The sequence below is a fragment of the Ciconia boyciana genome, chromosome 2, assembly GCF_034638445.1.
Source record: "Ciconia boyciana chromosome 2, ASM3463844v1, whole genome shotgun sequence".
Lineage (NCBI taxonomy): Eukaryota > Metazoa > Chordata > Aves > Ciconiiformes > Ciconiidae > Ciconia > Ciconia boyciana.
In genome coordinates, this window is record NC_132935.1 from 13,220,941 (window position 1) to 13,281,888 (window position 60,948).

At 47.1% G+C, this 60,948-nt stretch overlaps 2 protein-coding genes across 4 annotated transcripts in view; both read left to right on the forward strand.

The window, feature by feature from the left end:
- Nucleotides 1–3,578, forward strand: part of KLHL38 (kelch like family member 38) — a 6,791-nt gene extending 3,213 nt beyond the window's left edge. For both annotated transcript variants that reach the window (XM_072851929.1, XM_072851930.1), the window contains exons 3-4: nt 444–549; nt 1,807–3,578. In XM_072851929.1, the coding sequence (XP_072708030.1) occupies nt 444–549; nt 1,807–2,093 (393 nt within the window). In that variant the 3' untranslated portion in view covers nt 2,094–3,578. The remainder of the gene's footprint in view (nt 1–443; nt 550–1,806) is intronic.
- A 29,012-nt stretch (nt 3,579–32,590) lies between these two features.
- Nucleotides 32,591–57,768, forward strand: FBXO32 (F-box protein 32). 2 transcript variants are annotated; one of them, XM_072851931.1, is made up of 9 exons: nt 32,593–32,891; nt 36,095–36,207; nt 37,914–37,963; nt 38,634–38,726; nt 45,702–45,795; nt 46,692–46,876; nt 50,295–50,477; nt 51,674–51,817; nt 52,522–57,768. In XM_072851931.1, exons 1-9 carry the CDS (start codon nt 32,776–32,778, stop codon nt 52,609–52,611), a joined length of 1,068 nt encoding a protein of 355 aa, XP_072708032.1. In that variant the 5' UTR covers nt 32,593–32,775; the 3' UTR covers nt 52,612–57,768. The 2 variants fall into 2 exon arrangements, with proteins under 2 accessions (XP_072708033.1, XP_072708032.1); XM_072851932.1 differs by lacking the exons at nt 45,702–45,795; nt 46,692–46,876 and having other exon boundaries at nt 32,591–32,891.
- Nucleotides 57,769–60,948: the final 3,180 nt, after the last annotated feature.

Here is a 60,948-nt window from a genome sequence, read left to right on the forward strand (position 1 = left end):
CTGGGCAAACACGGTGGCTGCCAGCAGAGCTAGGTGAAATTGAGGTTTGTTTGCCCAGGAAATTGCTAAGGCTAAGGCAGGAATACACAGAATAACTGGAAAATGAAATTAAATGGCTTGCATTTTGGGAGAGCATTATCCAGGAATTACAATGATTTAATGGCCATGCAAAGATTTACAACTGAGAAGCTTGCATATGGCAGATACACTCTGCCTTAGTGCATGTGCTAGCATCTCCTGAGCAGACAAGCCTGGAGAACTAGAACGCTTTCCAAGGGGACATATTAGGAAAAAAAGTGGGTAAATTCTCAGATTTCCAGCAGTTCAAGCCAGAGGATTGTGTTCATTAGGACAAAATGAAAACCGTAAGTTCCTGTGTAATTACAATTGCCAGTTAAAATGCAACATAAACAGCTGCATGTGTATCTTTATTTATTTGTCAGGTTTACCATGTCTCCAGGAATACGTGGTTTCGGATGGAGACCAGAGTGGTGAAGAATGTCTGTGCACCAGCTGTCGTGATTGGAGACCAGATTATCATCGTAGGTGGTAAGGGCTCTGTTTCACCCTCCCTCCCTCCCACCTGCCCCTGCCCAGCTCCTGCGGGATTTTGCAGTCTTCCTGCTTGGGGTGCTCCCTCAAAAAGCACATGGATCATGGGAAGGAAAAGAGGAGTGTGTCCACCCTCCATACACATCTCTCATGGGGTCTCATGGCCATGGAAGCAGGGACAGGTTCTCCACAAGGCACCTTCTTACTCCAAGTAGCAGGACCTAGGTGGGGGGAAACTGGGGAAAAGCCAATGCAAGTTACTGCTCTGCAGAAGAAGGGAGGAAGCCAAGGACATCAGGGTCCTTCTCCTCCCGTGCTGACTCACAGCCTGGCCCTCTCTGACTGCTCTTCTTGGAAGGGTGGAGAACGTGGTTACCACAAGGCCATGGACAGCTTGTTGGGATGGGCTACAGGGGTCTGTTGGTTCTGTAGCTGCCTCCTGGGAGTAACTGTGAAATGTCCTGAGAGAGACGTGAAACACTCAGAGAGGGAAAACTTCTCCGTGTCTTTTTCAACCTGAGGATCAGCCTCTACCCGTGGCACTTTGATGGATCAGATGTCATTGGTAGTTTGGCACTACAGGGATACATGGGCAAGGTACTGCCTGGGTACCAAGCTTCCAAACCTCCAGTGCTCCAGGGCAATGGGCCTGGTACCAGCCCTTACCTCTCAGCAGATGCGAGGTTACATCATCCCTCAGTGGAAGAGCTGTCCATTGGGTCACTGGCATGGTGGCCAGCACAGACGTGGTACCGAGGGCTTTGGGAGTGGAGCGAGCACTGGTGGCACTGGGCTGTTGAGTACCCAGCTCCATTCAGTAGACAGCTACAGTTCCAACGCAACAAGGCATTGTTGTTCCCTTCCCATGTGCCATTGGTTTCTGTATTTCTGAGTGAAGCTCTAGGATTCTCTTGGGTGAAAAGAAATACTTTGGGACATTTAAAGGCACATGCAGAAAACTGCAAGCTCCAACTGTGTTTGACAGGTTGCTTGCCTGATCTGATGGGTTTTATGGTGCCCGTCGAGCCTTGGCTGACAAGGTACTATGAGACAGGGTGAGGACAAACAGGGAGGGACAGACAGGCATTCTTGTGACACATCATCACTTCCCAGCTTAGATATCTTAATTCTGCCAAATTATGTTCCAGTATAATAGGTTTTATTGAAGACTAGCAGGAAATATATTATCTTTCCTTCTGCTGGCCATAAGTTCTAATTCCCATCTGTCTCTTCCACCTCTGGCTTTGCATTTAGGGTACACCCGGAGAATAATTGCTTATGATACAAAAGGCAACAAGTTTGTTAAATGTGCAGACATGAAGGATAGACGAATGCATCATGGGGCCACTGTCATCAAGAACAAGCTGTATGTCACAGGAGGACGATGTCTCACCGCGGACAATGTCATTGAGGACTTGGATTCCTTGGACTGCTATGATCCAGAGACTGACACATGGACACCAAAGGGAAAACTGCCACATAAACTCTTTGACCATGGGTGCCTTACACTCCAGTGTGTCCCCTGTTCTAACCTTCTCTAAACAACCTCTGGTACTTCCCAGGATGTTTTGTGCTTTCCTTCCCAGAAAGGACCCACCTTGCTCTGCAGAGAGCACATGGAGAATCCACATGGGGTCCCACAAACTCCTGACCTTGAAGGCACCAGCAGTGTTAGTCATTCCCCAAATGCTCTGCTGGAAAGGTCATGAGCTTTGTGCTCATGCTGTATTCATCTGACCAGTATTGCATGTGGTGCTGCTAAGTCCAGCCCGGAGGCCTTACCCAGAGCCTCAGCAGAACCCAGGAAAAGATACTGGGTAAGAATCTGGTGCAGGATTTGGCCTTGTACAGACTTCAAAAAGAAAGGTGAATAGGAATGCTGGTATCTCCAGGGAAAATAAGATCTGGGTAACCTGCATTTGTTAGCATGCAAACTTAGCTGCATGCCACGGCCCTTTGCTGCTCCGTGCTGACCAAGCTTTCCATTTCGAGTGGTGGGAGCATTTAGAATAGGAAGCCCCAAGCTCTAGTCTTGTAGCCAGCCCAGCAGTAGCTGCCTGCATTAGCTTTGGTAGTCATCTCATAAGAAATAAAATTTTAATGTTCCTAACATCAAATTAGAAATGAGTAAAAGGCTGATGCTTTGATCTGAACTCTCATATTGCGACAAGATGCAGATTTGACTTTTCTGAGCTACTGCTCTTTGACAGTGGAGGGAAGATTTTTGTTCCATCTGCTTGCTCTCTGAAGGAGCGGGAGAAGGTGGGATGGAAATTAAGCTTGTCTGTCTTCTTTTTCGAGGGATCTTGTTTTGCAGGGAGCTTGCTTCTCCTTTTGCATCGGGGTTAGTTAGGAAGCCCTTTGGCTGATGGAATTCCTGAAATCTGGAATAGCAGAGAGGACACATGGAGGAAAGGGGATGTAAAAGAGAAGAGGTATTTGGGAGGAACAATTTTTTTTTCCCTTTCTCCTCTCTCCAAACCACTGGAAAACAGTGATGAGAGAAAGCCAGTGACAGGAAACCAGCTTTCCAAGAAGAGCAAGTCTAAGTCTGCCACTTGGCAAAGCAGCTCTGGCTCCACCAATATTTTTGTGGGGTTCTGCCACTAAGTGCATATTTTTAAAGGCAGGGGATTAATCATCAGATACTGAACAGGCTGTGAACTGCTGTCAGGTCACCAGGCTTGGTAAGATTCCTGAGAGAGCAAGGAGTTTTAAAGATAGCACTGATGACCACCATCCAGAGAAAGGATGGCAGAAACAACATCCCTTTTTCCTCATATTTGAAAGAAAGTGGGACTTTTCCAAGGGTACAGGGTGGCATGAGGAAACCACGCTCAACCCTCCTCTTCACAGAAGGCTGCACAGCCATGTGGTCACCACCATGTTGCAGGACACCAACTCCAACCACTCAGATTCCCTCCCATAAATCTGTATCTGGGAGCAGAAGGGTGACAGAAATAGTTAACGAAGTGGGGGACTGGAAGGAAGAATTGCGTATCAACTGCTGTTTTAACAATGCAAAATAAAATGGTTATTATTGTTTGTATGAGCTTTGTGTTCAGGAGTCCCCATTGTTCCCTCTGCATTGTTGATAAAGGGAATTGTTTTTGTACCAGTGGTTTTTGCCAGGGTTTCCTTCTAAGGATCTGAGTAAACCTGCAAAAAATGAGTGGGAACCCAAACTCATCTCCCAGCTTGGAAGCCTTTGGCTACGTTTCTCCTCTGTCTTTCAGTCTATATCATCATCTCCTCCCTGTGCAAAGCAGGGCTAAATCACGGCACTTGCCAAATTGGACCAGAGCAGTGATTCATTCTGCTTCCTCACAGGCCAGCTCTCTGGAGAAAGAAGCCTTGTCATGGCCAATTATGGAAAGTCTGCCCTGGGGAGATGTTTATTCCCAACCCTGCAGTGCCGCCTTCCCAAACTCTTTCCTGTTGTGACCCCACTCAGCTGCAAAACTCCAGGAGACGCCAGTTGCTGCCATGCATTTTAGCTGACATGGATTCCTGCCAGGCTTGTGACTGTACCCAGAACCAAGGAAAAAAAGCTGACTTGCGGCCATAACCCCATGTTTGCAAACCATTGCCACAGTCATTGGTTTACGCTTGGAAGCAAACAGATTTTTTTAATTCCCATATCATATAACTAGTGATTTTTTCGGCATTCATGTGGGGACCAAATAGTACCTTGCACAGCTGTAGCTGGGCAGGAAATGGGGAGTGCAAAGAAGAGGCATGGTTGCAGCAGCGTTGAGCGCAGCAGCGTTGAGCACAGCATCCTTCCCCCGGCCCTCGGGGGGCCCTCATGTCACCCCCAAGACCTTGGAGATGCCAAGGGCTATGGCAGCTCTGCTCTGGCTGCAACCCTGTGCTCTTTCCCTTCACAAAGTTCTCACCTTGTGCCCATAATTCAAGGAATTTGGGTTTGCTGGGCAGTAAATACAAAGCCTGGTTTCTGATAGACTTCTGTCTTGTGGTCAATTGGATTTGATGCAAACTCTGACCAAAGCTTTTGGGGCCCTTTGCAAGAAGGGTTGAAACCAGAGAACAGTGTTGAGCCTTACCGAGGCAGACGAGGGCTGTCAGAGTCGCTAGGTCACAGGGAGGCAGCAGCACACACAGCTTCAGGGCAGGGGATACTCAGCCCCAGGGCAGACACTATGGGGAGAAGAGGTGCTACCTTTCTAATCAGGTGCTGGCCACCACCTGCCCCACCTAGAGCAATACCTAGTACCATCCCAAGTGCTTTGCAATTGTCGTACCCAGTGGTGCTATGGGTGAAAGCACTTCTAGCAAAGGTTGACCAAGGTACCCCTTTCTCCAGTGTCAGGATGGGACTTTCCCAAGCAGGATCTGCAAGGCCACTGCTACCTGGAACACTTTCTGAGTCACCACATGCTTTTCCAGAGGTCTCATCATCCTAATAGTTGAGCATTTGAGTGCTCGCTTAGATGGGAATCCTCCATGGGAGAGCAGCAAGGTTCTTCACAAATATGATGGGGGCCCCATGAAGAGGTGGGAATTTGTTGCACTTTATTTAATAACCATGAAAGCCAAGGAAAAGAGGGTTTTAAGAAAGAGCCATTGATTTGGGGGTCAACTGTTAGAAGGACTGAGCATCTGCTGCTTTTTTTCAAATCAGGGAGTGCCACGAAGGCTCATCACCTCCAAGGTCTCATTTCTGGGTGTCCCAAGACAGTCACTAGATCATGGAAACCATAGGACCACATGCCTGAAAGCAGCCTGCTCCATGGGACAGTAAGTTCCTCAGTCCCTCATGGCAGGTACTTGTCCAACACATTGAAAAATCTCCCATGAGAGACACTCTGCTCCCTCCCTAAGCAACGTACTTGAGTGCGTTATTAACCTCACAGCTTTTAATACTATCTATCTTAAATCTTCTTTGCTGTACCTTCTGCCATCCCCACAAAGATAAAGGGTAATCGATTACCCTTTTTGACACCATATTTTTTTACATCTTTAAAGTTTATTAGGATGTTTCATATTCTGTAGACTAAACAAACCCAGCCCTTTCCATCTTTCCTCATAAGTCATGTTTTCTAGACCTCTGATCATTTTTGTTGCTCTCCTCTGAACAATTTCCAGTTTGTCTGTATTTTTTTTTATTTAAGTGCAGGGCCATGGCTCAGCCTCACAGTGCTGAGAAGGGCAATAAAGCCCTTCTGTGTCTTACCTACAGCATTCCCGGTCTCGCAGCCCAGAAGGACTTTTGCTTTTTGCAGCAGCAGCAGATTACTGACTCAGGTTCAGCTGTGCTCAGGATTAAGGAATGCTTGCAAGTTTGGGCAAGGTCACATGGAAAGACTGCAGGAGATCCAGGATCTCCCAGGGCTATGCTGTAACTCCATCTTTGCTTTGGCTCACCAGGATCCTGAGCCAGATCCCATTGAAAACAATAAGTCTCTCCATGGGCTTCAGCAAGGGGCTTTGGACTGGGCCTTAATTATTGTGTTCTCAGCTGGGTTCATCATTAATTCTATTAATTTTAACAGCAAATATTTAATGTTTGAGTCATTTTTTATACTAGGGGCAAAGTTTCAGGCAAAAAAAAAAAGGAAGGGAGGAGATTGCATTTTCTTTTTAACTTTCTTTCACTTCCCTTGCTGCAAACTCAGAGCTGAATCCTGCTGCACAGGCAGCCTGTGGTGGCAGGCAGCTTTGCTTTGATCTTAGCGAAGAGCTTCATAGGTTAAGCCTGTGTTTTTTCACTGTAACCGTTTATCAAACAATACAATCCTTTCCAAGGACAGCCTTTTTCTTGTGCAGTAATATGTTTATAATTATAATGCATTTCCTGCTTCTTTTTGATTAAACACACCTGACAAAGTAGGAAAGATGTTGATGCACAAATAAACGGGCACTCCAAGTTCGTCACTTTGTCAGTCCTTTTTTTCCAAACGCCAAGGAGTTCACTGCAAGGTGAATCCTCTAGTTGAGAAGGAAACAACTGGGGAGAGCATATATGAATAGCGTACAGGGTAATTTATCCCTGGCATTGTTCCTTAGCCTGACCTGAGAGCAATTAATAATTGACAGCAGCAAAAAAGATCTCCTTTTTAAAAATATAAAAATCCATACTTTTTTTTCCAGCTGCTTGAGAGCTCCCACACAGAAGTTAAACAGTCATACTCTCCATGGCACAAATGAACATTAATTCCTTGGTGCAAGCTTGCACCAGCAAAGTTGCTGAGACCTGCTAATTAGTGGGCTGCTAATAATGTTTTCAGCAGCTATCTCTGATGAGTTTGCCCGGGGTCCAAACAAGGCACAGTGCATATGGAGAAACTGGTGTCTCAGGCTGCCGTTGCCACCAAAGTCAACGGGGCTCCTCAGGGTTTGTGCTGGAGCACTGAGAGAGATTGATCTGGCCTCTTCTGTTTATTGAAGTTTCCAAAATAGTAGCAGAGTAGCGAGGAGCCCAACTGCTCTGTCACTCGGCAAGTCACCCGCTGGCTCCAGCTGCCGCTTGTCACTTCTCTCCCTGGGGCTCTTTGTTTGCCTGCACTTCTTTCATGTTGCAAGAACCCCTTCTGAGAAAAGCAAGGAGCAGCACGTCTCGAGCAGCCCAGGACCGTTAGGTGGATGCCTCGTGGATGCCTCGTGAGGCATCCTCACAGCTGTTGGAGACATTTGGCTTTAGGCTGGGGGTGAGCCATGGGGTAAAATACTGCTGGAGGTGGGAAAAGGTGGCAGAATCTGGACCACTTCCTCATCTGCTCAGGAAGATGTCTATAAACCATCCTCCTATATCTAATCCTCCCATGTCTAGTCCCCTGAAGTTTGTTTCTCAAACTGTGTCTTCTGATGAATAAGCCATGTCCCACCACCCGTCCCTAAAGCAGGCATGCTGGGACAAGGGCACAGACATGTCCCCTTCCTCAGGTTCCCCAGTGCCACAGCTGTAATGACATCACCCTGAGTTCTGCCCTTGTCTTGGCCACACCACTGAGGTTTCTCCCTGCTCTCAGACACCTTCTCAGGACAAACAACTGGGCAGATGTGCTCTGCAGGTGCCCTGCACCCACGTTTTGAGGTGGCAATGACTGCCCAGAGCACCAGGGAGTGTCACCAAGGACTCTCAAGTCCAAATTTTCAAGCTGATGGGATGCTCCTGGTCTGTCAAATGAGCCAAAAACAACCTGACCCTTAGAGCAGAGCCCTGACATCTCTCTGTGAGAGCCAGGGGACTGCAGGGGAATGTGTCCAGGCCCAAGGAGCAGAAAGCAAACTGCATGGAGGGTGCTGCAACGTGAAACTTGGCTACAAAGCTTCAGTGCTGGGAAAGTGCAGTGTTTTATCCAGATCAGCAGCAAGCTCTGGAATTAATAGGGTTGATTAAATCATTTTGATGTGCATGGTATGCGGAGATAAGGGCCCGATTCCCAAGGGCTCCCAGTGAAAATTAGATGTTAAACATAACAGTACGTGACATACCCTGACAGGGGTGAGGAAGACAAGTACAAACCAAGGGGACAAAAGAGGCAGCTCTTGGGAGAGCAAAGTTACCACAAACTTGCTGGATCTGTTTTGATGCTGAAGTGACGTGGACCCTGGCACCAGGCAGATTGAAAGCAAGGGAACTATGCCTGCGTTATGTTGTTATGACACATATATTTCCCTGAAAATGACATTAAAGAGTACCAGAGGCTCAAACATTGTTTTGTTTATCTGTTCCCTGGGTAGGGCTCTTACTCTTAGAGACAGCCTGAGCACTGCAGAATATGGCCTCTGTCAAGAAAACGTTGCCTCTGGCATGAGGACTGTTAGCAAGTGTGACATGGGAAGCCAGCCCAGGGGTCAGGGCGTGCACGGCTATTGCCCGCTGCTTTGAGACACACAAAGGGATGAGCTGCCAGAGGAGACTCCCCTGCCATGCACTGAGGTTTGCAGATAGGAAGCCAATGGCAGAGGACAATTCTTCCCCAAGGTGTTGACCCAGGGTTCATCCTGTGCGAAAGCACGGAAAGGCTCCTCATCACCCAGGCTGTGTCGATGGTGCCTCCATATGCTTCAGGCCACGTTTCAGCCCTGGGACTCCCTCACAGTGGAGCTTGCACCTGAATTAGCCATTAAAGGGATCCCAAATTCCCCCTACCCACAGCATGAACTAACCCATGCTTGTGCAAGCAATGCACACATAGCCGTGGCATCCTAAGGAGAAGACTCCCAGCAGCTTAACTGGGTGCCAGCTCAAGCCTTGACCAAGGAAGAAAGCAGTGAGGTTCTATGGACGTTCTTCAAGACGCTGTGATATTTAATGGATAATTCAGACCTTTTTAAAAGAAGGCAGTCTTTGGGCTTGGGAGGTGCTGGCTGAAGCCCTGAAGGCTTCTAGCTGAGAGATCCTGTTTAGAGCCTACAAGAGTTGTCTTTCTGCTCATTATAACTTGGAACAAATGTCAGTAAATAGAGTCTGTTTCTTCTCCACGCATAGGGGGCTCTGGAAATTTTCTCAAGAGAAAAACAGCAACACGCAGTGAAAGAAGTGGTGCCTGCAGACTGAAATACAAATGGTAGAGAAGCCAAAAGCATGTTCACCCTTCCAAGCTTGAGCTTATGTTTTTAATGGCATGAAATGTGACATGCACTGTCAATCACAGATTTCAAGCCGAGAGTCCATTATTTGCAATGGCAGCATAAAATACACGGGTCCTTACTCTAAAAGAGCTTACAAGAGATTCAGAGCAGAGGACACAGATGACCCTCAGAGCATTATCAGCTGGAGTTTCAAAGCATCCAGCTCGTTTGTTAGGCAAAAGCAACACCTTATGCCATAACCTAGATAAATGAAGTACACCTCAAAAAAAAAAACAACCCAGCTCTGCCCTGTGGCTCCCTGGTCCACAGTCCGTCCCACAGATCAGCACACAAATGCGATCAAACAAGTGGCAAGGCCCAGGGCTTCCTGGAAGCTCAGGCAACATGTGGCGGATGGGCATTAGCTGTCTAACACCAACCTCTTCTGTCCCCAGGTGCCTCATAGCCAGAAGAGCATCATTACCCTAAAACATACCTAGGAGAAGAGTTTTCCCCTGGTTTTCAACATCTAGACTCTCCGCTTCCCCAGGAAAGGTAGCAGAAGGTTTGGGACAACTCTAGGAATGGGCACACAACTGGGAAAGGGGATCCCTTCTGCTTTTAAAAACACATGCTTTACAGAGTGAGGAGAGAACATTCAGACAGCTCAGGGCTCTCTGATTTCCAGGAACAAACTATAAAAGCCATTTAGATTGACTGAAAATACTTTGGCATTTCCCTTTCATATTTCCAAAGTAATTTCAAAGATAAGGTGATAGGTAGTGCAGACTGACCTTCCTAGGACTGTCACCAGGGAAGGGAAATGCAGCGGGGGAAATGAGTACATGGATCAGTAGGGTTTTGCCTTTATCATATTTGTTTGATTCTAGAATACATTCTCCTCTGCTGATTTGTGGCTGGACTAATGCAAATACATGGATTTTCATGTAAATACAACGTACCGCTTTGTGGCTGCAGGATGTTGGTGAGCTCAGCTTGATCAGGAGAAAATCCCTGCCTAGGTTTTAGTAGAAATCTGCAGACACACTGCTAGCAGAGTCGTGGTACTGCCAGGGTCAGTGGGATATGGCACTTGAAAACAGCATGAGTCATTTGCCCTGGAGCTGTAGGAGAAGAGAACATCTGAAGATCTAGATCAGATTGGTGAATCAGCAGCATCTGACACAGTTTAAGAGGTTAAGCCTATTTATAGACAAATTAGGGCAATTTTCATAGCTGAAGGGATTGGATTTTTTTTTTAATAAATTCATAATAAACTCTAGGGAGGAGAATACTGAGATCTGTACTCAGTTAACTCCTTGGAGATGAGCGGAAGTTTGTCCAAGACAGGGATGCAGTCAAAGGAGCCAGAAACTCAAGAGTGCACTATCCTCACTGCTTTGCTTTTTATCCACTCACAGAATTAAGTTATGCTTTCAGGACAGTACAAAGCATCCCTGTGGAGCCAGACCTTGATCACCCTGCCTGGCGCACGGGTGGGACTCCCCCGGCACCTGCACAAGCACATTTGATGGGGGAAACTGGGAGGGACAAATTGGATGTGCACCCATGGGGAAACAAGACCCTTCCTTACAGGGGACTTTCTGTTCATCATTTCTTACTTCATACTTTACTCTTGGTTATCACTAATGGTGGACATGAGAGTTAGTCTGCCAGTGCATATCAGCAGCGGAGCTGCATGGCATCATCAGTCAAGTGAGAAAGGATGGGAATTGCTGAGTGATTGTGGGTAAAACATTATTTCTTTTATGTCTCCATTGCCACATCATTAAAATAAGGATGATACCAACCCAACAAGGGCCTTGGGAATGAATCCACTAAAGCAGGAAAAATGCTGTCTTTTGTGAATTGCCAAAGACTGCTGTTGTACAATTCCACTGCAGCTACTTGCTATTTAGGAACTAACTACACCTATAGAAACAGTGCTCTTAAATGAATATAATGATGATCTTAAATGAACTGGTAATCAGCTGGATAAGTGCAAAGATGTATAAAATGAATATGGGTCTGATTTTGACTGAGGCTACCCCCCAAAAAAAAAAAACAACCCTAAATGCTCCTTTAAAGACTACTAGTGTTAAGAAAAGCCTTTTATAAATAATAGGGCTGAAGTTAGCCCCCACGTCCTTTTCCTACAATGTGGTTTTGTACACTGCTTTCCATAGAAATCAAGGATGGATTGAATATGGAGTTACAGACCCACTGAGAGAACGGGCCTTATGAAAAGGACACAAACACTTGGAGGGTTTGCAGGTGGATGCAGGTGCCCATGGACTAGTAATGCTTTTACTTAAGCAAGGGCTCCTCTGCTTGGAGGCAATCTCCCAAGTAAGCTCAAAGATAGGAAAATCATCCCCTTGAGGTCATCTGAAACTTTTTTTCAAATTCAGAGTCATGATGTATGGAGCACTCCATGCACTCATTTCATTCCCAAGTCTGCAATTTCAGATCATGCCGAAACATAGCATTTCCATAACATGCACTTCTACATCCAAGGTCTGTAGGACCAGGTCCTTGCTTGTTCTCTTGGAAAAAGCAAGTTTTTAAGTTCTTTCAATGTTTTTGCACCAGCCTTTCTGAGACGCCTTCTTATAACCTCCCCTCAGCATCTGTTTTATTTTAAAAGGATAAAAATGCGTCAAAGTCTCACACATTCTTGCTACTTTCAAGATTCTCCAATTACATTATTTATATGAATCCATTCCCTTTTTTTGTTAGGGTTGGGGTTTTTTTTGTAGTTTAAATTTCATATACCCAGTGTCAAGGACAGAGACCTGCAGGGTGTGTTGTTTTTAAAAACTATTTTATTTTGGCTGTTCTGTGATGAAAACTTCCTGCAAATGTAGGATTGCAAGGATGTTTGGGCACCTGCCATCACTCTATTAACTTTAAGCTGATCCTAGGAACTGGCAGTACTTGACTATCCGGTTCCCAAGTAGCATTTGTGAACTGCAAGAGTCCTTCAACCTTGTTTTCCAAGCACAACTCCTTAGGTCCCTCCACTCACCACCTGTCTTGGTAAGCTCAACTCATCCTGCAATCTTAAAGCTAACATGAGGCATCTCCATTCTTTGGCCTCTGCGTGCCTGTCTCGGCACAAAAGGGGACACAGCGTGGAGATGCCCAAGCTGGCAACCCAGATGGCGTACGCTTCATATGCGCTTGTCCAAGTCAAAATTCCCTAATTTATCCCCTGGAGTTTGATCTGACAGTCAATGGGTCAAATGCTTCAAAGCAGCCTCGGGGCATTGGTTAAGTGTCCCAGGACTAGCATGGGGCTCCTTGGTGCTCCGTTTCTCACACCTTCCCAAAAGCAGCTCCACTCAGCGTGCTTCAAGCGAGGCAAGCAAACCAATTAACTGCTTTTGAAAATCCTGACCTCGGTCTGTTATGACGAGATCCTCTTGATAACAGCACTGCCTGGAGTGAGCAAAGAGCTTTCCTTGTTTTCCTCAATCCAAATTCAAGCAAACTTCTGCCAACCTCTTCATTTTGGCCATTTGATTTCAATGGGAAATGGATTGCACAGGGACCTTTGACCTCAAGCCTTGTATATTTTCTCTAATATTCTTTTATCTTCACTAAAAAACATTTACTAATATTTTAAGCTAATGTTTCTCTTCAGAGGGTCACACACAGTTCAGCGTGCATCTTGCATCCAGAGATTTCCCCAGGTCTCTAGTGTTACAGTTTTCTAAACAGGTCGGGTATTTACTTGCTGTTGCTGAAGGGAGCAAGCAGAGCCATTCTATCTGACATCTAAAATAATGAAAGGAAAACCATATGTAAACCATACTTTCTGGAAATAAACTGACCCTTCTACATTTACAGGGTCAGAGGAGTACAAGCGACCCCATATGTCCCCATGTGACTGCCCAAGTTTCTACATAGCAGGAGAGAACAGGTCACACAGATGTAGTTACAGAAGTTGAAATGGGGATGCAGGGGAGACGTGGAAACGCTGCCAGATTTAGAGCAACAGGTGGTTCCTCCGCGGCACCCATGAGGGACGAGCGAAGCTGGGTGCTGAGAGCAACCTCTGCCGAGGCGCCGGCGCGGCACAGCATGGAAAAGTGTCTGCAGGGATGGGGCACCATGGAAATAAACAGAGGAACTGGCACCCGCAGCATCCGCCCTTTCCTAGGATTGGTCCTGCAAGGAGCTTTGAAGAAACCTGACCCTGCGATAAGGGCTGTACCTTAGGACTTTGGAACCGTGGGGTTTAGGCACCTGCTGTCCCAGACTGTGTGTGACTATCAACAAACCGCTTGGCCACAATTTGCAGATCCCAGCAAGTGCTTAAATACCTTTATAGATGTGGGCATTGGTGTCTCAGTTCTCCTGTTTCCTTTCCATGCCGGGGAGAAAATAGCTCTTCCCTACCTTGCATGTCGGAGAAGACAAACGCATTCACCCATGCCAAATGCTATTTGAAATGAGGTCCTTATTTTAGGGAGTGCACTCAACTCAGAAGAAATAACCCATTCCTGTGTTTCCAGCTCAGCACGGGCACCTCGTGTAACCCTGCAGGTTTCTGCCCAGCAGCGGACAGGTGACACAAAGGAGGTGACAGAAATCCAAGCAGAGCACTGCGATCCGGAGAAGATTATCAAGCCCTGGGCAGCTATGGGAGTGAACTCATAGCAGGTCAAGAAGAAAACAATTAGCACGAGGTTTGAAACACAGTCTCTGGGGAAGCTCAGAAAGGCTTCCCAGAGACATTTCAGTGTCTCACGTGGACACTGAGCTTGGTTCTCCACCATCCTACCCCTCATGTAGGCACTGGCACATAAAGTGCGCATGAAATACCATTGAGCTTTAAGTCATAGTTTACCTCCAATTCATGCTCTTGAGCCTGTCCAAGAGAAGGAAGAGCTGGATTTTTACATGCTAAGCTTACAGGATTACACTGCTGCTATGCGGCTGGGGCTTTCAGAAGTTAAAGCCAGATGCAGCCAGACCCTTCCTAGTCCCACTGACCTTTTCCCATCGATGACTAACATCAGGCCTGCCTGTACGAGCAGAGAGCAAACAAGTCCAGAGTGGCAGTTCCTTGGCAGGGACTTAGTTTACCTTTCAGTGCCACATTTAATAACACTGGATGGCACTTATCAGAATACATTTTCCAGCAAGTGGCATGCCAAAGCCTTGATGAAATCAGGCCTTCTGTCTGATGTCAATCACCTACCCTTTGCCAGTTCAAAAGTGCTATCCATGCTGGAAAATCAAGACCCGGAGCACTTTAGCCCAGAAGCATACAGCTAAACCTGGCCTAGCAATACGGTGTAGTAAAATGAGGTCACTGGTGCATGGCCTTCAACCTGTTCTTCTACACTTTGTGTTAAACAACAGACTCACCTAACTACTGGATGTGCTTCCACATGTCTTCCTATCCTTTTGATGAGGAACCCTTCATGGCCACTGGAGCTGGAATATGTGCATAGACCTGGGTATCTACTGAGGTGCAACAAAGTGGAAGTGCATCCACCACCTTATTTTGCAGACATTCCCTAGTCTTTACAATAGATTGACCCCAACAGCTGATTACAAACATGTGAAGACTTTAGGGTGTGGGCAAAGCTAATTCTCAGCTCATGGCCCGAGCCTATCCTCACTAAACATGCAAAAATAGACATTGTTCTCACCCTAGATTAGGTTATAATTTTGGTTCTTGTTGTTCCCTGGTGTCAATAGGAAGTATGTTCTCTGGCATCTGCATTAGGCCCATTTGCACCAGTCCCCGACGGCTGCGGAGCTGCAAGTTCTGCTTGTGGGTGGCAACTTTGCCTCCTGGTCTTTTGTTTTCAAAATGCAGCTGCAGAGGAGAGGAACATGGCATCATTACTGCTATGAAAGGTCTTTTCATCCTCTGTGGTTTCCGGGTTAGAGCTGTGTTGGCTGAGGATTCCTCCCCCAGGGTGGAGGAGTAATGGAAACGCAGCCTAAAACAGGATCAGGAGGAAGATGTGAAAACGAGCGCAAACGTACAGCGTATGAGTCAGTGCCACAAGGAATCTCTATCCCATAAAGTCAAGATCACACCTCCTCTTGGTACAGCAGAGCTGTTCCCACACAAGGAGAAGGCATTGTGTGGCATTCATCATCTTAAAAAGGACTTATGTCCTGACTGAAAGTTTAATAGTGGGAAAATGTTTTAAGGTCAGCAACACAGCAGCTTCAGAGAAGGGTAGGAAAAGCAAGCATGACATGCTGCATTCATTATCTGCTGTAAAATAATATGGACTGGATGCTGAGGCCAAATCTTCTGCTTGTGCAAATCAACAAAGCCTCACTGATGCTAAGCTGATGCTGAACTGATTAACTCCAGCTGATGAGCTGGCCTTTGTCAACAAAACCAGTCCTTGTGCTGTGAGGGGTCTTTCATGGGGTATTATGTTTTTAAATTTTCATTAACAGCCTCACCTCAGACTGTTCAGAGGAATTAAACTGTAGCTTTAGCACAAGGAGTAGGCAACAGAGGCTGAGAAATACCGAAAACAACAGTTTCACCGTCAAGCGTCTCCAGACCCCCAGGCCTTAAAGAGGCATCCCATGGCAGCCTGGCGCTGCCAGTGCTGGAGCTCAGACCTGGGCTCGTGGGTTCTCCAAGGCAGACACCAAGTCCATCAGAGTGGGAAGAATTTTTCCCCCAAGGAAAGAGCGAGGACCCAACAGAGAAAGACCTTCTCCTCTCAAGTAAGCATGAATAGGGCAAGGCAGAGTCGAGCCAAAAGAGTAGGGCCAGGTTTGAGCCCAGGCAGGATTAGGAGGTCGGCAATGAAGTCGAGGCAGCCATAAGGCAGACTAAAGAAGCTGCAGTCTGCTCTGAATCAAAGGTCCAGGGGACTGGCATGGTTGAGGTCAAGAAGCAATATAAAAAGAGTTGGTTTTATTGATGTTTATGTCCTGAGGACCAGACTCTTACCTGAAGCAGAAGTGCGATGTAAAGGAGCAGGATGGAGCACAGCTACCGGGAGTGAGACTGCTGGTGGAACTGCTACATAGACCTGATCACGGGGCAAACATCAGCCCCACTTCGGCTCCTCTTGGTGAAGCTTATCAAGCCCTGCCTCTCCCAAGGAGCTAACTGCAGTCAGGGAGCAGAGCTGATAGCCCAGGTAGAAACTCATGGTCCATCCAGCTAGACATCTGAGCACATATCGTGCTTGACACCAGCCCTCCGCTTCTCTGGATGGGCCCCACCGATAGCTGAGGAGCAGCAGCATGCCACACCACCTGCTCATCCGTCACATGGCAGACGGAGCAATGCAGCGGCCGCACAGCCGACGCAGCGCTGAGCCTGCCCGCAGGCTGCCTCGCAGCCCAGCGAGGCACCTCACATTCTTCTGCCATGAGCGTGGCTCACCCGGCCGCACCCAGCTGCCTGCCACGTCGGCAGCGGGTGTTGCAGCACCAGCCCTCCCGCCAGCAGCTCTCCTGGGGCATGCAGGAGGAGCTTTTCCAGGAAAGAAGATGCTGACAGAGGTGGTGGACCACGGGTGTCACCCCTCACCAGAGTGGGCAGACAGCTTTGGGGACAATCACCTCCAAGGAAGCAAAAGAGGAGGGTGCCTCAGGTCACCCTGCACGCTTGTGCATCCTACCAACCTGGGAGACACCCTGAGGAGCCCAGGACAGGGGAGACCCAGGACTTGGCCCAGGAGGGCAGCCTGGGCCATACCTGTGCCCTTGGCACCCATTTCCCAACCGCTTCTTCAGAGGTGTCCATGCAGATGTGCACCTGCACAGGCAGAGGGGACACCGCTGTCACCCCCTGGATCAGCAGGACATGGCCAAAGGCAGGCCCTAAGCCATGGTGGGTGCCTGTCTCCTATTTGGAGGGGTCTGTGACATGGCACACAATATTATAAAAGCCTCTGTGTAATTTCTCGCAGTAGCTGGTCTCTGCTGCATTCAGTTTATAAGTGCAATGACTTTTTTCCTAAGTGCTGGACTGATGAATGCCGCTGGCATCCGAGGTTCAGGATGTTCCCAAATAAAAAGCATGTTTCCAAGGACACATGCACATCTTCCTCTCTTCCATGAATTTGCATGGCTGGAGCCCAGTGAACTGCTGACAAGGCATGGGGAGGAGCAGGACGCAGGTCATTCTCTGGTATCCATCCTGGCTTATGTGAAAGCAGACCTTGTTTCAAATACAAAGCGCTGAGTAGAAGATGCCATTTGTCACTCTTGGGAGCAGATTTTCACCGTAGAGACCCCACTCTCATTTACAATAAATCGCCTCATAATGTGTGGGTGATTTATGCCATTCTTCAACTATAAATTATATTTACATCCACTCTATGGTCTCTTTACATTGTTAAAGTGTAATAATGTGACTGTGGGGTAAGTGATAGTGATAACTTGTCTACAATGAGAAATTCATCAGAATAACTGTGTGCATGAAGAAGAGTCTTTTTCATCTTGGAAAAATATTCTGTCTGGTTTCCTCATGTGAAAAAACATTCACATCACAGATTTGATCTGCAGGCATCATTTCCTCTCACCCGAACACCGCAGATATGTGCTGTATCTTCCTCCGAAATGGGGTCAGGAATTATGAATCTCTTCTGTAACTAACATTATTTTTACTCACAGTATTCATCCAAAGATCCCAAGCACAGAGTAGAAAGCTTCCATCAGAAGCAATTTAAATTGTGAATGAGGATAAATTTGTCCTGTTTGCTTTTTTGGTTTGCTTTTCCAGCATCCGGAGAATATATCTCTTCCTATTATAAGCTATTTTTCAAGGGTGATTTTACTTACAGTCAAAAATGAGCATTGTGAAATCAACTGTTAAATTTAGATCTTCAGGCTGTTTTCATCAGAACAAAAACATGGGGATTTGTAGCTGTCAGCTTCCCTAAAACTGATTCATAGAGAAAGACCAAATCCTGGGCTCAATTACCTTAAGGTGGTTTCCAGTGATACCAGAGCCACAGGCATGAAGTCAAGGTCCTTTTGGACCTTAGGATGAGAGATCTTTTGAGCGTTTCAGGGGATGACCAGATCAGGAGAGGTAATTGAGAGAGAGACATTTTAGCGGTTTCTCACTGCTAGCTTCCTACTGAAACTTTTGAAAGAGGAAAACAACATTTCTGGTTTCTCATTTTTCTTTCTATTTTAGGATATGACTTTGGCTACAGTTGGAGCTTTCTAGCTTTGAGAGCCAAATTCTACCATTAGATCTGCAGGCATTTTATCTGGGCGGGGAAGAAGAAAGTTGGCTGGAACAGGTGATGGAGGACCAGCAGGATTCTTCTGCGCTCCAGATACTAATCTCAGTGGATCCATGCTGCTTGTGTGCTCGGGATAACGTTGTGTTTTGTTCAAGAGGGGGCAATTCTAATACTACCTGCACCACTAAAACACACACCATGATTGCCTGCCTGTACTAGGGGCTAAATCTTCCCATGCCCTGGCTGATGACTTTTGAGGCCAGATTGCTTAATATGCTAAATTACAGCCAATTACCTTATTATTATGGATAAAGTATTTTCGTCCAACATGCCAGGGAGATGAACATTGCACATAACACGATGCCTCTGAAATTCACAACAGTGTTTTCTGAGAAGAGCCATCCATCTGTTTCACTGGTAAAAGCGATGTCTTTTATCATTTCCCAGTAGAGGGAATCAACCAGATACTGGATGAGCTCCTGCATTCAGAGCTGTACTTTAGTCTTGGAATTTAGTCCAAGAACTAAATTCTGGGCCGAAACTCTGCCAACTTGAGTTTTTATCTTCCTCTGTTAGTCCAGGAAATCAGATCAATGGTCTGACTGATACTGTGTCAGTTTAATTGCAGAAATCATGTTGCACCACTTAAAGCTTTTATGTGCAGGCTCGTTTTTATGTTGTTTTGAATGTACTTTACATCAGGTTAGTTTGTCCCAGCCCTGACCCTGTACATCATCTCTGTGTTGCTTTTTCTAGGGGAAAAAAACAACAGCTTGCTACCAGACTGACTTCTGCTGATAGCCTGTGCAGGATAAAGTAAATTAAAACCATGCATGTGGTTGGTCAGAAAATTAGGTTTACATGCAAAGAGGCGTAACTCCAGTGCTGACTTTTTTGTATCCTTCTTAAACATTATGGAACCTGTAGTTAATGCACTTTATGCTGCCAACTGTATGGGCCATTTCACCGGTAAAGACCAAAGCCCCCAGGAAGCACTGAAGTCTGTCCTCCTGGAGAAGGAAAATGGTATGTTATGAGAGTCATTGATGCTGGTGCATCACAGAAGACCTTCTGTGGCTGAGAAGGACAGCCCATAGAAAAGGATAGAAAAGCAGAGAAACAAAAATCCTGCCTCCTGGGGCACACTGAGGTAATATCCATATGACAGTAAACTCAATGTTTCTAAACCCAGAGTTTCCCTGGAAAGCAGACACTTCATGAAAAATGTCATAAAGTTGAATTTAACCTTTTCCTGCTGGAAACATTGCAGCCAGACCTTTTGCCTGCTGATAGAACGTGCTCCTTTTCCTTTTTCCTTTCTTTTGTTAATGACAGAAATATTTGCACACTGTATGGACAGTCCGGACATGACTGGGCTAGAGCTGGGGGAAAAAGAGAGGGAGTCAGAATTTGGGAGGTGGTGTCCTCTTCTGCCCTTTGTGCTATCCATGCCTGGGGAACAGGGGGATATTTTTGGAATATTATTTTAAATAGCAGGGAGGGGCTATCAGGTTTCGTTTCATCTGTTGGTTCTGGTCTGCGGTGCCAATCAAGCTATAATTGTAAATTATAAAATGGAGTCCTCTGTGGCAAGGAGCAAAGGAAGAGACAATGCCCTGCCTTCACAGCTGGGGCATACCTATGGCGATCTGTGTTTTCACCACTAAGCCCATGTTACTGCCATTATTGTCTGCCTTGGACTTACTTATTGAAGCCTATTATGTCAGCTTAGTCAGATCAGTGCAGTAATGCTCTGCTCACCATACTTCAGCCCCCAGGGGAGAGAAAATAGGTTCCTCTTTCTAGAGGGAACTGTGTTTTTTCTGACAGTGTGAGATGATGCATGAATTCATGGCATAGCTAACATCATCTAAATCCTAAAGTCTTTACCCAAGGCCCTCTCGGGAAGATCCATCCAGACCCCATGCACCCCAGTGAAGGAGATCAACAGGGAGCACGACTGACCCCCCCCCCGCCCACTCTCCTCCTCTCTGGGAATAGCATCCATCTGTGCTTTGCATTTTGTCCCTTCTTTACAGCCTACAAATCTTTCAGCCATTTTGGTTTTACTTCACCTTCTACTGCTGAAACAGCTGATGATCGTACAGTCTGACCATGTGGGGAAGATGTCCCAGAGATGCACTGAGAATCTCTGTTTATATCCAGATAAGGCTGGGTATCTGGGATGGGGAATGGCTTTGAAGATCCATCAGGATAAGGGAGTTGAGTGGTATCCCCAGTTGACTTTTCTTGAGAAATACATTTGAATGCAATCTCACACAAATCCCAGCACCAGGGAAGGGTGAAAAAGGGATCAACTGTTCTCATGGTATCAGCCATTTTTGCAAGCTTTCAGCTACAGTGCAGCCACACCAGAAGATGAGGTGGCTCTGACGGTGATGACACGAACGCTTTGGGGCTGATCTTGGGTCTGAAGATTTTAAGTTGAATTTACCTTCTCTTTCTTCCTTCAACTTAAACACTCTATTCAAAAGACAGCAGCAAGGCTTGTTCCAAAAACATTGTGAAATTAGTTATATGGGAAAAGTAATAAATTTACATGCTGGCTTGCAGGGTTGTATATTGTCTACACTGCTACAATGATCTAATTTAGCTGGAGGAGTTAGACTCCAATATGATGACAAAGGCTGTTTCTGCACAGGCTAAACAGTAACAGCTTTGTACAAGGTACGCTGCAGTGCCTGGGAACAGGAGGAAAAGACTGGGTTCGGGCAGTTTAAGGTAGGTAGCTGCATTTCAAATAGCTCAGAGACGTAAAAATTCAGCTGTTTAATCAGCTGTCACCTGTTCAAGGTTTCCTTATTCTCCTATGCTACGCACACTGCCTTAGATGATACGTATTTTCCACAGACACATTATGAGACCTCCATGAGGCCCCATGTGTCATTACCCTCCCACACCAGAGCTAACGTCCTTCCCATAATGGATATATAGATATACACAACACATCCCCTTCCAAGAAAGCTTTCCAAGCTTTTTCTCCATTAAGTTAACCTCAATTGTATTATCTGGAATTAATTTTGCTCCAGTACTTGTTGGATGTTCAACAAAAAGATGAATGCTATAAGCTTTTATACAAGTTTCATGCTCAATGGAATAGCTGATCACTAAACTTGGATCTAGAAGCGTTTTCCTTCCTTGTGCTCCCGCTGGTGTACTTAACAGTGGTCACACTTTAAAAGTCAGCATACTCTGCTCAACACCCTCCAATAAATAGCACAGTACCTGCTGGGACAACAGGGCTGGAGGAAGAGGACTACTGGTTTTGCTGCAGCCGTCAGCAAAAAGCCTCATTTGAACCACCACAGAGTTTCAAGCTAGAGTATTCCTTAGGGACACGGACTGCAAATTTAAGAACAAAACCTGCTCCACTAATATCAGTGGGAAAGTCGCCAACAGCAGCTGCAGAGGCCAAATTCGCTGTTCTGGCAGCAGCAGAGGAGACTATTTTGCACTCTCAGATTGATGCAGCTACCGTGCCCCACCTAGCCTGGGCAAACCCCTATTGAGTTAGAGTAGAAGAACCTTAAAATTAAATGCAAACTTAGGAGAACTCACTTTTTTTTTACTCCAATATGGGTGGGAAATCACATTAGAGAATATAGCTCTGAAAAAAAGCTATCCCCTGCTCCCAGGGACCCTAAAGAACAGGCTGGGATGGACTCAGCTGACAGACTCGTTCTTGCAGTTAATTACTGAAATTTAACAATTTCCTGCCTGTGAGCCACCGTAACTGTCCCCGAGCACACTGCTGACCCCAGCGCACCGCAAGGTAACCTGACCTCGTTTAAGGAGCGGGGGGCAGATTGCATCACCCGCAGCTGGTGCAGGCGAAGAGCGCAGAGCCACGGCGTCCTGCAGCTCTCCTCCTGCACGGGGACTCGTTAAACGCAGGCGATCGCGCATCTCGGCTGCCAAAAACCAGAAGAAAGGTCCTGTCCTGAGCCAGGTGATGCACTTTGGATCAGAGGGACAAAATTTTCTCCTGAACTGGCCTATAATTGTAATGTGTCAGCTCACATATCTTACCATGAGCCAAGGAAGGATGACAGGTAACTTTTTTTCCCCTTAGGATTGATTTGCGGTGGCTGGGTAGAGCACCTAACTGCTTCTGCAGAGCTCAGAGGCTCTTAATGCACACCAGCTCTTGCCAATAAAAAAACCAAAATCGATGTTCCAGCCATGCAGGTGGCCTGCTTGGGCTTCCTCTGACTTATGAGCCTGCTGAGCTTGCTGACTTACTGAGAGTCCTGCAGCCCCATATCCCAATTTTACTATGGCAGGGATGAATTATTTTTTCCATCCACCCCAGACACCTGAACCCCTGCCAATGTATAAAGGGGCCTTTTTGTGACTTTGAGGGATTGTCACAGCTCACACCTCAACCTTTGGGAAAGGAACCTGTGATGATACTCTCCAAAAAATTATTCTGCCCATCAGCCAAGTGTTGAGACAAGCAACTCAGCAGAAGGCTGTGTAATTGCCGTGTTAGCCCCTTTTAAAATAAATTAAATAATATTTAAATAAATATTTAACTATATTAAATATTTAAATATATTTTTAAAATCTAAAAATCAAGCCACTTGATATATAAAGATAGATCTGGTATTACTTAGATCTTCCTTCTGTTTTACAAGGAGAAGACTGCCTCTTTCCCAGCTAAAACTTGGAAAAGAGGTAACTACAGCTGAAGAAAAATTGACTTAAACTCTGATTTCATTCCTCCTGTTGCAGGTACCAGTGTTGTGCCCTTTCCTTGCAGCTACTAGGTCTGGACTGATGGAAAACACCTTGGAGAGTATCGCTCTTGGGCTGTCTCTGGGCTGCCTCCCCTTTTCCAGCATCCTCTAGGAGTTGGGCTCCCATTGCCTGCACAAAGACTAAAAGATCCTAAAGATGTAGTAGCTGCCCATCATCATTTCAGCACACTGTGTGCTGAAAAATCCCCGCCTCGTAATAACAGTGATGCTGCTGTGACTCCTTGGCACTTTCTCTGCAAACCCACTTGCTTCCTGGAAAATCAGGCACGCTGTACTCCATGCCTGGCCAAGAAAATCCAGATGCCTTATTGCTTCATTCCCATGCTGCGTTTAGTTTGTTAATGCTTTCATGTGAAAACAGTGTGACACACGGGAACCCTAGTCTATTTATTTCTTCTGTAAAGTCACTTCTTGGTGCGAGAGTTAAAGGTTACAACCAGTGAACGGCTCTTGACTGCAGGGGTTACTCTTACAAAGCAAACCAACACTGATTTTTATTTCTGTTTATCTGAAGCTTGCAGAACACTACACACCACGTAAACATCACAAGGCAGCAAGGGGGAAGTTGAAAGCAAGGACTGACCACTGTGATTATGTCTGCACACAGCACAGGGAAGCACAAAAAAGTGGATTAAAAATTGTGGTTGCTGAGCCACAAAGTCTTTGCCTCTACTGGAGCAATACCAAGCCTGAGCAAGATGAAGCCAAAGCCCCTAAGATATGTCTTCATATTACCTACTGGAAGGGAAAAGCTCAGATGCGCAGTGGTCTTCAGCAGGAGGCTGATCAGAAGATGTCCCTCTTTCATGCAACTGTTCATAAAAAAAGAAAAGGGTTATAAAAATATCTTATTTGTATGCATTTAGATTAAGAGTGCTGGCATTAAGGTTGCCTGTCGGCAGTGATAGGCAGGGCAAGGGAAAGGAGCCAACCTGGTCTCATGCCTCCTACCTGCTCCTCTAAAAGGTCCTGGGCATGAGAGGTGGCCCACGGAGCTCACCACTGCAGCTGTGCCCTTCTCAGCACTTCCTAGGAGTGAAGGGAAGAATTTGTCACCTATTCCAAAACACCTAAATCCCTGCAGTCCCCGTTCTCAAAATTGTGGGTAGCTTCTCCATAACAAAAAGGCCTGGTACACTGGCATCTTTCCCTGAGATTGCCAGTGCCAAGTACTCAAGGACCACAACTTAGCCTTAAAAAACATAATATTCCTTTTTGATTGACTTCTTACCCAAAGCACGGGGTATTTTGCATTTTTTGAGCCACAGGAGCATGCTTGGAAGTCACTTTATGTTTCTCTCTGCAACTGTCAGGGCTGCAAATGTGCATTCTGGGTTTAAACTGAAAGCTGAGCTTCTCACCCCAAAACTATGCTCTAGATATTGGTGCTGTCAAAAGAAAGCTAGCTATCACAAGACTTACAATAAAAATCGGAAAGCCAGCAACTGCCCTTCCAGCAGAGCATTCTTTGTGACTATGAGTAGCCAGCTGAATCTCAGCTATGTGATTTTTAGAGACAGAATTTAGTACCTCCAGCTGCACGACAACAAGCCTTAACTATATTAACTCAAGAAGGTGGCTCCACCGGTGTCCCTGCTCACCGGCACCTGTGCTGGCCTGATGCACAGCCCAATAGAGGGCAGTGGTACATGCACAGCATCTGTCAGATGCTCAAGAAACAAAATGAAGCTGAAAGAGTGGTGGTGCTTATAAGTCATAGATGTGAGGGATAAAGAACAGATGGCATTGGGCAGAAAATGGCAAAAAGACCAGTAATTACAGTACTTCTCTCCTGGTCTGAGTTCAAGCACATGGGCCAAGTGGCCCTGTTCAATTAAAGATGTATTTGGGAGAGGGCCCACACGAAGCCACAGCGCTATTCCTGGCCACGCTCCGGGTGAGCTACGCCGGCAAGGAATGCGTGCTTCAGGAATGCAGCTGGATGGGCTGTGTTTAGGAAAAGTTGTGTATCCTACCAACAGGGAGGAGGATCGGAGCTCTCCAATAACCACTCTTCTCCCTTCACGGGGGGTTTTACATGGCAAATCGCCCCGCTGCCCTGTGCAGCCTGCTCCCATGGCTGAGCCGGGTGCTGGCCACCCACAAGACCCAGCCACCCCGGAGCAGCTTCATACGGCCCGCCCCGCCAGGCAGGGATGCTCGCTGCATCCCGCTGACACTGCCAGGGTGGTGGTGAGGTAAGCAACATGTAGAGTGACCCAGGCTGGGGCTTGCCACAGACACGGAGGTGAGCATCCCGAGAAGCTCCCGTGGGCTCATCATTGAGACCGAGCGGTCGAAGCTCTGGCTTTCGTGGAAAGCAGCTGCTCGTGCAGGAGAGGGCTTTCTCACCTGTGGAAAAATGAGCTATTCCGTAAAACAGGTAGTTCTGGGTTAGAAACACGTAAGGGACAAGAGGGTCAGCTACGGGGCACCTTCAAATCCAGCCAGGAACAACTTCCCGGGCTGCTTCCCCTGCGGTGGTTTCTATAGCATGACCATGAAATCTGCATTCGCTTAATGGCCAGTGAGAAAAACAATTCCTTTCAGAGCCCGTGAGAGAGGGTAGATGTGCTGTGTGGTCCAACAGCAAGAGATTACCTTCAGATTTTCTCCCCCACCGTGTTGAACGGAGGCCTGGAGCGGGCAGCGTGCCCGACGGGCAGGGCTATAACCCCCTGGCACCTTCCCAAACCCCGCCTGGGGCCACCTCTCACCTTCAGAAACTGCCCTGCCCAGGGACAGCTCTTCACACGATGGAAACAGCTGCTTTCTGCGGGCTGCTGCGGGGACAGAACGGCGGAAATTTCACACTCCGTTCCCTCCATCTGTGTTCCTACCTTCCCTTCCAGGGACATCCGTCCTTTACAGCAGGCTCTGCCCTTGGAATGCACCATCCTTCCACCTCTGAAGGCTCCAAATCCCCTGAGGAGACAGGAAAATGAAGATGCAAGAAGGCTTCAAAAGGGATTACCCAGCATTAACCACCTCTCTGTAACAGGCATCCAGAGAACAAGAGCAGTGGGCAAAAAAAGGGAGAATCTGGGTCACCCAACTGGGTCCCCTGAGACTGTGGGCAACCAGGCAGTGATGCTTGTTGCACAGGGGGCCACAAAAGCCACAGAAAACACTGCAGCACCAATAACAAACTTCAGGCCCATTATAAGAGCCACAGCCATGGTGTGCCACAAGGAGGATGGAAGAGATGAAAGGCATGGCCACTACATGATGTCCCCAGGGTAATTACAGCAGCTCACTGATCATTCTAGGAGGTCAGCCATGACCTGCACTAGAAAGCCAGGCCAAGCCAAACCCACTGCTGACTTGATCTTCACAGGTGCAATACCCACAGAGCTCAGTGCCTTCCCATGCCTTTTGCTTTCCCCAGCACTGGTGGTGCAGCACGCACTCCGCCGTGGACCTCGGGGAGGCCCTGAAGCTGATCCAGCTCTTGCCTTGGTGCATTGCTGTCCCACAGAGAAACCTGTGTCCTGCAGGACTGTTGCCGCGGCCGGTTCAGGCGCTGCTGGCCGCTTGCCCACCGTAGCTCTGAACTCCTGCTCTTCTCCATTGTGGAACTGAATGTCAAGTACTAACAACTCCTGGCTGCAAAATCCTGGGCTTAACCCAGCGGGCAGGAGGCGGAGACAGCCTTTGACATGCAAAATATATATTTTCTACGAAAACAAGTCCCGAAGCCTGCTGTCAGCTACCTCGTGCATAATTTACTATAAGCAAGAAATATTTCCCGGATAGACTTCCAATTTGACAAGACACTGCTCCTCTTTTCAATCAGTTTGCTGACATTAATTTGCTGCCAGCCTCTTTCCTCCTTTAGAACTACCTATGGGGAGGGAGGACGGGCTGGCCCATCGCGTGCAACATACGTGGAAGTTGGCTCGCAGACAACACCCCGCTGTTTGTCTTTTGTGCATGGGGAACTGCCAGTACTATTGCGGCTTTCTCCTCTCTATTATCTGTCCTAACCACATCACCCCGTGTTTAGGGGTATGTTTCTGTTAACCAAGGTAAAGCCAGGGCGTCATTTTACTTTTCCTAAATATTTTCTATTTTCACACCGAACCCGCTTGCCCAGGAAAGGATGTTGCTCTCTCCCTCCAGTTCCCAAGGAGCTGCTGCTCTGCTCCCATTTCAGTGCAGAGTGGGCTTCTCCCTGGGGAGATCAAGTAATTCGCCCAAGGTCAAGCAGCAGCTGGCAAGACCAAATCTGCCCTTGGGGCCAGTCTCCTGGCTTGAGTCCCCACTCGTGATTTACACAAACGGCCCTCTCACACCAACATCAGCAGCCAAGACCCCATCCGGAGGGTTAAAATCTTGGGCTCGGACTTTCCAAGGCAACAAAGAAAAAGTTTGGCACCCCGATGCTGCCAGGAGCTGCTTCCCTCAGCTTTTCAGCATCCTTAACTGGGTGGTCTCGTACTGCCAGACCCCAGCAGCGAGTCATCGGAGGATGCACCCCGCGACTCCCTGGCCACATCCAGTGCTGGAACCTGCTTCCAAAGGTGAGTCATGGCCCAGCACCTCCCCACAGGCTGCGTGACTTGCTGCCAGAGGAGAGGCTGGCTCCCGCACCTCCTTGGATGCCAGCTACCTCCTTGATGAGTACATAAGGTCTAATGATCACGGGATGGGCAGGCAGGAACTGCTGTGATTTCATCGCAGCCGTGACCTGATTCACCCTTCATCACACCATTTACTCTGTCTCTCTGTGGAGCAATGGTCATGAGACTCGCCTGCCTGGTATGAGGATTAATTCCTACCAGCTAATGCTTTGAAGATGAGAACAGCGTACATTGCTGGGTGCCGCTGTTATTGCTGTTAGACCTGTGCTCTGCCCACCTGTGACCGGGCTCTGGCAATGCACAGGCAGGAGTCCGTGGTGAGAGGCATTTATGTCACTGGCATTTGTGTGACATCCCTCTCCCAGGAGGATCCCACAGGAGGATTCACTGTCGGGTACATCAAAGGACTCACGTCCATCAAGCAGTCACCGGGAGGCCACCGGGCAGGGGCAGGAGGGTCCCCTCCCGTGCCTGGGGTCAAAGGGAGACCTGATCCAGAGTACAGCTATCGAATTTTCAGAAAGATAAGACTCCACAGGACACCTGTGAACATCCAGACAGGAGAAACAGAGAGTCCCAGGGGAAAACCAGCTCCCCTAAAGCATCCCTGTAACGCACACGCCAGCAAGCCAAGCTCATTCCCAGCATTTGCTCTCGCTCGGTGAGTCGCTGCTTTCAGGGAACAAAGGTGTAGGAAAATAAAGCTTGGGTCACACCATGACTCACCGTTCCTGAAGTTAGGTATCCTTCATCATCACTGCGCAGCTTTGCCAGACGGCAAACCCTCCCGCAGCGGCGTGAGCCATGGCACGCCAACTCAGCCGCTGGCATGCCCAGCTGGGAGTGATGGGGGCACGGAGGCTACCAGACCTGTCCCCCTATGGAAATATCCATCAGCTGGATCATTTTTCAGGCAAGAGGGCCACGTTTGCTTCTGAGGTTTGAGAGCACGGGCTGCTGCAGCCAAACACGGGCTCCTCGCCTCTCCCCATCAGATAGTGGGAGCACGTCTGGGATGGCCTGAGCCTGTGGCGGGGGCAGGATCCTGTAAGACATGCCAAACTAGGGTTTGTTGCCCAGAGTTTGCTCTGAAAGAGAGTTCCTGGCTTTATCCCCATGCGGGAAATGCATCCTTTAATGCAGACATTGATGATACAATGACCACATCGATAATTCTCCCAAAGCCCACTTACCTGTGGGAACCCCAGTGAGTCATGACCAAAAGTCAAGCGCCCATTGCCTTTCTGAAAACCAACGCTGACGGGTTTTGTCACGCACTGCCCGTTGCAGCACCCTTCACCCACAGCCTCAGTGCCCATTTTCACTGCCAGAGCTGATTTCCACTGTTAGCTTTGCCCTACGGCATCTATATGTGCTGACCGTGAGTCTACACAGGTCGAAGTCAAGACACCACTGGAATAAAGTCCTCACCACCCCCTGTGCAGAGTGTCTGCACCGCTGCCCCAGGACTGTGCCCACCCCCAGCTGCACCCCATGGCCGCTCGGCAAGGTCACCCTATACCCAACTTGTCCCAAAAATTCAGTTTTTCCCTTCAAAACTGCGCTGCAGCAGATTCCCCCTGGCTCCAACCAGCTGTGGTCAATGGCAGAGCCGCCCTGCCCGGTTCCTGCATGCCTCGAGATAAAATGCATTTCTCGGCGTGGGGAGCCCAGCCTTAGAGGGGTTCAAGGCTGGGGAGGTGGGGTTGTGTGCAGGAGCTCCAGGAGGAGGCATAAGAGGCTGCTTCGATGTCTGTGCAACGTGCATGCACACGTGCACACCGGGCCGTGCAATCCGTTTCTATAGAGCTGGTAACGGGTAATGCCAGCCATAATGGATGTGCTGCAGCAAGGCCCCTACAAGAGCCACCGCGCTGGTGTAGGGAGGGGGAAGTTCTCCTTTCACAGCTAAACACGCCGCTTTTAATCCCTCTGCTGCCGACTCCCAGATCTGTAAACACGGAGCCACAATCAGTTACAGATGTACCAGCTCTGGACAAAACCAATGCCTCCTCTGGGCTCGTTTGCAAATCTCTGCACCTTCCCAGGCATGTGCATGGGTTTGTCCCTGCTTCGTTAACCCCTGCACACCAACAGCCTGCAGAGGACTGAAGGCAGAATTTGAGCACCTGTGGTAACCTGCTAAGTAAAGGCTTAAGTAAAGAAAGGCTGTGCATGGAAGCTGCTGCCCTGCAACAACCCGGCGTGGAAATGCGCTCAAGAAAGCTGCCCCTCCATGACCCGCTCCGTGCAGACCATTGCCACTGCGCCCGGCTGGTGGGAGCAGAGCAGCTCGGCCATGAGCAGATCTATTTTGGTCCCTGGGGAAAGGGTCCATGCTCCAGAGCGCTGCTAGCTGCACCGCTGTTTCCAAAATGTCAGTGCCTGTGGCGGGTCCAGCCCGAGTAACCCTAGCTCTGCACCTGCGTGTCCACGCAGCGAGCTTCACTCTCATTTTTTCGTTGTGTTTTTTCAATCATAAAAATTTTTACCCTGGGTTTGAGCTATCCCACAGCGCTCATGGCAGCAGCTCTCCTGCCACACCATGTTAAAATCTCCACAGGTTTTAACACGCCCCCTGCTCGGTCCTATCCACAGCTCTCACCAGCTCATGGTCTGGTGCTTTCCATCAGCCTGCTGCAGACCGCCGGCAGCTCCCCAGCTGCTCAGGAACGTTTGACGGTGCTTGTGGGTTATCGTCCCAGATCATGATGGCTTTTAAAAGAGACAGGACAAATCAATCCCAGTGTCTTCTTTCCCTAGCACTCATTTCTCTCTCCATCCCCTTCTGCAGACCAAACCTGACCTGCGCTCCAGAGTAGCCGAGCAATCCTTATTAAAAGGATGAAGATATTTGCAGTGACATAGATCTGCCTGGCTTAACCCACTCGGCAGGGCAGGATGCGGGTGACAGGCAGTCGCAGCCTTCTAGGGACACACCGAGCTCAATGATGCTATTAGGAGGTGGCCTCACCCCCAGCAGCTCCATCGCTGCAGGCTCGGTCCCCTCGGGGGTCTCCTGGTGTGTGGAGGGCGATGTGACCTGCAGCGATGCTGTTGGAAGATGCTCGGTTGTCGAAGGCATGGAGCATTTAAACTGCAGAAGAAACCCACCAAAGATGATTTTGCAGCTCAAAGCACTCTTGCAGCTTAAACAATATCCCCTGCCACTCGAAACATAGCTGGCACTGCCTGTAAGTGAAGGTGGGACCGCTGCCCCGAAGGGGTGGATTGGATGGGCAGGGGGAGGAGACCTCGACCCCGGTGTCCTTGTATTTGGATTTTAATTTCTGCATGTGCTGCAGCTCACTGCCGCTCTCAAGTGCTTTCTGTCCCCAGGGGCTGCAGGCACCCTTCAGACGTGGCAGCTTTTAGCTGGTGGGTTTTCACTCTTCCTCCCACTGACCCCCCTGTAACACCCGCCCAGGCGAGCCATGGCAGGAGACAGACATGGGGCGGCTGGGGCGGCCAACGCTCCCGGTGCAGGGCTTCCAGCATCGTCAGACACCCGCCCCGCGGCTCTCCTGCTTGCAGAGCTCCCGCTGCCTTCACCCCGGCAGCGCTGCATCGCGGCACCGCATCGCACGCACCACCCTTGCTGCGCCTCGAGTGCTTCTTTTTATTAGGGTTTTTTTGTTTTTTTGAGGGTGACTACGTAACACCATCGCTAGCAACGCCAGATGTTTCCGAATGCCCCACGACGGCAGGTAGTGCAGACGGGGAACGGCTGGCAACGTGACCCGGATTAGGGCAGCTTATCCCCCTGGCCCCACGGCCAGCCGCTCGCCATGTCTCTTCGCTTCGGTCCTCGGCCCTGAGCGCCAGCCCCGTCCTGACAGCCTGGCAGCCACCCACCCCTTCCCGTGGGACTGGAGCTGCTCCCGGCCACCCAGGGCCACCCCATATGCGGTACCCCCAGGTAATGTCAACTTGGCAATACGAAAACCAGTGTCTTGAGATACATACACCATCGCATAGGGCAAATATGTCATAATCCTAATACAAAATGTCCTATATTTATGAAATGAGCTATAGCACATTCCTGGCTGTGAATGTCACACCTCAGCCTGGGCTTGAATGCAAAAGAGCCCATGTTTTTAATGTTCAATACATAAGACCTTCTCTAGCACCTACCAGTGCACGCACCTAATAAGCTACATTTATATATTATATATATTTTCATATATAATATTGCTTTATATATATTTTAATATATATTTCTGTCATGCATATTTATCTATAAAGTATTTAAAAATAGTATTATATATAACAATGCATATAAAAGCACATGCATATATAAAACAGATATAAAACATGATATACATACATAAAACATTACACAGATATAAAATAGATACATATGAAACATACATTTAGAAAACATTCTATATATAATACTCTCTCTATATAACATTCTCTATATAGAACCATATATAATGTTATATATATATTCTGTGTTTTCACAATGCTATAAATTTATCTGTATGTTTGGATTCTGTAGGTTTCTATAAATAGGATATAATTTTGTGATACATAAATATCTAAAACACATTTATAAGCATAAACAAACATGCCTGCGTAAATATTTATATTATTTGTATCAATAAATCAAATATAGGACTCGTAGACAGAATTGAAATACGCATGTAAGATTATATATATTTGTGTTCTATATCTAATGTTTCATAGATACAACGCAAACATATAAAAACGCTTTTGTGCACAGTATATAAATTCACTACGTGCATATAGATGAGCTATTTGTGTGTGTACACACAGGCTGCCACACGCCAACAGGGCAGGCACAGCTCCCACTGCTGCTCAACCAGCTCGCTGGCCCCGCCCCCGCCCCGCCCCCCGCCCCGCCCCGGGCCGTTGGCGGAGGGCGGGGGCGGCGCCGATAAACACCGCCACGTGCGGCGGGGCGGGGGCGGGGCCAGCCCCGCGCTTCCGGCAACACGCCGCCCCGCCGCCGCATAAATAGCGCGGAGCGGAGCGGCGCGGTGCCCGCAGCCGCGGCACCCACCGCATCGCTGTGCTCCGCTCCCGACCCGGGTTCCGCTGCCCCCGCTCCTGATCTCGGTCCCGACTTCGGTCCCTCTCCGTCCCGCCGCCATGCCGTTCCTGGGGCAGGACTGGCGCTCCCCCGGGCAGAGCTGGGTGAAGATGGCCGACGGCTGGACGCGCTTCCTCGATGAGAAGAGCGGCGGCTACGTCGGCGACATCAGCAGGTACCGCCGGCGGCTCGGGCTCGGTCCCGCTCCCCGTCCCCGGCGGCGCCACCAGGGGGCGCCGCGGTGCGGTCGTGCGCTGCCGGGGGGTCGGTGGGCGGCGGTGAGGGAGATGGACGGCGGCGCCTCGCCCCGTCCCTTGGCCGGGGCGGCCTGAGCCGTGGGCCGGCGGCGGGGGGTGTCGCTGTGCGGGCCTGCCGGTAACCCCGGGCCTTGGCGTCGCTGAGGCGGCCGGGCCTGCCGGCGGAGGGGCTCGGCGGCTCTCCCCCGGGCCTGCTCTAAACCCAAAACGGGTCTTCCTCAGCCCCGGTGGGGTCCCGGGGCGGCTGGGCACGGAGGCGGCTATCCCTCCCTAGGCGTCCGGACCGTCCCTATGGCTGTGGGAGGGGGTGGAAAAGGTGAAAACAGTCGCTGCCCGACGGCCTGGGCCGTGTGCCCTCGGGGAGCGTCGCTGAGCGGTTCCTGGGGGGCCCCGGAGGTTTTCCCCCTCCTCCTCCCGCAACAACCCTTCCTCGGGCTTCCTGGCTGGAGAAGGCTGATGTGTCTGAAGCCATAAATCTTCCCCAGACCATGAGTAATGTACCTTGTGTGCTGCTTGACTCATCTGGCTGCAAAACATCAACAAAAGCCCCAAGATGGTGAAGCATTGTGGAGCTGCGTTGCTGTGGGCAGGAAGCCTTTGCAGCAGTGTGGGTGTAATGGTCTCTGGCCAGATTGCTCCTGTCAAAACCAAACTTTTCTTGCAGAGCTGCATCTTGCTTTCAGCTGTGTGCAGTCAGGTTTGGGCTTGCTGGGGGCTGAGGGATGGGTCAGGAGTGTCCATGGCAAAAGGACTTGGAGCAAACAAGGATTGGCTGTGAACCACTGCTGAGATGTTATTGTGCAAGGAGGTTCATGGAGTGGGTCTGTATTTCTTGCCCTCTTATGCAAGCTGTGAATAAAAATCAAGTTCAGAATCCAAAGCATCTGATTTGTAAATAGGTAGAAAAGTGCCTGGCTGTGTGATTGTGTTGGGAATACTGAGTTTGGCATGGGTTTGTACATCCCTTTTCCCATTAAAAAGCAAGGAGGTGACATACTGGCCCTGCACTGAGGTCCTTGCAGTGCCAGGTCCTGGTGCCCAACTGTTCAACCTGTCAAGATGCCGTGGAGAAGTGTGTGGAAACCTGGCAGTACATAAACAGGGGAATAATCTGCCTCCCATACTGGAATTTGTCCACTGCTGTTGTTATGAAGGTTTCAGATTACAGAGTCATTCAGTAGGAAGTCAACAGTCAAGGGTGCCCTGTTGACATGTAAGATTTAAAGCAGATCTGTCTTGTGTTCTTGGGCTTGGATTCTGCCACTGCATGGGGCATGTGAACCTGGCCTGTTACTGATTTTGTTGCAACCCTGATAAAATATGAGCTTGAACATCTCAAAACCACTTCTTCCTTACTGCCATACTCTGTTCTCTGGTTTTGGTCCCCCCAGCAGAAAGCTGTGTGGATGGGGGAAATGTGCAGCTGAGATGTTCTGCTCTCAGGTTTAGGTTCTTCTGAGCCAGCTCCAGCTGGTAGAAGTGTCTGGTCCCCTGAGCTGTTGTTGCTGTGAATATTGTCCACCTGCGTTGCTGCTGTTGTTCCCCCTCTGCAGTGTTGTGGTGCCTTCCCTGCTGCTCTGGTATCCTGTGAGGGGTGACTTGGAGCAGGAAGGGGGAGCTGAGGCTTGTGGTGTCCTAAAGCTGGGGGAGATTTCTTCCACTTCTGGGGCCATGTGCAGGTGCCAAAGCAGAACACCCATCTGGAGCCTGCTGGAGGGTGTCTGGGTCCTTCACGGCTGAAACTCTGCCTTGGTCACTTGACTTCTGTGTGTGCTGGTGGTGTGGCTGTGCTGACAGACGGCAAACCTCCCTCTCCTGGCTGTGGGCCTGGGCTGGTGATCCTGCTTATCAGCAGGGGGAAACAAGGAGCCTTGTCCTGCCGGTTTCACTCCTTTGCAGGAGCCTGTGCTGAATGGCTGTTGGAGCTGTGAGTTGGTATGGTGCTCACATTTTTTTTGAGGCTAAACAGTGTAAACATGAGTTCTGTAGAGGAAGCAGCCTGGCTGTGTAAGGGTCCTCTTGGCTGTCGCAGAGGAAGCTTGCCCAGTGCTGTGAGCAGCAGCATGTTTCAGCATCTGCCAGAGCTCTGTGGGTGTCCCAGACCAGTGCTGCCACGGCAGCTGAGAGGTCCAGTGAGGTGCCTGGGACCCTTCTCTGAATTTAGACCTGCAGGTAGCCATCTCCCATCCCTTGTGAGCTGCTAGAGCAGCGGGGGTAGCTGTCCTTCATTCTCCTGGATGCATTGCCTGTCTTCTCCCCAGCACCTGCGAGGCATCCCTGCTGCTCTGGGCAGCATGCTGTGTGCAGGGGGGCCTCTGAGAGCTCCTGATGGGTGCTGCCTTCCTCTGCCACCCCCAGGGATCTGTGCCGCAGAGCTGTGGTTGCCCAGGGGCTTCTCAGTTTCACATTGCTGCTTGGATCTGCTGATTTGCAGGTCTGCAGAATGTGGAGATGTTGCTGCATAGCCTCTTTACAGATAGTCTTTCATTGCCCTCAAAGAAAATAAGGGGTTATAGCTCCCTTCACTAATATTATGGTTCCAGCAGAGCTCCAACAAATGCAGAAGATGGGCAGTCTTGGACAAGAGATCCTAGCTGTTAATTTATACAGTCACTACTGTGTGGGGTTTGGAAAACCAGCAGTCAAGTCTCAACCTCAGCTGAGCTTTTCCTGTAAGCTTGAAAGAATGTTTTGTAGGGACTTTTTTGTTAATAAATATTTTGAGGGCATGTATATGTCCTCAGATGTCTAAATATGTCCTTCTGTAGAAGTCTGGCTTAGAGGAATCTACCACCTACAGTAGGAGGATATGGTGTTACTTAAAGATAGAAACAGGTTAAAGGGAGGAAAAGAATACTGCCCAGCAGTGTCCCAGCATTAACTGTGCAATCTGTATTACCTGCTGCTGTCTGTTAGCTAGCACAGAAATGAGGCACCAGGGGCTTATTTAAGAATACCATTACTGGATGCAAAAACTGCATGCAGACTTCTCAAGAGCAGCCTGCAAGGAGGCAGCTTTGGAGCTCACAATGAAAACCTGTGTATTTTCTCTCCTTGCAGGAAACATAGTGCTCAGCAGACTGCAGAAATAAACAGAATCCTTGCTTTGTGTCATTCACAGCTTTTGTAAAAAGGATGATCACAACAAAGAGAATCTCTTCAACAGTCTGAACTATGATGTTGCTGCCAAGAAGAGAAAAAAAGACCTGCTGAATAACAAAGCCAAGATTCAATGTAAGATGTCTATTTGGGCTCTTTTAAATAAAAAGTTGCTGCAGGAGAATGGAAAAAGCTTCATATCTATGGTTTTTGCACAGTGCATGAGGAGTCTTCCAGAGTGTCTCAAAGGGCTTTGTGCCCATGTTTGACCTAAGTAGAGAACTTGGATGCAGTTTAATGTGAAGATTTATGCCCGCTAGTAATCCCTGCTCTGAGGAGTTGTGCTTGTGTTCAAATTTTTGTCATTTATGTTTGTCAGGAGGGTAATTTTTTCCTATGGTACATTCAGATGAACCAGTTCCAGTTTTTTCCCCCTGTAGACTTCCTTCTGCACAACAGGCTAAATTTATTCTTCCTTCCATATGCATGCTGAGTACTAATCTACATCACTGGAGGCTACAAGCCTGAATGTGAGCTTTGATCCTATCTCTGTGCACAGAGTGCATGAAAAACTAGATTTCAGCTTGCTCAAAACAATGGAAGGTTTGAAATCTTTCTGTCCGCACAGCGAGCAGCTGGGGTCTCCCATGGTGCACTGTGGGAGGACTCAGGGGAGCCTGCAGGGACAGCAAGGGCTGTGTTGGTCTGATTGCAAGATAGGTACTGGAGTTAGATGTGAAGGCTACAAATGTAAACATACACAGAGGAAATGAGTTACAATTCCCACACTACTATTAGCTCATTGTGCATCCCCCAGGATTTTGGAAACTGATGCCAAAATCAGGCTCCTCTGTGCATTTGGTTCTCTGAACAAACAAATGTTACTATGACAGTTTTGGGCTGGATTCTGCTGTGACCTACTATTTAAAAGGGCCTGATGCACGGTCTGCATGCCTGTAAGACTGAGTTTGTCCTTGGGCTCACAGTACCAGGCAGGAGTACCATCACTGCATCCTTAGGTGAAAAAAGACTCTGGGAGCACAATATTTCCTTTAAGGAAAGGAGTCTAGCGGGATGGGGAGAAGAATTTTTCTTACACTAGCTGTTGAATTTCTGGTGTGTGGTGGAAGAAGGGTCAAAAGCCCATGTGAGAATGGGGTGGAAGAAGGATTGAGCAGCATAACTGCTGTTACAATAAGGACTCTTCTGCAAACCAAGTTAGCAGCATGTAGTGGGTACAGAGAAGCTATTTTGGGGAGTGGATGGGACAACTCCCATTTCTGAGGGCAGGGAGGGGCAATTAGAAATAGGAAAATTTTGGTCCCAAATAGGTTTTTCTTTTTTAGCAAATAAGCTGCAAGCACAAGCATGCTCCTCTGAGCCTGACCTCACTGCTAAAAGCTGTCTCCCACATGCCTGGTGTCTCATGACATTTTTGCTCAACTTCAAATTTGACATTCAATCCCAAGCCTGTAACCAAGGTAATGAATAGTTAATAAAATCAATAACAACAAAACCTGGCTGTCAGCCACACTTACTGTCTGGGACCAAAGAAGAGGAGGTGCTATGGTATATCTGTGGCTGGCAGATTAAACATTTACAGTCTTGAGCTGTGTCACTGAAACAGAAACCCTTTCTAAGGCTCAGGGCTGCAGTCTCAAATGAAGCAATATGGAAACAAAGCGGGCTCAGCAAGTTGCTAGTTTTGGTTTCAAGTGTGGTGGTGTAAACACAAAATAACTTCATTTGCACTAAAAGGGCAGTAAGTGTTGTGAGCAGAACAGAGATCCAGCCCTCTGCAAGGTGGAAGATTAACTGAGCAAAATGTGTTGTCCAAACAGATTTCCACCAGGAGAAGTGGATCTATGTTCACAAGGGGAGCACAAAAGAGGTGAGTGCCTCCATAGGTTCTTTGTTCTCTTTTCTACTGTTTTTTCCAAGTGGTGGAAGATCCTGTGCTGATATAAATCAGCAGAAGCTCTTAAGAGATAAGTGGAAGATCTGGCTTGTGGTTGGAATTTCAGTAATTATTTTAAGCCCCAATCAGGGAGCCAGAGCTTGTTGTACAAGGCTCTGTACATGTGTTTAAAATATGACTTGTTTGCTTCCCTTAGTTAAAAAAAACCAGCCATTTGCAGACCAAGCCATAATACTGTTCTTGGCTTTCACCCAGTTCAGTCTTAACATGGAAAATCATTGGAATTCATCACAACGGCTTGCTTGCGCTCATGGAGAGAAGCAGCAGTACAAGACTGCTCTGAACTCACACCATATATTGAACCCCAGGAATGTGTGGCTCATTCTTACCTGTAAATTCATGGGTCATGAGCAGAGCTCAGGTCACTCTTGGGAAACTACTATAATGTACACTGGGCCATGCCCACTCTTGATGTCAATAAGTGTGGCTCTGTGGGAGACAGGCCTGCCTTCTCTGGCCATGAGCCGGTCCCATGGTTTGTACCCGTTAACTTGCTAAATTGAGTTGCCCTGGGTCACGTTTTCCTCGTGCAGTCTGGACTCATGTCTGCCAAAACATGACCCAGACTGTTTTTTCTTCTCAGCGCCATGGTTACTGCACCTTGGGAGAAGCCTTCAACCGACTTGACTTCTCCAGTGCTATCCTGGACTCCAGGCGATTCAACTATGTTGTGAGGGTGAGTGAAAGGCCAGGGTTTCTTTTGCTGTGATGGTGGTAGAGGCTCTGCACTGAGCACCAGTTGGGTGATGGGAAGCACTGGCAAAGAGAGGTCCAAGCATGCAAGTGGGGGTGTTGGGCTTTGCTGCATGAAGTAGTTGATGGAAGTTGTGTGGACAGATGCCCAAAACCTCCTCTTTGATCTGTTAAAATGGAGAGGGAGGGAGGTGGTGATAATGTAGAAGATGGGCTGTCCTTAGCCTAGCATTCCTACTACTTTCAGTTGTGAAATTCACTTCTGAAACCCAGAAAATAGCTTCTAATTCCTGAGTTCTCAGTTCAGCTTCTAAATGTGATTCCTGTAGCCCCAAAAGGAGCATGGGCTCTCTGCAGGGGCCATATAGCAGTGGGGACCTCTTGGCACAGGAGGCTCCAGCTCCATGAGGGCTGTGGAGCTTTGTCTCCTTTGAAGTGATACAGGAGAGACTGTGGGGAGTTGAGTGTTTTGGGAATGAGAGGATGGGCTGAATCTCTTGGAGACACTGATCTTAACTTTTCTTTTAAGGATCGTGGTTGCTCTTAATCCTGTGTGACTGGCAGCAGTTTCAGTGGGTGAAGCATTTGGTTAGTCCTGACACCATTAGTTGGTAGGAAGGAGCTGTCAGCCCCAGGTTCTCCATGCTCTGGCTTTGCATAACAGATCAGGGCTTCTCTTTTGACTCTGGGTGGCCAAGGGGGGTGGTAGTGCTTAGGGGAGCTACTACTCTCCTGAGGGCTGTATGTTTATGCACATGTGATCTGCAAATTGATCTCAAATTTCAGAATGCTTATCAAGGTTTGGAATTCAATAAGCTTAAAAAAAATCTGTTATTCACTTGAGGGTGTTTGTAAACAGCTCCTTTTCACATCTCATCAGCAGTTGATCACTGGTGAGGCACCAGCTGTTCAGGTTTTAGGTTCTGGAGCAAGCAGCATTGGTATTGCTTTCCCTTTGAGTCAAATGTCATGAAAAGTGTCTAATAAATGATCTGAGCAAGTTCACCTTGGTTTGTTCACCTGTTGTCTAGGTGACAAGGAGCCTGTGAAAACCTCTCACCCTGGGAAGGGTACAGGCATTGGGGGTGATTACCCACCTGCTGTGCAGGAAGAGCACTGGCTGTCACCTGGATGTCCCACTGCAGGGGGGTGGCAGGGAGTGGGGATGCTGGGGGAGGCAAAGCGGGATACAAGTCCATGGAAACTCGGGCTGTCCTGGCTCTGCTGGTCCTGGGACAACTTGTCTTCCTGCTTGTACAGAGCAGGTGATCACCAGTACTGAGGTACTTGGTGTTTTCTGATACTGGTTATATATACACACAGCCATCTCATCTTTAGGGGGATTATTGTGGAAGGAGCAGTTTGTGCCAAGGCTATAATCCTTTAGACAAATATAAAGGAGGAAAATAAAAACTTGTATTTGGTGCTCCAGAGAATCCTTTGGCAGACTTTCTGTCTTACGACAATGAAGAACTCAAGACCTCAGCTAAGCATGGCCTCCTGTTGTGCTGTGCCATGTGACGGGCTTCTGCTCAGCCCAATGTGATGGGTGACTTGCATGGGACTGCACCGATTGAGCAGAAGTCCCATTAAATCTTTTGAACAGCAAACTCAAATTTCAGTGAAGTCTGCATGGTCTGGTGGGGAGGCTCAGGCTGACCTTCCTCCACCTTTTTCCCATGAGGACTTCATACACAGCAGATTTGGGATGCTTTTATCCAAAATAGCAGTGTTCTGTATGGAAGTCAGCATGCTTCCTTGTTTCTACAAATTACCTCTCTTCTGAGCTTTTAAGAGTAGTTTTCCCCCCAGTAGTTTTAAGGATACAGCACTACTGAGAAGTATGAAGCTTTCTAATTGAGGCTGACTTGTGGTTTGGCAGATTAAAGAAGATATTAAACCTGGTACCACGGATCAAATATAAAACTGACTTCTTAAAATGAAAGGCTTGTATCAGCCAAGTCTCTGGTGGATAGTAGCTCATAAAATGCCTTATGTGCCAGATTTACTCATGAAAAGCTCTGCCTAGATGTGGATCTTGTTTATGGTCCTTTGCAAATCACAGGCCTCGTAGAGCACACAGATGAGCAATCTGTCACATGGAAAATGCCTTGCATGTTGGCAGGCAAAACACTTTTCCCTTCCCTCCCTCTCCTTGTTCTGTCTAGTTTCACCCGTTGCTCAGGGTATCTGATTAATGTCACACCACTTAGTTCATCAAACAAATGCTTTCCAAGGAGGGAAGCTTAGAGTTGAAGGCTGGGGGAGAATATGAGGATGTCCATAGGGGAAGAAAGGAGAGAAGCAGCTGCAGGCTTGGGATTCTGCTGGCTACACCCAAACTTGCCCTGTAGAGAAATAAGCTACATCACTGCTGATAGCAAAATGGGCCTTCAGGCTGAATGTCAACTTGCCTTTCTCAAAGCATTCCTTTCTGAATTTCTTGCAACTTGTGCTCTTTAGCTTCTTGCAACAAGTGCTATGGTGTTTTCAGTGCTGACTTTTTGTCATAAAGAAGTGTCAGCTTAAGATATATCCAAACTAAGTTCTTGATAGTGCACTGATAAAATGGGTGCCTCCAAGTGAGGTGGAGGTGTGAGCTGCAAGAAGCTTGGCAGGTATTTTTCATGGGCAAATACCATCAGCTGTAGCCAGTGAGTTCATGTAACTGAAGTGGAAGAAATTTTCCTCCAAAGTCAATCTTTTCTTGACAGTCTGCTGATGTAGCGCTGGAAGTGCTAAGTATAGGTATTGGTGCCATGACTTGGTCCCTGCTGATCTTTTAAGCTATAGCATCTGCCTACATGTTACAGGACAATGTTCCCTTTTTGGAGCTAGTAACAAAGTGTGTGATTGACACAGAGGACCCAAACTGTTCTTGGTCTTGAAGCAGTCTTGATTTCTCTGGTCGTACCGATTTAATTAAAAGACTGGAAGCGTTCTGTAAGCATAAGTAATATGAGCAGAGACAAAAGTGCCTGCAGCCCAGAAGTTGTTGGTTCTCCTTTGGGAACACTCTGTTCAGATGACAGTGAGGTTTTGCAGGCTGCTTCCTTCAGAAAGATTTGTCATATGATGGTTGTGTAGTAATGTCTTGAGGGAAGGTGCTGGTTTTGATCATAAAAGCTTAGGTCAGGTTAAGCTGCATGGGCACTGCTCTTCTGGAATAACATGATCTAGATAGTGTGCAGCCTGCTAAAGTAGTCTCTTAAATTTGTTTCTTAAGTTTTTATAGCCGTTAGTTCTGGGAGTTCTGGATTTATGCTGTGCTGAAAGAATACCAGCTTGATGCTGTCTCATGGAGATCTGTCAGCACCTGTGCTGTAAATCATTATAACTTGCCTTGCTCTTGCTCTACCTCTACCTCCCAGCCGAAAGCCAATGTGACATTTCAGCCACAGAAAGTGAAGGGCTGTGAGAGCAAGGGGGAGCTGGAGGAGGAGTTTTTCATTGCAGTATATTTCTCGAAGCAGTCCAGATGTGAGGAGCCACATGGAGGAGGAGCTTATGGATCCCCACAGTGTGCAGTCCAGCTTCCCTATAGCTGCTTTGGGGTATTCAGAGGGGGACTTACACTTCAGTAGTTTGAGACTTCTGATTTTGATCATTACAAAGCATTTCCCTTTTTGAGGCAAGGTTATAACCTCCTGCTCAGTGCAGCAGGCCTGCTGAGGATTTTTTGGCTCTGTGCTGTGGGTTATTTGGGGTATGGATTGCCTGCACGCCCCAGTGTTGAACCAAGACGGTGGCAGAAATCCCATCTGGCTGTAGCAGGTCTAAGCAACACTGTGCACAGTGGTCATGGGTGCAGGGCAGCATGCTTTCATGGCCCTGAGACAGGGGCCCTTGTTCCCTGCCACGTGGCACTGTTTTGTTTGCTTGTTTTTTTCCTTGTGCTTATAGAAGGAGGACCTGCTCTGCTCCCAGAGCTAAGTGGCTCATTGCACCAACTGCTTTAGACAACTGCTAGGGAGGTTTGAGCAGGAGCCCCATTGCACTCATGGGGAAGTGAGCAGGTTATTGCCCTGCTGTGGAAGATGCTGCCTCCTGTCAGCTTTGCAAAGCCTCTGGAATAACCCACTGCATCTCTTGCCTTTTCTCCTTGGCTCCTGCGGACCCCTGAGAGCAGACAAAATAGGGGTGAGGTGGTAGGAAGGATTTTCCTGGGGGAAGCTACCAGGTCACCTTTTTCAACTTCCTAAGAGTTAAGAGTGAATTGGGATCCAATGCCCTGTGTTCTGGAGGTGTTGCAGACTTCCCAGCTCCAATTAAAATCAGCTGGAATGCAATCACTTAGTGTTTTTGAAAAGCAGGCCTTTTAAAATTACTCTTAACCTTTCCCTGTGCACTCTCTCCTACCATCTGTCCCTCTTAGCTGAGCGTGGGCTGGACTTAATGCAACTGCATCATAACACATGCTTGCAGCTCTCCAGCCTTTTTACCCTACTCAGCATTAATCTGAATTCATCAGTCTGCTTTTAGTCTGTATTATGTACATGGCAACATTGATTTATTTTTTTAATAATGCTGTAGACCCCAGTTTGGCAGTCCATTAACTGAGACCATACTCTGCTGGGTCTGTGCCAATACTAAAAGACCCTCAATGTACTGCAGCATGTGGGGCACAGATGAACTGTATTGCTTACCTGTTTTTTGTGTATTATATGAGCACAGAAGAATAAAAAATGTCTTTTGACTTGGAGGGCTAGCCAGTCACTTCAGTCAGCAGTCCCCAGGGAGTGGAGTAGTCCTAGAAGTATCCACAACACAGGATGAAATTCCATATGAAAACTGTGTTTATTGCTGGAGGGAAAGGGAGGTGACACATGATATCTGAGCTGGTTCACTGAATGTAAATTGAACCTTGATAAACACAGACAAGGCAAACTTGAATCTGTTCCTTTGGCTAAATTAATTTTGTACCAATTTAGCGTTCTTCAAGGAACTGAGATTTTTATCCTTGTTCCTCTTACAGAACGGCCCTGGCGTCTAGCTCTTACGATATTGTGTTACGTGATGCTTATCACTGGGTGCATTTTGGCGTTTTCGGTAATGGGCACAACATTGCTAACACCCAGCCTGGAGGAAGCTGTCTCTGTGCCAGTTCCAGAACAGTGCAATCTGGAGACAGCAGTTATTTATGCACAGAAGAGCTGATCTGGGTGCATGTGTGGCTAATGTACAGATGGAGTCTGGCAAGTTGATCACTATAATCAAAGGTCAGAAGGCTAAATAGTTTAGTGTAAGCAGAGTATTACATACTACTTTTGGATGCTGATTTTTTTCTTCTTCTTCCTCCAGTATTTCATGAAATTAAGACAAGATCTTTTTTAAAACTTTGCAAACATCTTGCAAACTGCCTTGTTTTTAAGAACATCTAGTCCTTGTGGTCTCACTTTAGCTGATATAGCAAGAAAATCCACTGATGCTTGTGCACCAAATACTACCCAACTCTCCTGCATCTCTTGTTTCCCCCAAATGAGCCAAGAAAACAGGCAGCCTGCCCTTCACAGGAGTTAGCGCAGGTCTTTTTTCATCTTGTTTTCTTTCGGTCATGCGAGGTGCAAGATATTAATAGAATGTAAACTCAAAGCCATCTGATGATGGTGTTGGCCTGAAAATTAAACGGAAGAAGAGATCGGTCACTCTAGGCAACTTCACTGCTCCTAACTGGCAGTCACATGCCAGCTCCTGAGACAAGCAGAGCAGGCGAATGACTGCAGTATTACCTCTCTCCCTGAGCTCCCCACTTCATGGCAAGCTGCCGGTGACTTTTTGGATACATTCCTGTCATTCTTATAGCGGGGCAAACAGTTCAGCTCATGACTTATCAAGTCTTGTCAAAAGCCATCTTAGTTACTTGACACAAGCAGTTGCACCTTCTCTGGGCTCTCTGCGGTGCCAGCAATGGGATACCGTAGCTGCAGATGATAAAGGATTAATAAGCTAGTCATGCGGTAATGTGTTGATTGATTTGTAGCATAAAAGGTTTTTCCTTTCCTTTCTAAATTAAACCAGAAGGTTATGTACATCCAAAACAAATGGACTTGACACGTGGACAGTCTGTGTATTTATATAATGCTGGGGGAAGGGAACAAGGCTTGGAAGATCATGGACCACATGTTCTGCAGAGCATGATCCATAGAAAACTTCCACAGCTGTTCTTGCAGTAGTAGAGAGCCAGGGAGGAGAGGGCATCTTCCCCGTGGGAAATGCTTCCTTTAGCAACTGCAGCCCAAATTCAGTGTTCAGCTTGTACGTGAGTCAGGCGATCAGTGATGGGAAGCAAATCCTAACTGAAAGTAAAAGCGAGATCTCTATTAGGGGAGGCTAACAAACAGGGAAAGGTGGTTTGGTGTTGCAGCTGTAAGAGCTGAACAGAGAGGAGGAAACCATGGGGGAATAGGGATTTGTTGGGGGAGAGGGTTTGTTTTTAATATAGCGCTTAACCTTTCTGTCGTGGTGACAGCACTCTGACAAAACCCATGCAACCCAGGAGTTTGACGTAAATTGTGGAGTCTGATTCTCATTAATGCCCCATCAATAATATCCCCATCCAAACAGGCATTTGCTCATGTTCCCTAATTACACTGCTTGTTTATGCCCCAGTGAAGGACGGTGACGTTGGCTGTTCGTTGTTCCCTCGGTGTGAATAGAGGCTGTCAGTCTGAGCACTACTCTGTGGTTTCTCAGCATCTCTGAACCATGAAATCAAGAGGTTCCCCCCTGCCAAAGATCATTAGAATGCCTTTCCCCCCCACCCCCACCCCTCTCGATGTGGGTTTAATTATTTGGCCTCTGCTCTCCTCCCCCTTTGCATTAGTTTGCTCTGTTCTGTCTCCCTTTTTTTCAAGCAGCAAACAAGTCTCTGGACTGTTTTGCTGTGTCATGTGACCAGGAGTCAAGATTAGAAAGGTATCTCCGCTCTAAGGCTTGCAACTTCTATATTTATCCACAGCTGTTGGAGCTGATAGCAAAGTCTCAGCTGACATCACTGAGTGGCATTGCCCAGAAAAACTACATGAACATTTTGGAAAAAGTGGTGCAGAAAGGTAAGAAACGGAAACAGTGAGGGGGAGGTGGAGGAGGAGTCTGATTTAATCTGGTGTACTCCGTGTGAACCACATCCTTGAGAACAGTCAGGCAATGCAAGACGGGTGAAGAGGGGCACCACTGTGTTATTTCTGTAGTGCAGTTCCACTTTCCTTTCCCTCAGTGAAGGACTATGGTGAGGGGGAGAAGTGGGAGGAAATATCTGTATTTTGGTAGGTATGTGAGAGGCGGTTCCTTCTTCTCCAACTTTCCTTGCTACCACCCCTTCTGCATCCTACTGAGTTCCTATTTTTGACTGCAGAAGAGATGGCTGCTCCTGCCCCCAGCCTGGCACATCTGCAGTCTCTGCTGCTGCCTTGTCGCCAGTTTGCTGTATCAAGTGCTCCCACTGCTCCGGAGGAAAGGAAAGCTTGAGGGCTGTCTTCACCTGCTGGGGAGGCTGAATTATGGTTGAGATGTGCAGCTTCCCTCCCTGATGCTTTAGCTCTGGCTGAAGCCTGGGAATTGAGTGCCCTGTTAGTGTGTGTATACATAATGAGAAAGGAGATCCTGAGCTGTCTCCCTGCACATCAGCTGGGGTAGATGGGGAAGAGGTGCACATAGATAAGCTCTTGCATGTATCGGAGGGGAAAGCTGGCCGGTTGCCAGTGGCTGGAAATGGGAAGTGCTGCAGAAAGGGCAGATACCTCATCTGCTTATTCTGGGAGGATCTCTTTCCATCTGCTGTCTAACCTGCTGTGTCTGGCTAATGTTTAAGTGCTTTCCTTTAAAAAGAAAACCACAGGCTGGCTCTCTTGGCTTGTGAGGTTATAGCAGATGACTTGCCTGAGAAACATGTAGATTCAGAAAAGGATTTGGGCAGTTCCCATCTTTAACCTTTCCTGTTCCTCCAAAGTCCTTGAAGATCAGCAGAACATCAGGCTAATAAGGGAATTGCTGCAGACCCTCTACACATCCCTCTGCACGTTAGTTCAACGGGTTGGCAAGTCTGTCCTGGTTGGAAACATCAACATGTGGGTGCACAGGATGGAGAGTATTCTTCACTGGCAGCAGCAACTGAACAACATTCAGATTACCAGGGTAAGCACAAATCCTGACAGCTAAAAATAATGTGGCTCCTTTGTGAAACCTTCTCATGTAGCAGCTCTCATTTGGGTGACTGCATCCCACTGTACTCCCAGTACAAGTACAGTGCTGGGGAAGGATCTGGAGTTGCCAAAATAAGTGGATGCATTCCTAGCATTATTTGTGTCCCTTAACTCAAACTCAGTGTACACAACCCAAGATCATGCTCGCTATTACTGGTCACAGACCGTGGCTTGAATCCTTAATGGCCATGAAGTGCTGCGCGAACAGAACTGGGCAGGAAACCATTTCCCTCTTGAGAATCTTCAGAGATTAGGCCTCAATATGAAAAGTCAACTCTGCCTTTCTCAAACTGAGAAATTGCCTTCAAAACTTGTTTATCAGATAGTTGAGGTTTTTAGATTTGTTTAATCTGTAAATTAAATGCAAATTTCCAAATAGCTGCATAACTTTGTGCTTCCTGGCTGAAAATATCAATGATTCTTCCAGTAGTCTGGAGCTGCCCGTTCCAGCCGGACGAGTCCTGCTTTCACAACATCTGTGGCTTCAACAGCGTCTGTGGGGATGGGAAAGATGAATTAGCTGATAAATTCCTAACCTGGCTTTGCATGGGAATCAAATCTGAACTTGCTCCACTTCACAGAATCACAGAAGGGTTGAGGTTGGAAGGGACCTCTGGAGGTCATCTGGTCCAACCCCCCTGCTCAAGCAGGGACACCTACAACCAGTTGCCTAGAACAATGTCTAGACTTTTTTCCCCACCTCAAATGGATATGTGCTCCACAAATGCTAAAGCTTTCCCCCAGTGCTGACCTCTGTGTTGGTGTGCCCCTTGTAGCGGGCACTCTCTGGGAGGTCCCAGGGAGTTCAAAGAGCTGCAGAAGCAGCAGTGCCTTATCTGATGGTGGTCTCTGTCCCACCCCTGCTGTCCCTCCTGGTGTCCAGCTCTTGGGATGGGCTGCAGCTCCCTTTGCCCTGCAGGGGAAGTACTGCCCTAACTGTAGGGTGGCTGCTGGGGCACAGCAGGTCTGTGAGCTGGGGAGCTGCCCTGTGCCTGGGCCCTGCCAGGGCCAGCTCCAGCCATGCATCTGCTGCCCTGAGTGCACCACGGGTCAGGACCTACCTCCTGCTCAACTCAGTAGTACAATGTGTTTTTTTCCCTATACTTTAGGCGCACTCATAAAACCCAGATAAGCATTTCAAATAACTCTGCCTATCCAGACAAAAGTGCCTCAAAATATTGCTTGTGAATGGAACTGCCTTTTATGTATACTTACGCATAGGTTTACAGATGCTTTTTTAAAATAAATAAAATAGATGTCAAGCTTGCAAAAGAAAAAATTCACACCACTGAAGATGACTTCAGGTCAAACTAGAACAAAATGAGCTGAGTTTAGAGGAAGGAAGAACAAGCGCAGCTCTGTGCAGCCAGTTGCTTGCAGTGCACTGAGTGCTTCTGATGTTTCTGGAGGGGGGGGAATGTCTTGCAACAGCCAAGAGCCAAACCTTTTTTAAAAAAAAAACTTGCAAAATATTGAGTGTGTGCTAAAGCTGCTTTAAAAAAAACTCTGTCCAGAAAGTGACAGCACAGTGATCTGCTCTGATCTAATCTGTGTTCTTTCTCCAAAAAAAGTAATGTTTGAAAAGTCCTGGAAAGGAATACTGAGGGAAAAGAAGTAGTAGATAAGTCTTTGGCCCTCACTCAGAAAACCTGTAAGGATTTGCTTGAGTCATACTGGTTTCTTCAGAAATAAGACACAAGCATAAGCTTTGGGGTTTTTTGACCCAAGAGCCTCTGAGCTTAGTCCTGCCTGTTGCACCCTGGCAAAGCTTTTGTGTAGAGAGAGTGCAGGAGAGTGCAAAAGGCAGGCTGGCAAGGGAGATCAACAGGAGGTGATCCAAGGCTCCAGTGCATTCTTCCTACTCCAAAATATGACCTCAGTTTGCACTGATGGGCAGGGACACTTGTGGATTGTACCGAGGAAGCATCTACATGTAACCAGGCAGTGCGCTTGCAGCATAACTCTCAGCGTGCAGCGTTAAAGCTGTCATGGGAAGAAATACCCTCTGGAGGTGGCAGAGACAGTTCACTCCTGGAGGGGTTGTTTCAGGCCTGTCTTGCTGGTGGAGATGGCCAAAAGTGATGCCTTGGTTGAAGAGGTGTGGTCCTTGCAGGTACCAGGCAGTGCTGCATGGTCTGGGCAGGCTGGTCACTGGGGCACTGAATGGAGGGTAGGAGCTGTTTGTGTACAGATGTACTTGTGCCCGTGGGGTTTCACATGCAATGGGATGGCTGGAGATGGGACTTTATGATTAAAAGCAGCCTCATGCAGTGTTCCCCTGCTGATGGTAGTCCGTGTGCTGCTTGTTTGAAACGGTTAATAGCTCTGCCAATTGTGAGACGGGTGCTGTGACTCCGCTACTTAAAATAGCAGCGTCTCTGTGCGGGGTAAATGATAAACTTGGCACATCTGTCTAACATTGTTTCTTTGTTGGGGCCCAATCCTAAAAGCTGCTGTTTGCCTTAATAAGGCTGGGGCTGGTTTTGGAGCAGCTGGAGCCCAGGTTGTGGTCCTTGCTGATGCTTTGCTCCCATGTGCGCTTTGGATTGTGCCCAAGTGCAGGACCTGCTGATCCATTGTGGGCAACTTGTCCTGGAGCTGTGCTGCCATGTGGACTTGCAAAACAGTCCTGGACCCCGTGTAGATCAGGCGATGGTGTATGGGGAGTGAAGGTGGCTTTTGGTTCTTTAGGCTAGGATGTGCTTTGGTGTGGCTGAACAGCCTGGAAAACCATGGCTGCAGCTGGTGGGAAAGGGGCAGGTCCTTCAAGTGTTCACAGAGGAAACACTAGCCCTGCCAGCAGTGACCTGGGAGGCCATGTAGGGAGAATCCTGCTGTGGGTACTCATCGGCCACTGCTGTGGTTACAGCAGGATCCTGTGACGCCATAAGCTAAAACACATGTCAGAAGAGCATGAGATTCCCAGCAATATGCGTAACAGGAGGCTGAACTTGAGAAGTAATGCTAGTGTCCCTCATGGTGGAGAGACCTGGGTGGTTAATAGCTGATACCACGATGTAGGCAACGTCCTGTTGTAGTGAAAGCTGGTGGTGGTGCTTCTGGGAGCAGTCTCATAAGTATGGACATGGGATGGACGAGAAGGAGGCTTGGACTGCAACTCTTCTAATGACTGTAATACAAACACATGTCCCCTTCCCTGAGGATATCTCAAACTGTTCTGGGGCAGAAGGTCAAATGTCTCTATGTAAAATGTCTCATTATTCAGAAGAGGGAACTGTTGCTTATTCTCCATGTAAAGAGCAATGCTTAAAAAGCAGTAACTCTACTGCAAGCTTGAATTGCTTGGCTTTTTGGCTTCCTGTGAGCTCAATTTTGTCTGTCTCTTCCAGCCTGCCTTTAAAGGAACCACTTTCACAGACCTGCCGTTGTGTTTACAATTGAACATCATGCAGCGACTGAGTGATGGGAGAGACCTGGTTAGCCTCGGTCAGGTGGCTCCTGACCTGCAAGTGCTCAGCGAAGACCGGCTGCTATGGAAGAAGCTCTGCCAGTATCACTTTACAGACAGACAGGTACAAGGAGGGATGCAAACTGCCATCAGCTGCTTGTTGTAACCCACTAGCAAGTGAACACACATGGGTAGGACACTCTTACACACATGGGTAGGACATCTCTTGGATCTAAGGGCTGTGCAGCAAGCTGATAATACAGGCGGACATGAGAATGGCTGTGAAGATGATTTATGTAGAAGGTTTTGCATGCCACAGCAATGATTCCTGAAATAGGAGCTGAGGAATTAGTCATACGGTGAACTTCTTCAACCCTAATCCAGGTGGTAACAACTGCAAGTCATGCAGTTGCTCCTCGCCCCACGTGTGCGGGGAAAACGTGCAGGCAAGCTCCAGCAATCACCCTGATGTCCCAGGGACTGACACCCTCGCAGAGAATCTCTGTGGATGTGGTCCATGAGTGATGAGTCGTACTCTTGCCCTTTAGAATGAGAAATCCCCTCTGAGCTGTTTTGTGAGTGACAGGACAGAATGTGGAAAACAGCCCTGCTGCTACCCGTGTGGTACCTGTGTAAACATCTTTGGCCTTTTGCAGGCTGGTAATCATCTGGGGTCTTCTAAACTTAAAAACAAACAAACAAAAATCCCTTGCTCTGTTTATGGGTGAACGTCTGGAGTGTTTATACCAGACTTCTGCGCTTCGGGGACCACATGCCAGATTTCTCTGCTGACTTGGCTTTATTTACTCACTCTGGATCTGACTTTGGAAGTGACTCTGGGCAAGTTATTTCTATTAACAAGTAAATTCAAATCAAGTCTCTGCAACTAATGAGCCCTAAAAGAAAGATGGGTGTCTCCCAAGCTAATGTGACAAATCACTGACTCTTAGAGTCAATGAAAAAGCAAAATACTTTAACTTCTGAAACTGTTAAATGCAACTACACTCACTGTCCTGCCAGCCAGAAACAGTGGCTAAAGTAGTATAAAATAGCTCCCAGGATTTCAGGCTTTCATACAGTAATAATCATGAAATGGGGATAGACCCTGATAATGATATCGGGTGAGGCTGCTGCCATCAGGAAGCTGGTTGTAGCTGGATATTCAGAGCAGGAGCTTTCTTGGTGTTACAAGGGAACTGTTATGGGACTGGCAAGGGTGACCCTTATGCAAGGGAGAGGAGAACAGCATGAGTTGAAGAGAAAAAAAACCCAACAAATGTTATTTGACCTGCTACAATTTTGATAATTTTATTCTTTCAGATTCGCAAACGGCTAATCTTATCTGACAAGGGACAGTTGGATTGGAAAAAGATGTACTTCAAGCTCATAAGGTGTTACCCACGGAAGGAGCAGTATGGTGACACACTGCAGCTTTGCAGGCACTGCCACATCCTGTCCTGGAAGGTATGAGGTGTTGGTGGGAGAAACTCAAGTGGGGCATGAGCCATGGGGCACTCGGTGCTTCCTCTGATTGCAGCTAGTTTAGGGTGCTGCAGTTCCTTTGCCTGCATAACCTAGTGTTTTCCTGTATCTTAATCCTTCCCCAACTGTCAAGACCCTTTCTCCTCTGTGCTTCAAAGGTCCCATCTTCTCTACACTGAACAGAGTAGTGGCCATCAAGGCCAAGAGGGGAGGGAGATGGGCATACTGTAGGGCTGCCTGCAATAATCATCTTACACTGCCAGCAACTCCTGCCACCCGTTACATGGAGGTGGAGATCTTGGCAGCAGAATTAGCTGGAAGGAGAGCTGGTGGCTACAAAACAGCCCAGGACAAAAATCTGCTGGCCACTGTGTTGATATCCAAGGCATGTCTCTGGAGTTAAACTCCTATAGCTGATGGTAGGCTCCAGCCTCTCTTCCCTCAGAAGAGGGGAAAAGAGTGAATTGGATCTTTGCTGGTTTTATTTCCTCTGACTTGCCAGTAGCCCCTAAAATCTGAAGCCCAGTTCTGAGCTGTCTGCTCTGGCAAGAGTAGAAGTATTATTCTGGGCTCTGCTCTATCTATTTGCAAGCAGGACGTCTGGCAGAGGGGCAGCGCTAAGTTGGCTAATGCTCTGGCACCCTTTCCACAGTCTCTCTAAATGGAGTTGTTTTCTCCTTTCCCAGGGTACTGATCACCCTTGCACAGCCAACAACCCGGAGACTTGCTCCACCTCTCTTTCACCGCAAGACTTTATCAACTTGTTCAGGTTCTGAACTTGGGTCACCGCAGCTTACGCGACTCTTACAGGACACTTTATGCCACTGAGCTTGGACACTCCATTTGTAAATAGTGTAAATATTAATGTTTGTTTGAAGCTCCTGAGTCAAGGAACAAGAGGATCTCAGATGAAAGGTGAAATTGCTCACTGATGTGCAGCACTTAAGGAATACAGACTTCCGTAGGACTGGTGTATAAATGCAGCATGTTGTACAGAGTCCCTTTTTTATGATCAGAGTACAAGATACAGGGCAAAAAACTTCATTTTTTGTTTTTTTAGAAGTTAAATGAATTTGCCCCACAACCATTTGAGAACTGTTTTGGTTTGTTTCTAACAGAGAGAAAGCAATATGAGGCTAGGACTGTTGAACTGTTTCTCCATCTGGTTTTATTTAGCATACGTATTTATAAATATGACGTTTTAAAAATATTTATGAAAAATATCCCTGTGACAAGTTTAATACTTTTATGTTTTTAAAAATGACACATTCTGAAATACTTAGGATAGAACTCTAGCCTACTTGCAAAAGAGAATCGCACCATACCACTTTCTACCTCTAATAGATTGAGTACCTTTCAAACAAAAATCCAGTGTACAATGTGAACTTTTGTATTTTGTACAATGATTTAAAGGGAAATGTTTGTGATAGTAAGCATCTTTTCTTGTATTAATGCTTACCTCTTTACATTAGTTTTCTTGCTCTACTCAGTGCTTGAATGCCTAGATGATAGGCACCATATAAATACCTAAGACTTTACTCCATCCTCTTTTAATTTGTTGGTTTTATGAAAGACTAAGAAAAAGGGAAAAGAGAAGCCACAAGGATGAAGATTATCTAAAAGGGAGGAAGTTCTATTATAGAGAAACAAAGGATTGGATTTAATCTCGCAATGTAAATTTGTATCAACTCCACTAGGTTAATTGCACTGGTTGAAATACCAAGTGAGGTTAGAATCTGTTTCTTCAAGCCTGTGTTTTCCTCACTTTCAAACATATACACTGCTCTGTATTCGCACTGCTGTCAAGAGAATTCAATCATCTTGGAGCTGGTAAAACATACAGAGAACTGGGCTGTTGAACATGGTGAAATGATGTGGTTTTTATTCACTGGAAGACTGGCAGCATCATGTTTAATTCAGACTACTGGAGTTTAGGGTGATGAGCGAGACAGCATGAAGAAATCGGTCAGCATTTTCCTAAAAACAGCAGTCAGGACTGGGGTAGGCAAGGGATTTCCAGCATGGCACTTGACGTCTTTGGTTATTTCTCTGTGCCAAGGAAATGGCAAAGACCTAGCCTAGTCCCTTCTGCTTCCAGTGCTGACCTTCTTCATGGGATCTTCTAACACTAGCCTAGAGGTAAATTTTCAGTCCTATGGAGTAAGTGGCCAAACTCCTAACTTCACTGTGGCCGTGATCTGGCTCACTGTCTCCTCTGTTGCATACAATGCTTCACTTTTCCCTACGGTGGAGCTACAAGAATCCAGCTCGTATATAACAATTTGAAAACCTGCTGTGGAAAGTTTTTGCTGTTTGCCAGTAGATTTCCTGTATAGCACTTTCTCTGTGCATGATATAAGCAGGATGCCTTGGAAGGGTAAATATTTAGTGGGTTGTGTGTGACTACGTACAAAGAATCGTGAGGAAGAGGAGTACTCAGGACAATTCAGGAAGAACTACTTGAGTTAATTATTGTTAAATATTCTGTTCCTTTTTTTACATTTTTATAACTGACTTTCAACACTTTTCTGCAGCTGTTTGTATTTAAAAAAAATTGACAGTATTTGTGTTTTTGCAAACTAAATCACTTTGCATACTCTTGTAAGAGATACAAAAAGGGAAAAAAAGCTGCCTCTAGATGGAGCAGCAAGGAAGGGGGGAGGAAGCCTGGGAAGGAGAAAACCAGGAAAATGCTGACAAGAACTGCCCTTCTCCTGTCTTCCAGCAGCAAACACAAGCTCTTGTCCAGAGAGCTCTGTGAGCCTGTGCCACCCTTAACCATGGCCCAGAGCTTGGCACTCTCCAGAGGTGAGGAGAAAACACATGCAGGATAGGGAGCTTTGTCTTGGTGTTGATGCCCCATCCATCAGTTTGCCTGCTGGTGGAAAGCGTAAGCCTGCTGGTCGTATTCACGTCAACTGAAAGTGATTTAAAAGCTGTTACCTTGGAAAAATGAACTTGTGCTTGTTTGGGGGGATGTTTGTGAGCAAGGGAAGCCAGTTTCTGTTTTCATTCCCGCATTGATGGCAGCGGGTAGACGAGGCTGAAACCTGGCTTGGTGAATTGAGGACATTAAGGACAGAAACCTGCAAGTGAAGTGAGTGAAGCATTGCCACTGTATTTGGAGATTCTTGTAGTTTCTTTTTCTAGCAGTGAGAGGACCCATGCCCCTCGGCATCTTCTGTTTCCAGCTCTGACTTGGGGTTGGTTTGTTTTGTAGTCTTACCTCTGCATAGTGAGCATAGTGAAACATAGTGAGCCAACCTGTCGTGATGGGGAGGCAACAGTATGAGTGGTATGAAATGCTGGGGGCTTCTACCTAGTCTGAGTCCATGCTTAGCAAATGACACACATCCACTGTGAGATTGTGACACTGGGTGAATTTTAAGCTCAGGTTTGAATCTGGCCTAGTGCATTCCCTGCACAGCAAGACAGAAAATCCCGGCATTCAGCTGCAATTTGGGAATGTCTCGGCTCTAGCCATTGCCTCTATCAGCCCTTCACTGGTCTGGAGTGAAGAGTGTATTCTGTGTCCTCTGCCCAGAGAGCATGGGTCATGCTGACAACATACTTAATGTGCAACTGAGGCTCCTATTTATAAAACTTACTTCAATTAGTGTTTTTTTGATTTCTTAGCACTGTGTAGATCTTAAAGGGTCAAAGTGCTGAAGATGATTTGTTAATACATACAGACACTTGTGTGTTGCTCTGGCAGAGTCCTGGGCTATTGCTGTCAGTGTCCAAAGCAGAAGAAAACCAAGCAACTACTGTACTGGAGAACAAAATGGACTAAACAAAAAGAAACAGAATAAGCCTCATTCAGTTACTGCCTCAGTCATTACCCTCCTGCTGCAGCAGCTGTCAAATAAGACCTTGATCTCTTTGGGAGACTCATTCTTTCTCAGGTGGCTGGTACAGGGAGGTATTATGGTGAATTCAATACTCCTGTATTGTATTTTAAATGAAATGCTGTTGCATCCAAATACCTTAGTCTAACCACTTATAAACAAAAGTGATAAGAATTTTAGCAGTGCAAAGGTGTCTGTTTGGCTGAGGACAGCAGAGTAACAAAACTGACAGTGATAACAGGGGCTTCCAGGCAGGATGGTGTAAGGCTGCCTTCATGTAAAAAGAACCTTTTTATTTTAGGACAATTGTGGCAAAGCTGTTGTGGAGAGAGAACAGGCTTTTACTTGTATTTTGGAAATAGAATGTTCTTTTCAAACAGCATTTCACCTTCCAGTTAGTTGATGCATTCCCATTAGACATGCATCAGTTCTTATACTAGGAAAGGAGGGGTTTTTGCTCTCTTTGGGGTTTTCTCCTGCCAGTGTATCCAGAGAAATCTCACTATCTTCAGAGGATGTGTTAACCAGTGCAACAGTGTAGAACATGGTGCTGTGAAGAGGAAACATAGGTCTGTGCAGGGGAGGAGGCTTAGGAAGGGAGAGATGCCAGAGATGCTTGTTTCTGCTTTCTAGAAGAGGCAGGTATTTGGAGTTTGTTTTAATGTGATAGCCACTTTAAGAGGCACAATTTCAGCTGTACATACCTTAAGCCATTTATACTAACTATGGTATGGTAAAGTTTGATCATAAAAATGTGTGCACCTCCTCTTAGACTGTTTGGGTTGCTTTTTTTAATTGTGAGTTTCTAGATCCTTTTATTTTGTAAAGTGATTAGGAAAACTTGTATTGCTCTGAAGACATGGCTTTGTATGTAAACATTTAATTGCACCCTGCCACTTTCTGTATATGGGAATATCTTTTTTATTATTTTTCTTTGCCCTCAGGTTTTGAACTGTTTGTGTTCCCATTTCTGTTTGACTTCAATTAGTCTTGCAAAGCTATCACCTTCTAGAACATACGCAGGTACTAAACCAGCTTTTCCTGCCCAGAAAACTCCTTGGCCCTTAGTAGCTAAAATTTGATTTAGAGCAGGAACATTTCAAATGCTGTTATGTAGCTAATAAATCAGATGTGCTGTTTCATGCTTATCTCCTGCTCGGTCCAGCAAACCAGCATTGTCCTCTGGGGTTGTTCTTACAAACCTGTTGCACAGCATCCCCATAGATCAGCACCTTGCCAAAAAGACATAGCTTTAAATTAAAATGCCACTCTTCCTAGCTGGCCTGTTTGCAAAAACATAGACCCCGTGGAGCTGATGGCTGATCAGGTTGATAAAGATTCCCTGTTACAAGTTTGGGACTCTGGTGTTCTGCTTGTGCTGCTTTTCTCAGCTCATTGCTTATAATGATGCTTGTTAAAGGCTCTGAAGACATGGCCAGCCATCCACACAGCTGCTGAGCTGCGTGAGTGTCTTTACTGGCGCCCGATTTCTATCCCAGGTCTTCCTCCAGTGATTTTGTTGGTAGCAAATTGGCTTTGTGGGATCTGGCCCTAGGGAGAACAAATCCATCTTGTCCTTGACACATACAGTCTTTAGTATATTACCTTGAACACCAGAGAGATTCCCCCTCCATTGGCCAAGCATTGCTGCTTCTCCTCCTGGGAGGGCAACTGAGGGTGGAACTCACATTTCTTTAGCCATCGTGTGCTGTGCAGAATGCTAACAGGCCTGCTACCAAGAGAACATTTTAATTTGAAATAGCAAATATGCTTATCTTTAGGAACTAATCTACAGTAATTATAAATACCTACTTATATATGGAAGAGAGCGTGTGTTCTGTTTTGTTTTTCCTGAAAGTTGTAACTAGAGATGATATGAAGTGAAAGGCATCCCTTGTATAATATGACTTCTGTTTAATATTACTGTGTGGTTAAAATCCTTCCATTATAAATTTGCACACTTTTTTTCTTCTTCCCTTGCATGTTCAACTCTGATTTTCACAGCTGTTCTGTGCAGACAGTAATGTATTTTTGTAAAACATTTTTGACACTGAATTGCAATAAATGTTCAAACAATGTGAACCATGGAGTTGGTTGTCTCATTGCTTCCAAGCTGGTGATATTACCAGCCTTGGGCTTCTGGTGACTGTAAGCAGAGACTCTTCTGCAGGAACATCCAGAACTTGGGTTGTTGCAGCAGTAGGTACATGGAGAAATACCCAGGATAGAGCTGTTGTTTCATTGTACCCCAAAGGAACATGAGGTGAATGGAGCCCTCACTTCCAGGAAAAACATGTGCTCATGAATCTGTATTCTTCCCAAAGCACAGCGGTGACTTTTGCCCCAAAAGAGATCACTAGTGCTCACACTGGTCTGATAGCTTCAACTCCAACTTGTGGTTTATGGAAATGTTTTTTCTGGACGTGTTATCCAAGTGACTTAGATTTTTATCTTTTTTTCAGTTACAGTTACATCTGGTTAGTCAGGACTGCAACAGTTTGACCTGGGCTCCTCCTCAGAGGCAATGTGAGTAGGAGCCCACTGAAGGGACTCCCAGTGAATTGGGGAAAAGGAGTTGGAAAGGCAAATGAAATGTCTCTCAGGCTGGAACAGGAGAAGTTACCTTGGTAAAACAGGATGACTTGCCTCATGAAAAGTATGCCAGCTATGAAAATAAGCACAAAATGTAGATTATTTGTTTCTAATTCCATTTGCACTGTCAAGTAAGGTATGTTTAAGTTTTTTCATAAGTCTCTTAGGAGTTATGCTGTGTCTCAGGAGTATAGTTAGAGGGTTGCACCCCCAGACACAAGTCTCTGGAAACATGGGACAGTCTACAAGATTACCAGAGCCTTTTCAACAAGGGGTAAGAAAGCTGTTGTCAAAATACATTTCTTACTCAAACTTTCTTGAAAGTACTCAATTCTACTTATTTTAATAGACTAAATCCTTTAAGGGGAATACTTGATCTCTTCAGGAACGTGTTGTCACACAGTGAGGTCTGTCTATAATCCTTACCATTCGTAAGGTATTGCCACTAATGCCTCCACCCTTTTAAGAGTGCTCAGGGATGGATGGTGAGGCAGCCTGAAGCATGGATGAGGTCCTGCCTTGGTCAGTGGTAACACGTCACCCTCTACAATTCCTTGAAGTGCCCTCGCTGTCTGTCTTAGTGCCTTATAAAGAAGTAGAGTTTAGGCAAAAAGCATTTTGAAAACTACCTGTGCAACAAATATTAAGATTATGACTCAGGTTTGCCCCAACTTCCCCTAATCCTCAGCTCTGCTTTACAAGGGATGTGGGGTGAACTCCACTCAATCACACAGGGGGTTGCTTTATTTGTGACAAAACTTGAGCTGCTCCTGTCATCAGAACTGCAGAAATGGGAGAGCGCTGTTTTCTAAAAGGCTCTATAAATAACTTGTGTGGGTTCAAAGGCCTTCCCTAAGCTGGAAAGACACCAGTTCACCCCTTGCCATTCTTGATGTGTAGTATACTGTGCTTTTTAGTAGAAAACAAACAAACTAATGTCTTTTTAATATGTTTTCCTTGGATCGTTTTGGTCCTGGTCAGAACAGGCCTCGAGCATGGGCGGCAGCACCCGCAGGTTTTGCGGCCGAGGTGGCCAGTCCGGCCCGGGGCCCCCAGGGTGCTGCTGCTTTCATCTGACTGCTGAAAATGGGTGGCGGGACAGGAAAGACACCCACTCCCAGCTTCACAGGATAAATAAACAAACAACCCTGCGGGGTTTGCGTTTATAGATGGAGAAATGCAGTTAGCGCAGGAAATGCGAGTTCCTCCTCTTCATGGCAAACCATGAATTTTGACTTATTTTAACAGGACTTTTGAGCATTGAGTTAAAAATATGTGCCTACAAGAATAAGCTAATTTGTGAAGTACATAAAAAAAAATGATGTCTCTATGGGTAATCTTTGATGGGAATGGTGTGTGTGACAAACTGTCAGCAACGGCCTAGAAGCCTCCTTGCTCCCTGTCTGCAGCCAGGCCTGGGCTGGGTTTTGTTTTCTCCTTGCTTTTCCTCCACAGGCAAAACTCACCCTTTTGTAAGGGGTTTAGCTCATGTTATGGGCCAGAAATCGCTTTCTGTCCTTCTTCCTGCTCTGGTGTGGCAGCCCAGCCTGCGGGAAGAGTGTCAGAGGAGGCTACGCACCTGCGGGGCAATTGCCAGGCTGAACCTAGGGCCCGTGTCCAGCCCAACCATGATCCAGCCTACGTTGGTGAGAGTCCCGTTGGGTCTGGTCATGACTGAACAAGCATTTAAATGCTTTGGCAGGTTGGGACCCAGTGTACTGTGGCCTTGCCCTCCCAACACGAGGTGCCTCTTGGTACCACAGCGATCGCTTTTCCCCTTGGGGTTTGGGGCACCCTTCTCGGCTGGGCCTGGGCGACATTTTGTCCATGGGTCTCCCACGAGAACCTGACCATGGTTTTCAACATGGGTTATCTCTTAAATTGCTTTCTCCTGGTCTTTTTATAGCTCTCTTGATGAAGTGGAATTTATTCTTTCTTTTTTGGATATAGCTGGAGGTGTAAATCCAGACGAATATAACTCCTAAAGGGGAATCAGCCTGTCCGTGCCATGGCTCAGCAGCGCCTGTGTTGCTGGTGGTGTATATAAAGCAACCAGGAGCCTTTTTAAACCTCTGAAACTGAAGTCCTTTTATTTGCTTTTTTCTTGCTTATAGAAAATTAAATGGTTCTCCTTTAAAAGAGCTGGTTCCTGGCAGTAGGTAGAAACCTACAATCTTTCTCTTACCACACACTTTTATATTTAAAGCCTCTATTTTTAACCCAATGGTGGGATTCAGGGTTAATGCTCGTTAGATCTGTGTCTAGACAGTTGTGAAAAACAGGAAATGAATTACATTATAGTACGAAAGGAGAATTTAACCTTTTCTGTCCTCACTAACACATGTGACTGAGGAAAATATGTTACAGCAGAGTATTTCGGAAAGTTTAAGGAAGTAGAAAAATGAGAAAGAAAAAAAAAGCTGGGTTTCCACAAGGCCTCGTGGGAATTATTTCACAGAAAATAATGAGCCAGACTCTGCCCTCTGTTACACCCAGGCAGTAATTCGTTTCCTCTGGTCACTGTGGAAAAGTTGCATTTTATTATTCCCTGCTTATGCTGAACATTCAGAAGAAAAAAAAGAAGCCAAGTTAATCGGTTTCACACACATGCACGCGCTCATGCGATAGCTGCAAGAGGGAAGCCACCACGCACCACCCGTCCTCCGACACGTG

Coding starts and splice junctions, on each gene's coding strand:
- FBXO32 (XM_072851931.1), top strand. CDS start 32,776: ATGCCGTTCCTGGGGCAGGACTGGCGCTCCCCCGGGCAGAGCTGGGTG. Junction 32,892..36,094: donor TACGTCGGCGACATCAGCAG/GTACCGCCGGCG, acceptor TGTCATTCACAG/CTTTTGTAAAAAGGATGATC. Junction 38,727..45,701: donor GATTCAACTATGTTGTGAGG/GTGAGTGAAAGG, acceptor ATTTATCCACAG/CTGTTGGAGCTGATAGCAAA.